Source organism: Cervus elaphus, chromosome 22 (genome assembly GCF_910594005.1).
Source record: "Cervus elaphus chromosome 22, mCerEla1.1, whole genome shotgun sequence".
NCBI classification, from domain to species: Eukaryota; Metazoa; Chordata; class Mammalia; order Artiodactyla; family Cervidae; genus Cervus; species Cervus elaphus.
In genome coordinates, this window is record NC_057836.1 from 43053736 (window position 1) to 43124494 (window position 70759).

The following is a 70759-nucleotide window of genomic DNA, read 5'->3' on the forward strand; positions in this document are numbered from 1 at the left end:
ATATACATACTGCTATATCTAAAATAGATAATCAACAAGGACCTACTGTATAGCACAGAGAACTCTACTCAATATTGTGTAATAAGTATATGGGAAAAGAATCTGAAAAAGAATGGATATATACATATCAGGGCTTCCCAGGCAGCACAATGGTAAAGAATCCACCTGCCAATGCAGGAGACAGGGGTTTGATCCCTGGGTTGGGAAGATCCACTGGAGGAGGAAATGGCAACCTGCTCCATTATTCTTTACTGAAAAATTCCATGGACAAAGGAGCCTGGAGGGCTACAGTCCATGGGGTCACAAAGAATCAGACATGACTGAGCAACTGAGCACATATGCATAACTGGATCACTTTGCTATACACTGGAAGCTAACACAACATTGTAAATCAACTATGCTTCCAATACAAAATACAAATTAAATTAGAAAATGAAGCTGCTGGGACTTGAACCTGGCCAGGTGGAATCTCAAACTGTTTGTGAGGACTAAAGCACATTTATGGGGGACCAACATGCACTTTGGATCACCACAATGTAACCCCAGTAGCATCAAGTCCCGAGGGTTAGGGAGAGAAAGGCATTGTTGAGGGAGATCAGGGCTGCACTGTCTGAGGGCCTGAAGAGTCAAGGTGCGTGGACAGGGGATGGTGAGTTGAGACTGGAAGGCATGTAGTGTTTGGAGTGGAGGAGATAAAGGCGCCCCTGGGGCAGGGGATTGGGGGAGCACTGACTTAAGCAGAAGTGGGGAGGTGGGATGAGCAGGGCAGGTGGCAGGAAGCGGACCAGCCTTCTGCGATGCGGGCTTGCACCAGCTGAGAGGAATGGCAGGGGTCTCTGCGGTTTGTTAGCCCCCAAGTCTGTGCTGGTCCCACCCTGCCCGCTATTTCAGCCCCACCCACTCCCTCTGCCTCCTCTCTGAGTCTGGAGGTAAGCTGATCTCTATTCAGCTTCCTCTGTGTGTGTGTGTAGTGGGGGGTTAGGTGAGTCCCTGGCCCTCTCTGGCTGTACTGGCCCCACCTGGCAAGGGAGGAAGTTGGCACAAGTGGGGCTGTCCCCAGGACTCAAGTGCTGGTGGCTTCCTCCTGTTCCCTCCCTGCTCACACTCCCCTCTCAGGTTCCTTTTTCCCTCCAACTCTTTCTCAGACTGCTTTCTTCTCACTCCTGACCTGGGAGGACCCCTGACTCTCTCACAGTCTGCCCCATGCGTGTGGTGTGATTTTTGTTTGGATCCCTGTTCCAGCCTCTTCTCTCCAGTGAGCCCAACCCCTGCTCCAGCCATTCTGGTTCCTGTCCCAGGCCTGCCTCATCCCAGCCCCGTCCCGTGCTTCTGGCAGCCCCTGCCCTGCCTGGCCCTGCTCTGCTCTGCCCTCTGTTTGCAGCCTCTGCCCCACCTTCATCCAGAACTCCTTCCCCACTGGCTGCCCCTCTCCTGCCCCTGCCTGTCCCTGCCTTGTCTTCATCCTTGAGCCTTGAGTTCCCAGATGGGCTTGCTTAGGCCTTGGCCTCATTGTCATTCCGTCCACGGCAGCATCAGTCGCTGGCTGCAGGCGCTGTCGGGGGTGAAGGAGAGAGGGGAAGAGAGAGGTTGGGTCTGCAGACTGTGGGGAGCTCTAGGTCTGCTCCCCCAGCCTTTTCTCGGGCAGAAAAGCTCCCACCAGGCCTGGAAGAGCTGCTGTTTATTGAACACCTACTGTGTGCCAGAATCTTTAAACCACAACATGTCTAACCTTCCAGCAACCCTACATGGCAAGTGTTATTCTCCATTTTATTGCAAGAGGTGAAGCGATGTCCTCATAGTAAATGGCAAGATTCACCCTGGACCCAAGGCCTCCTGCTCACTGTCTTTTGCTGTGGGATCTGGTCAATGTGACGGTAGTTGGCTTCCCTACTTCAGGTGCCTCTGCGTCCCAGAAGCCTGGGCTCCCATAGGCACAAATCGGGGTGAGTCAAGAGGATGTACAGGGAGCAGGAAATGCACGGGCAAATGCTTGGAGACTGGGGCTGTTTAGGGAAGACAGACCTGGGGGATCCAGTTCTGTTCCTGCCCGCTTCCCCCACCCCCTTTCCCGTCCCTCACTGAGGTGTGTGGTCAGAGTCACTGCTTATAAGGCTTGAAGACTAGGCTGGGTGCCTGGCCTTTATAGAGGAGAACTGGGGAGCCACTGAAAGTTGTTGAGCAAGGGAAGGGCAAGATCCCATATGTCTTAATTCCTTCCTGCCTGCCTTGTTGCATTTACTAAAAATTTTACTAAGAACTTTCTCTGGCCCATGCCTTTGCTAGGACTGATGATACAGAAATGCCAGTCGTAGTCTCAGACCTCAGGGGACTCGAGGGCTCACGAGGAGCTTGCATATTCATGCATTCATGTTCATGCATATTCATAATGGCACTGAAATCCCACTGGTTCCCGAATAGTTTTGTAAACTGAGGCCATGGAGGTGGGTGAAAGATCTGAAAAGTTTCCAGGAGGAGTTTGGGACTGAACTAAGTCTTGGGGAGGGGTCGAGTAGAGGATGCCAGGCCCATTGGACTGAAGGTAAGGAAGAAGAATCCAGGTGAGAGTGAATAGCATGAATAACTACCTGGAGGCTAGATCCAGCCTTTGGGGTTCTGGGAAGTACTAGCAGTTTAGAGGCTTGGTAAGACTGAACAAGGCCGGTAACTCAGTACCTTGTGTGTTGCCCTGGGAGCATGGCTTGAATAGAGGGAACAGTGAGGAGCCAGGGGGAGGCGTGACACCGGAGAGAGCGTGAAGGGGTGGGGGGACCTGGCAGGAGATGATGGAGGTCAGAACAGAGGGGATGGAAAAAAGGGAAAGAAAGACTGCCCATCCATTTATCTAGACTGTGTTTGCTGAGCATCTACTGCGAGCCAGGGACTGTGCTGGGAGCTGAGAGGAAGCCAGTCAGGCTTGATCACTGATTGGATGAGGGCTGGGGGCTCAGTTGGTATGAATGGAAAGAGGGCAGGCAGGGTTAGGCAGTGGGTGGTGAACATTTTGAGTTCAAGGTGCATTGATCTGGTAGCTCAGCAAGTAAAGAATCCTCCTGCAATGCAGGAGATCCTGGTTCAATTCCTGAGTCAGGAGATCCTCTGGAGAAGGGATAGGCTACCCACTCCAGAATTCTTGGGCTTCCCTGGTGGCTCAGCTGGTAAAGAATCTGCCTGCAATGCGAGAGATCTGGGTTCGATCCCTAGGTTGGGAAGATTCCTGGAGGAGGGAAAGTCTACCCGCTCCAGTATTCTGGTCTGGAGAATTCCATGGACTGTATAGTTCATGGGGTTGCAAACAGTCGGACATAATTGAGCAACTTTCACTTCATCCAAGTAGCTGAGATTTGGGATGGGAGGAGCTAGAAGGAAATGAAAGATACTGGGTTGGCCAGAAAGTTCATTCAGGTTTTTCATGTTGTGGAAGACTTTGAACGTACAAACTTTTTGGCTAAACCAGTATTTCTGAGGTGGGCCTAGAAAGGAGCTAATTGCCTGATGCTTTGCATTTAATGATGTCTTTTCATTTAATCCTCATTTAATGTTGTTCTCATTTGTTCAGACAAGGAAACTGAGGCTCAGAGACTTCATCACTTGTCCCATTAGTAGAAGGATGGGCAAACTTTTCCTGGAAAGGGTGAGGTTGTAAATATTTTTAACTTGGAGGGTAATGTCTCTCCATCAGAACAATTCAACTGTGCCATGGTAGTGGAAAGCAGTGATTTCAGTGGCCAATGTTAATGGGGATAGCTGTGTTCTAATAACACTGTATATATGAACACTGAAATTTGGATTTCATATAATTTTCACGTGTCAGGAAATCTTATTCTTCTTTTGATTTTTTAAAATATTAAAATATGTAAATATCATGCTTGGTTCCTGGCAGCTTGGTGGACAGGATTTGGCTGGTGGGTTGCAGTTTGCTTACCTCTGCTTGGCATGTGGTAGAGCTGAGGTTCGAATTCAGTTCGGCAAGCCCGTGGACTTCCAGACCAGATCAGCTCCAGGTACCTTGCAGGACTGCGACATTCCTTTTGTGGGCTCTGTGCAGTCTGTCTCCAAGGTCTGCTCATCTTGGGAAGCGCGTGCACCCTGCTCTGAAGGAGGCCGCAGGGTAGGTCTCGAGCTCTGGATCTGCCAGCCCCGAACCGGGTCCTTGCTCAGCCACTCATCAAAGGGAAGACCTGAAATCTCTCCAGGCCTCAGTCTCCCCATCTGTAAAGTGGGTCTTAGCAGAGAACCCCAGAGAAGGCAATAGCACCCCACTCCAGTACTTTTGCCTGGAAAATCCCATGGACGGGGGAGCCTGGTGGGCTGCTGTCTATGGGGTCGCACAGAGTCGGACACGACTGAAGTGACTTAGCAACAGCAGCAGAGAACCCACTCTCAGAGGCTCTGTGAGGCCGCAGTGAAGATTTGCCTCCGCCCTTGGCTCCCCAGTTTCCCCGCTCTGCTCCTGTCCCTGGGGCTGGTCTACACTAGCTCGAGGTCCTCTCTGCTGTCCCCCACCCCCACCCCCTTTAATGGAGAGAGTGACGACCCTGGTGTATCGCAGTTGCCTCCCGCGCCCACGGTTTCTTGCAAGCTTTTAAAAATGAGGCTCCCTCCTGGGCGGGTCGGCGTGGGGTGTGGTCGGGAGGGGGGCGCCCGGCGGCCGGAGCTTTCCTGGTGGGCGGCGGCTGCGGCTCCCGGCCTTTTCGGAAGATCTGCGGCTGATTATTATGGAAATCAGGCCCCAGCAGCGCGCCTAGTGGCGGTGGCGCGGGAGCGGGAGGCGCGCGAGGCTCATCTGCGTGCTGCTGGGCCCGAGACCCGCTCAGCCGCCCGGGGGAGATAGGGGTGGGCGCGCAGCCGCCTCTGCGCTCCCCGCACCGGCCTGGCCTATCCGAGGCCCGGAGCCCGGGGGGCGCCGGCAGGGCTGACGGGCTGAGGGTCTGGGGTCGCGCTTGGAAGCCTGGGCGCGCGATTGCCTTGAGGCACTGAGGTTCACTTCTGCGGAGACCTGGGGACTTGGGGCTCGCAGTGTTGGGTATTTTCAGTCCACACAGAGGAAAGGCTGTGGGGCTCATGTCCCCGCCCATGTGCTAAGCGCTCCATGGCTGGTGACCTATTTGAAATTTAACATCAATTTCAGGTATTATCATTCCCATTTTAAAGGTGAGAAAATAGAGACTCAGGCGAAGCTTACAGGGCAAACACTTGAGAGATCTGAACCCGAAGCTGTTTAAGGCCTTTGGCCAGTTTACAGTTTTACAGTGGCCCCATCCAAACCTGAACTGTCCAGTGCCTCTCTAAGGGGGGCAGACAGGCAACATGGCTATGTCTGGGGCAGAGCTGAGGGTGCGCGGTGATGGGTGTTGCTGAGAGGCCCTGGATTTCTGAACAGGCCCAGAGGCATAAACCAGAGGGTTTGAGTTGGGCCAGGAGGGCACTCTCTTCTCACTCCCCACCCCACCCCCAACTGTCAGTGTGCACCAAATTATATCATTCAAAATCCAGTTCCTTTATATTTTTCACATTCAGGGTAAGGGAGACAATTTCAGCTTAAAAGTGAGAGAGGAAATAAAAAAGGAAAAGTCAAATGGATTTGGCCACTCTGTAAAATGACCAGAAAAATGACCTCAGTAGAAAGGCAAGCAGCAACCTTGGAGAATTTTTTGTAGCAAACAAGCCCAGCCATGGGGTCTGTCTGTTATCTTTGCTCTATAATGAGCTAGGGCAGACCATGAGGAAAGACAGAGAAAGCTGAGGGTAAGTGGGCAAAGGACAGGAGCTGACAATTCACATTCAAAAGGAAATACAAATGCTACATCACCGCATGGAAAAAAATTCATCCCCATTCAAGACATAAAAGGCACAAAAACTTTAATAACTGAAATTCTATTCAAATTAACAAATATTTTAAAACATGAAGTTATTCAATCTATTGCTGAAAACTATAACCGTCTTTAACAGAGCTCTTGTGACATGAATTTGCTTTTTTTTTTGGCCTTGTGGAGTGGCATGCAGGATCTTTGTTCCCCAACCAGGGATCAAACCCCTGCCTCCTGCATTGGGAGCTTGTAGTCTTGACCACTGGCACTGGGAAGTCCCTGATATGCTTTTAAAAGCTCTCCAAATGTTGCTTATGCTCATCCTCACAATGGCTCCAATTCACAGATGAGGAAACTGAGCTGAGAGAGATGAGTTACACAATTTTCCCAATCCACAGATGGTGTGTAGTTGAATAGCATCACCTGTCAGATTACAAAGCAGGGACACTGAACCACTAGTGCAATGGTTCTCAAAGTGTGGTCTTAGAGCCCCATCACCTATCACCTGGGAACTTGCTAGAAATACAAGTTCTTGGGCCCACCTCAGAACTACTAAATCAGAAACCCTCGGGGTGGGGCCCAGCAGTCTGTTTTAACAAGCCCTCCTTAACAAGAAGGGGATTCTGCTGCAAAGATTGGAGAATGACTGCCCAGGGCTCCAGGTGAGTGTTCAGGAGTGGACCTTGGTTCTGCTGTAGAAGGCAAGTCATGTTGTCCCAAACTCTTTTGAAATATGGAGGGACAGTGAGCATTCTGAGCCTGAAAATTGGCCAGTAATTGCACTTCTGAGAAGCTATATGAATAAGATTTTATTCACGAAGCTATTAAGACAGTGGATTTATAAACGTGTAAAACTGGAAACAATCTAAGTCTCCAACAATAGGGGATTAGGGAGAAAAACCATGACTCATCTACTAGATGGACTGTTGTGCAGTCATTGAGAAATGAGTTTGTAAAGAATATGTAACACCGTACAGGAAGGGTGAACAGCTTGTCCTGGTTTGCCCTGGACTTTTTCAGTTATGGCTCTGAGAGTCTTGCATTCCAGGAAAGCCCTTGGTCCTGACAAATGAGGACAATTGGTCATCCTAATTATAATGGGCATTAGTGCTGCCATTCAAGTATTTCTGTCCTCCTTTCTTGGTAGGCTGGTGGTAGAGGGTAGCTCACTGGCTCCTTGAAGTTAGGTGGCTATGTGATTTGCTTTGGCCATTGAAATGTAGGCAGAAGTGATATCATGTCCAGACAGTACTCTGGATGGACTGTGTTAGGATGGCACCGCCCCAGTCTGGGCCTCTGAGTGACTGTGATAAACAGAGGCCCCTGTCCAACCCCCACTAAGCATACAGTGTGAGCAAGGCATAAACTCTTATGTGTGAAGGTGCTGAGATTTAGGGGTTATTTGTTATTACAGCATAACCTAGCCTGAGCTGACCGATACAACTGGGGAAATATTGCTTCTGTCATGTTAAGGACTTTAACAAACTTGTCTATGCAGTAGAAGCATTGCAGAGATGTGACACATAAAGTGTATAAGTGTGTTGGAAATAATCTGAAATGTTTATGATATCAGGTTGAAGAATTCTTGGTCTAAGCTTTTTTCTTCTTGATCATTGCATTTTCCAATTTTCTCCAATGAGCATGTTTTATTCCTTTTTCATAGGAGACATTTTATTCAAAACATAATTTCCTTGGGTCAAAGCTGGGTCCTTTCTGGGCTCTGGTTTATTAAATGAAGATCTTTTGGAGGAGGCAGGAAGAGAAGAAAGTTAAGCGTTAGTTTCAAAGGATCAAGGGGACTGTAAAGGTCACAGAGTTAATCCTCTACTTCTGCTGGAAGCTCCCTGCAGTTTCCTGGATCCTTCCGGCCTCAATAGCTCAACGAAAACAAGCCGATCAGATGCTGCTTCCTGGCCATGTTACTCTGGGCAAGTCACACACTCACTGAGCTTCCGCATTCTCATCTGTTAAATGGAAATAATCCTGTCTACCCTGTGAGCTATCAGATCAGATGAGATGAAGGATACTCAATAAATACTGGTACTTTCTGCCTCTGTCTTCCTCATAGAGCCCCCATGGCGGGTGACCCCTTAGCACATGCCCTTTGACCTCTGTGAGCCTCAGTTTCCTCATGAGGAAGAAGGATGGTTTTATAGGCCAAGGCATTTGTGAATGAAGCTGGAGACTCTCTGTGTAGCAGTAGAGAGATGGGGAGAAGGGGCTTGTGGGCCTTGGAGTCCAGCAGCAGAATCAAATCTTATACCCTTCCTTGAGCCTGAAAGAACCAGATCATGGAGCCAACTCTCCCAAAGCCACAACTGTGAATATTAAAGATTGAGACAGAAGTAGGTACTGAGTCCCCTTAGTGGGTCCTGGGGCTAGGGGGCCTGTGTTCTGAAACTTCTGGGAGTCTTGAAGGAGCCCTAAAGGCTGGAGTAGTCAGGGACAACTTTCTGCAGGAGGGGGGTCTTCAGCTGGACTGGGAAGGATGGGATGGGCAGCCTCTGGCACCTGTGGCAGTTCTGTCCAGAGTCCCCATTGTCAGTCTTGCAAGAAAGACCCCACTCTCATACAACAGTGGCTGCAAATTTCTGCAGAGGGTGTCTGGTATACAAATGCAGCCTTGCTACATTCATGATCCTTCCATATGACACCGCTTTGGGGCAGGACTTGGGAAGACTCATAAGGGGGAAGTGTTCCTTGGAATTAGGTGGTGGTAGAGCCCCATCTGCTCTAGATAAAACAGCTGCTTTTGCTTGTCCATGATTAAGCAACCCTGGGTCACGTCCCTTCCAGCCCATGGGTCCACCTAGCATGTCCCCACCTCCTTGCTGGTCCCTAGTAGATATGTTCAGTATCCAGAGTGATCATATGTCTTGGGGGCCTGGGACAGTCCTCGTTTGCTCCTGTTGTCCCAGCATCCCCTCTCATTTGGCATCCTAGCACTCTCAGAAGGGGCCCATTTTAGTTGGTAATTTGATGACTAAAATCTGCATAGGTCTCAGGTCAGATGGTCTTGGTTCCATGTGGTCCCTTAGTCATTTCCCCCAGCATCCCATGCCCCCCCCCCCCCCCATGTACCTCCTTAATCTGTCCCTACCAGCAGCCAGAGGGACCATCTGGAAACAACCTCTAGCTCCCCTGTCTCCTGCCGTGACCCCTTCCCCAGCCCCTGGTGCTAACTGCTTCTTGGCCAGTCTCATCCCCGCTTCTCTTTGGCTTCCTAGTGCTGGTGTTCCAGGCCCCTCCATGCTGGATGAACAGTTCACTGCACCTGGTTTGCCCCATCCATGCTCACTGCTGGGCAGAGGATCCACGCCTTTCCCTCAGCAGTCCCTGCAGTGCCCCCTCAACTGCCTCTCTTTTTCCCTGAGAGCCCCTCTTCCTTTGGTCCTCCCAGGTCCCCTTTCCACCCCCTTACTGCAGCCCCCCAGCCCTTTGCCCCACGAAGAGATCAATTCTCCCTCTTTTGTCTGCCCTGCCTCCAGCCTCTGACTCTGATTCATTCTTGTTTCTCTCAGAGCCCAGCACCAGCCAGGAACCCGGCACCGGAAGAGCGAGTTCTCTGGAAATGAGGCCCTGTGGAATCTGGCTTGTCTCCTGGAGGGAAGTTGGTAGATTTTAGGCAGAGGCGGCTGTGTTCACAGCTGTCTGAAAGAAGCCAAATTGGGTAGGAATGATACTGTCAGACAGGGAGACAGAGGAAGGGCCCTGACTTGGTGGGGATCTGTCCTCCCTGGTGGATGCAGGACCAGAGAGGGTCAGTCACTTGTCTAAGATCACGCAGCAATTTGGGGCCAGGCCAGGACTTCGACCCAGATATGTCTCACTCTGAAGCTTCATTCTTCAGCCATTCTGGAGAAGTCTGGCTGGTAAGGGGGCAGGCAGGGGATGCTGGCTGGAGGAGTGAGGCCTCTGCTGCCCCCTGAGGACCCTGCTCTCAGGGCACTCTGGGTGGTCCTTCCATTACAAAGGACAGGCTCCAGGCTGGCAGAGCCTGGGTGGGAGGAGGCCTGACTTTGATTCCTTGATACTCACACTTTGTGGACCCCTGGGGAATGCCTGAGTCATCGCTGAGCTGGCAAACATATTTAGCTCCTTTCATAGTCTCTAATAAATCAATTTCTCCAGGTCTCTCACACCTGCCACTCGACTCCTGGCTGTCCGCCCCCTCCCCATTTCCTGGCCCCAGGCATCTGGGCGCAGGGCCCCAGAAACAGCTCTATGCTTCCAGGCACTGGGCAGGGGTCCTTCTTACCCACTCCTACTCCACCTCAGGCCATCCTGTGCCAAGCTTGTTCTCTCTCTTTCTGTGACGGCCTCATTCAGCAGCCATGTTACTGGATCCCCAGTCAGAGTTTCATGACAAAGGGCAAAATAGCCTTGGAGACACAAGGGACTACAGCCTGGGGCACACAGCTCAGCCCCCACTCAACCTTTCACCTTCTTGCTTTGGGGTCTTGTTCTGGGACACTCAAGGGAGTCCCAGAAATACGTTGCCTTATCAAGCATCCTTGTTTTGGCTCCTCCTGGCTAGAAGAGCCAGGCCTCCAGCTATTTTATCTTTCATGGGCATCTCTGCCAAGAAGCTTTCCCAGATCTACCAGTCCCTCAACCCCTGCATGAATCTTTCCTCCTCCAATGGTCTAGCCTGTTTTGTATCTTCATCAAAGCATGTATATAGTTTGCCTTGAAGTGATAATAATAATAATGGCACTTAACCCTGAGTAGGTACTCAGCACTGTTCTAAGTATTTCTATTATTTTCATTTTATAGATGGGAAATCTGAGGCTCAGAATGCCTAGGAAACTTGCTTAAGACACAGGGTAGAGTTGGGCTTTGAACCCATGACCTCCGGATGGCCTCACTACTGCCCCCTGTGGCCTATTACAGTAAGGGGCTTTTGTGGCACCTTCTCACTTGCCACCCAACCCCTCCGCCCCACACACCAGTCTAAATTCATCTCAGGGCAGGGGCCACGTGGTACCCGTGTCTGAGACTTATAAGGAAGTCCCCGTTAAACTTTTATGTCCAGAAACTCACCTGTCTGAACCCCTCAGGAAGGAAGATCACATCTTCCTAGAGAGGAAGTAAGTAGTAGAGAGGGCAAGCTACTAGTTCAGGGTCACACAACCAGAAAGCCAGAGAGACAGGGTATCCCGACTCCTAGACTGAGAAGGGGTGACCGTGCCCCACGTGAAGGGAGTGGGCGGCCGATGAGCATCTGTGCCCTCAGGTGCTTGGGGCTGCTGGAGTCCACAGGTCCTAGTTGACCGGGTGCATCCTCCAGGAGGCCGACGTCAAGGCTCTACTCTGGGCCGAGGCCTCATCCCTCCACGGGGCAGCCAGTTCAGCTCCCCTCTGGCTGCGTCGTGGAACCTCTCATCCACGAGTGGTGGGAGCCCCCTGCTGCCCAGAGCGAGGAGTGTCAGAAGGACGGGAAGGTGGGCAGAAGCCACCGGAGCTGGGGAGTCCTGGGCCAGCAGGGCAGAGCTGGACCAGATTGCGATGTGGCCCCGCCCACCTCCCTAGCCACGCCCCCACTTGGCCACTTCACTGTTCCCACAGTTCCCTGCGCCTCTAGATATTTGCGCTAGTTAATGCTGAGGCCCAGAGAGTCTTTTCAGTTGACTTCAGTCAAAGAATTATCGTGCATCCTGTGTGCCAGGCACTGAACAGTGACAGTCTGGCCTGTGAGGAGCTCGCAGTCAGGATGTGTGCGATGGGGAGGGGCAGACTTGACGTGAGCTCCCTGCAGTATCAGGTGCGTGTCTTTTCTCCTACCTGGCTGCCAAAACTCAAGTCCGGCTCCTTCGAGAAGCCCCCAGGATTGCCTCTCTGCCCAGCTCAGCCCTCCACCAGCCCGTGTGCTCCACTCTATGTAACAGCATGAGTTGAAATGGGCTGTCTTTCCCCACTAGACTCGAGTTCCTCTGGAGGGCAAGGGCTTTGCCTTGCTCATCTTTGGATCCTTGGTTCTGTGTGTGGAGCCTGGCACATAGTAGGTGCTTCAAAAACCTGGGCAGAATGAAAGTTGATCAATTCAACGCCTTAAGGTCTTCAAGGAGTGACTCAATGGTGGCATTTCAGACAAGGGGCTGGATTAAGGTGTGGGGACCATCTCAGTGCCCTACACACCTGAAGGGGCTGCCTAGAACTCAGGACCGCCAGAACGTCAGTCCCATGCAAGCATGGCTTTTGTCTTGTTCTACCAGTGCTTGAAACAAGGCACTTAATAAAGAGTGTGGAAAATATGAATGAAGGGTAACAAATTCAAGACCCTCTGTAACTCCCCAAGTGATCACTGTATCCAATCTGTACTTGTATCCCTTATCGGACAGGGAACTCACTACTTATCTCCTGAGCAGCATCCTTTCTCTCTTCAGACAGCATAGGCTATTGGGAAGTTCTTTTGCTTTCCCCTGGCCTTGGCAGAACCACTGCACTCTTGCCCCTGCTCAGAGGGACCCTTGCTTCAAATTTAGCCCCCGGAGATTTCTGTCCAGGTGGCAGCCCCCAGTGGCCAGAGGATGAGGGTCCAGGGTCTGCTGAGTGTCCACTCTTCTCCATCTGACCCTCCTGCTCTCCAGCTGGGAAAGGGATGAGAGTGAAGGGTCCACATTGGCCTCAAGGGTGGCAGATGTGGTCACGGAGAGGACAGAGCCCCACCCACGAGTTGACTCATGAGCTTTATTCTCTATTCTGAGTGATTCCGAGAACAGCCACTCATGCCCAGAAAATCCCTCATTCCACCCTCTCAGTGACAGGGGAGGAACCCGAGGACCAGAGAGGGGAAGAGAGTGGACTAAGATTGCACAACCAGTGGCAGGAGAGGACCTCAGAGCCCGTGATCCCTGGCTGCCCCTTCAGGGGCCAAAAAAGGCAGCAGATGTGGCACTCAGCTCCCATGCTGCCATGGGGCCTGTGGAAGACCTCAAACGTCCTGTAAATCTTCTTCCTGTCACACCCAAACAGATCCTCCTCAGTGCAGTATCATTACGAGGTGCTTGCACACCTCCAGAGACAGTGGCTTCACCACTTGTAAGGCAGCTACTCTGTCCTGACCCCACAGAAAGTGTGTACGTGTGTGTGTTGTGAGGTGGGGGAAGAGAAGTTGCCTCCCCTCCCTGGGGGAATTCACCTTGTCCGGCTCACCTACGCAGGCTGACAGTCGAGCAGAGGTAACCCCATCTCCTGTTTTCCTGCCAGGGAACTTCCCTCTAGGGACTCCCCCAGAGCCTGAGTGGCAGGGTAAGTCGTGCTACTGAGAGGAAACCTGTCTGTGGAATGCTCCTCCAGGCTGGGGCCTCCCTGGAGACGGAACTGCCTGCCTGTGAGTAGTGAAGCCAGCTTCACTCTTGATGGTGTTGTGCCAGAGAGTCTCAGAATGCTAGGACCCTGCTGGGACAGCTGCTCATCACCTCAGGAGCCCTGGGCAGTGGTCCAGCAGGGAGACTGTGGCGGAGACTCTGCTACAAGGGTGTACATCACTCATGGCATGGTTGCTGCCTCCAGGCAGCCCTCCTGGTAACCACAGATCACAAAGCTCTCTTCTTGGCTTCTTGGTTGTACCACCATTTCTGCTTGAGTATGTCTGTTTGAGATGCTCTCTGCCATTTGCTTGAGGAGTCCCACCCGTTCCTTCTCTGAAATGAACATCCTTGAGGATGGGCCCACTCTGCTCTCCGCCTCTCAGCAGTCTTCAGTCCAGAGCCCCTTCCGGTTCAGTAAACAGGTGTAGACACCTCCAGCCAGAAGCTCCTTGGGAGACCCAGCACATTCCTGTTCTTCCACGGACAGGAAGCAGTCTGAGCGGGGCCATTGCTGGCAGGTTGAGGGGTGGAGTGCACAGAACCAGAAGCCAGAAGGATAGGCACATTCCTATCCAAGCACCACAGTTTTCCAGGAACCAGAGAAGGAGTGTGACTTGGCCGAGGGCACACAGCAAGTTGAAACGGAGCTAGGACTGAGACTGTGATATCCAGGCTCCTAGTCCAGTGCTCTTGGGTCTCCCAGAGGTCATGTCCATGGATCTGAGATGTGTCTCCTGTGTCCCTTGGGCAGGGAGGGCCAAGCTCCCATTGAGGAATGAGAGGGGCAGGCTGAGAACCCCCTGAGCAGAAGGAGGAGGCGTCGCCATGGTAGAGGGTAGGAAGCACTCAGGCCCCTCCTGCTTTGAAGGCTGATGGCATTTCAGAGGGCAAGGAGACTTCTAACAAAAGAGGAAACTGAGGCCCAGAGAGACGGCAGGGTGCCAGGCTGTGGCCACTTTCCTTACCCCTTCCTGTAGTGGACTTGGGGCAGGGGTGGGGCCTTTCCTGTATGCCCAGGGCCAGAAGCCTCATGATCGGGCTCTGAGATGGTGGTTCCCACCCACCCCGGCTCTTGAGCCCTGCCTCCCCCACCCTTGCCCCCCGCTGTCAGGTCAGAGTGAAGGGGGTTGAGGGAGGATGTCTGCGGGCCCTGAGGTGGGAGTGGGTCTCCAGGTACCACAGGTCATGGGGTTCGCAGGACACCGGGCACCACCTCCAAGGAAGCTCACTGCTTGCTGGCGATCTTCTTCTTCCGAGCAGAGACCAGGTCGTAGAAGGGGACACGAGTGATGCTGGCTCTGGAGTGCGGGTAGGGAAAAGGTTTCAGGGCTGGATGGGCTGGCAAAGGGGTCTCATCTCCCAGGGCTTGGAATAAGGGTGTGCTTCTCCCAGGGCAGGGTTGGCCTGCCCCACTGCAGGGGAAAAGCCTGATGACCCCACCAAGGACCGAGCCAGGGTATGCCACAGACAGTCCTGAGAGCCTCCAGAATTCTGCCCCCATGTATCTTTGGACACCTCCCCAGGCCCCGTCAGACTCGGAAGGAGGTGACAAGAGCCCAGGTGGAACCAGCAGACCTGCTTGCCAGTCCTAGCTCTGCCCCTCTCTGGCTGTGTGGCCCTGGGCAGGTCCTTTCCCTCTCTGGACCTCAGTCCTCATCTGTAAAATGAAGGTGAGAGTAGTTTTGGCCTGGCAGGCTCACAGGGCTGCTGCAAGGTCGGAGGGAAAAGACCCTACAAGTCTCTGGGACATACATGGTCCCCGGCCCGTTGACCACTTCCATGTCTTCCTCTGTCGAACAGGACTCACCCCCACTGGTATCTCCCCATGGACTCAAAGTCAAGGTGTTATCCTGCCCCTCCTCCTGTCCCTCCACTGCCCATCACACCTGTCACACTCCAGCCCCTGCACGGTGGTCTTTCTCCCCTGGCCACACCTGTCTGTGGCTCTCCAGCACACTCAGGAGAAACCTGAGCTCTCTGACATGGCCACCAAGGCCTCGCCATCCTCTGCAGCCTCATTTCCCACTGCTCAGCCCCCAGGCTGCCTGGTCCCCACATAGCCCTACCCCCTGCACTGCCCGGCATTGCCCAGTCCCACAATGCCCAGCACCAGCTATCCAGGAAGATGTCCAGGCATCCCTATGCCCAACCTGCCCTTTTGTTTGGCCTGCATTGCTCCTTCCACCTAGAAAGTCCTCCTCCCGACCCTACACCAGGTCTTTTCAGGACCACTTAGGATCCTGATGCTAACAGGCGCTGGGCAAAGAGCTTTATTCATAACATCTCCCATGATCCTCCACCATCCCCATGAATTCAGTGCCTTGCTCCTCTGTGTTCTGGGCCAGAGAGGATGCTCACGGAACATGGTGGAAGGGATTTGCATGCCAGAAACAGGAGGGAAGTTCTGGAGTTAGCCCTCTTTACAGACAAGGAAACAGGACCCTGAGAGGAGCTGGGGCTTCTGGAAGGTGACCAGAGACCCCTCCCCACCAGCCCAGCCACCCGTTACCGAATAGCTTCAATCCATTGGTCCCGCTCCTCGGCGCTGGAGGCTGAGATCCGGTAAGACTCGTGCTTGCCCTCCACCACTTTTCCGTCGCCATCGGTCTTGCAGGCCTTTATCTTCTGGCCCCGGCAGCTGGGGTTGCAGAGCTCCAGGCAGAACTGTGGGCAAGTGGCCAGGTGAGGGCAGGGCAGGGGTGGGAGGAAAGGGCAGCTCTGTGGGCTCTCGGGGAGGCTCGGAGAGGCCTAGACACTTGGGCAAGACCAGCATCTAGAAGAGCAGCAGATACACCTGACTGCCAGGCCTTCCTGTGAGAGAAGAACGGGCAGGGGCTGCGGCTCCTCATGTTGAAAACTTACTATGTGCCTGACTTGACCTAAATCCATGATCCCTCTTAAAATCCCCAGTTGACAGATGGGAAAATGGAGGTTCAGAAAGGAGCAGAGACTTATTGAAGGTCCCAGAGCCAGTATCAGGGGCCAGGCTCTGAGAGACAGTGTGGCCAGGCCCTCCTGAGGCCTCCTGACACCAGGATCCCCGTCCCTAAGAGGGAGGCTGAGGCAAGCCTGAGCTGCTGGAAGGTGTCACAGGCATGGCCTCGCCTCCTGGAGAGCCCAGCCCAGCCTGCGCTCTGTTTTGGAAATTCCTACAGCTGCTCTGGCCTGAGGCCACCTCGCTGACACCTACTGGCTTCTTGGGGTCGTCCACCTTCTGCACTGAGAGATTCTCAAGGGGTATGATTCCCCGAGGCTCCTTGTCCTGCAAGAGAATAAGAAGGAAGATCAGGATCAGCAAAGGGAGTCTGGAGTCAAGGGCAGGGAGTGAACTTGGAAGTTTTGTTGTTGTTTAGTCACTAAGTCGCCTTTAACTCTTTGTGACCCTATGGACTATAGCCTGCCAGCCTCCTCTGTCTGAACTCGGCGGCACCCCAGACCCCAAAGAGCAGTGTGCCCATCTTCCCCAGACTCTGACCAGCCCTGCAGAGGGCAGGGGAGCAGCGTGGGAAGAGCCCTGGCTGGGAGTTAGGAGTCCGGACTTTAAGCCCGAGCTCTGCCTTGCACCTTGGCCCAGCCCCATCCCCTCTTTGTAGCTGTTTCCCCCATTGTTAAGATGGGTGTGGAGGAGGACCGAATGATCTCAAAGAGGCCCCAGCTCTACAGTGGACTGCTTAGTGAGAATCTGGAAAGGGTTTGAGGGGAGGGACAGGGTAGCATGAGGCTCACAGTGGTGAACTCGAAGTAGTAGAGGCAGCTGTCCGTCAGGATGAACCAGCGTCGCTTCCAGGTCTTCACGCGGCCGCCTGCAAGAGCCAGCGATGGAGCCAGTGAGCCCTCCTCTACCTTGGGCTCCAGCACTTCTCTCCACGGAAGAGCAGGGCCTCCGATGCCCACCTCTGGGCCCCCACCCTGGCCCCCTAACCCCTAGCTTGCCACACCTCCCCCTCATCTGTCTCTCCCCCACTTAAAACCTGAGGGGTTCCATCACCTCCAGGCTGCCCCAGAGCTCCTCCCTAGTCCGGCCCCAGGGGCAGGATGGCCATTCCTGCACCTTCCTCCTGCCCCCACCACTCTGTTCATCCCTTGGCCCGCTCCCTGCCTGGTGTTGTGCTAAGCCTTTCATCTTTCACCTGCCAGGCAATGTTCTAGAGGATTCAAGAAACATTCACTTATTAATCCCTATGACTGCCTATGAGGAGTGGACCATTATTAACCCCGTTTTACAGATGAGGAGACCGCAGGGCAGAGAGGGTATGTCATCTGCTCAAGGTCTGGCAGCAGAGATGGGAATTGAACCCCAGTGTCTGAGCCCCAGAGCCCAAGTGCATGGTCATTTCCCCACATGTTTAATCCTCCCAAGGATGACTGTTACCATTCCACAGCTATAGCAACTGAGGCCAAGGATGGATGGAGGAGCTGGGATCTGTGACTTAGAGCTGCCCTGGGGCTGAAAACTGTCAGCTGGGCAAGAAAAGGAGGTTGCAGTCTGCAGGTGGATGGACTGGGAGGTGGGCCTGGAGAGATGGAGGGTCTGGATGGGCCCTCAGGCCAGGGCCCTGCTCCCACATACGGCGTCTGTCCTCCCTTGACTTGGAAAGCCTCTGTGCCTGGCTGGCTGCCCCTGCCCAGAGGTGCCCAGCATGTGTGGGGGTGGCAGGCTCAGATGGCCAGGTCCTGCAGTTCCGCTGCTAGAACTTGCAGCAGCTGCTGCCGTGGCACCCACCACAGCTCCCCTCTGCAGGCCCAAGGCCCTCCCTGCCCCCAGTCCTGTTGAGGAGAGGTTCCCCAAGCCACATCCTCTCACACTCCCTCCCCCCGTCTTTCAGGGACACCCAACCATCTGCCCACCAAATTCTGCCACTGGCTGGCTATGTGGCCTTGGGCTGGGCCCTTAACCTCACTGGGCCTGGGCTTCCTCAGAATCACTTCAGGAAGAAAGATCTGCGGTTGAAGGGCTTATCTATGAATCTGTCAGCTTTCCGTCTCCCTTCCTGCTCATTGTTCCCTCCCCCACTGTCCCCTCATCCCCAGGACAGACGGAGGGAGGGTTGGGGCAAGGAGACTGCTGCCCTGGGGCTCAGGAGGTGCTCAACTCCATCACCCGAGGCTTCAAGTCAAACGGGTGCGTGTGTCAGCCTTGTTGCATGAGTGTGTAGGCACATCAGTGCATGTGCCCCAGAGTGCAGGAGTGTGTGTCTTACCCAGTTTGAGCAGCCAGCCCTCACGGTCCGGTTTGAAGAAGGTGTGGGTGAGGTCATTGCCATCGTCCTCGGGGATGGAGAAGGGCTCGCTCTTGATGCTGTCGAAGAGGTTCTGCCCCAAGAGAAGGGAGGGAAAGACCCACTGTGACCTTTATCCAGGGCCTGGGTCTGGCCTATGTGGCCTCGGGCAGGTCAGTGACTCTATGTGCCTCAAGTTGGGAAGCTGATCTTGGCTCTTACAGGCCCCTCTCCCAAGAAGAGACCAGAGATCTCTTCTGGGGCATGGGAATTTCCCAGAAAGCAGATTTCAGTTCTCCGTGAAGGACTTTCTAGTTGTTAGAGCTGCTGAAATATGGAAGAAGCAACTTTGTAGGACAATGGGTTCCCTGTCACCAGAGGTATGCAAGCCAGGGCTGAGAATTCCCTGTGGGAGAGCTGTAGATGTTGGCAATGATCATCCCTCTGTGTTTTGAACCCCCTGCTGTGGGACACTGCCTTCCATGGACAACCTGCCCAGATTTCCAACTGTTTGGGAAAAACATTCTAAATTGTCTAATTCTGCTGATTAAAACCAGGCACAATGGTGGGTCACCATCATCGACATAATGAAATCATTTCCTTCTGTTGTGTTTGTGTGTGCTGCTGTTCAGATGGTTTCCTTGAAATGTTAAATGAAAAATTTCACAAGTACTGTTCGATTCCCCAAAGTTTTAGAAATGGTGTTTGCTGTTTTTTAAACATCTTTTCTGCTCCAGGAGCTTAGGGATGGTGGTAGGGTAAGAGAGTAGGGGAGGAGGGTGCTGGCCTGTAGCAGGTTTTCCTGGGTTTGATGGGGAGGACTCAGCTGGCTGCGGTGGGTTGAGTGGGGAAGGGCAGGGACCACTTTCCGTTTTCAGAGCCCCCACATTCCTAGAGCAGCCAGGAAGCCCTGCTGCCCCTCCCGCTCTGGCCCAGCCTGGCCCTGAGGTTTCCCTAGTAGCCCCCGCTGGTTGAAGGAGTTCTTTTCTCTAAGACCTGTTCTCTGTCAGCAAAGCTGGCAGCCCATACAAATATTCTGAAGGCCCAAGGGGGCAAGCAGGGGGACAGACAAGGCCTCATCCTTCACGACACCCACAGGGAGCCCCTGGTAGCTTCTGCGGGCCTCCTACAGCCTACACATTCTGCCCCCACAAGGAAAGAAGCTCTGTTCACCCACATTTCCTGTACCTTGTAAAACCAGGCTCCCCTCACCCCCTGTAAGAAAACACCCTTGCACCTGCCACCACCAAATCAGGCTGTCTTCTCTTGGCTGGGTAGACATGATCAGAAAGACAACAGCCACTCACCAGTGGTTGTGCTGGCCTTGCATCCACCCTTCCCCACCTACTCTGTTCTCCTCTGGAGAATCACCCCCTTACTTTCTGTCCAGGTTGCTCAGGGGTTTGACACTGCCCACCCAGCACTCCCTCGAGGCTCCAGGAGACAGGGAATGACTCCCATCTGGCTAATTAGAGCATTTCTTCCTACTGGTCACAGTGACTGATTCAGAGAGGGACTTGTGACCCACACCAGCCAATAAGCCTTCATTCTGGGACTCTAAACTGTTAAGCAAGATGGAAGCCTGGAGTTGCCCAGGTCCTCTCTGGGGAACTTGGGGGAAAGCCTGTTTAAGAGGGAAGCCAATTTGGAAGAGGAGAATGCTCAGAAATGGAGAGACCAGATTGAGCCCTGACCTCAATGAAGCACCTGGGTCTAGCCGAACCTGAAGCTGACCATCAGTCCCCCATCTTTTCATTGACATGAGTTGAGAATTCCTCCAGCCAAGGAAGAAACTGGAAGCTGGGAAACAAGTCAACATCTGCACTCCCAAATCTTCCTTTCTGGTCTCTGCAGCGGGGAGGGCTCAGGTAGACGTGGGTTGAACCTGGACTCCTCACAGACTTAGCCCCCCTGGCCAGCTACTTCTATTGGACCTCAGTTTCCTTTGCTGTAAGCTGGGGGTGGGGTGGGGTGGGAATGGTACCTGATGCCTGTGGTTGTCAGGAGAACTTAAGGAGCCCGATACACAGTCATTTCTGATGAAGATGCTTGGACAAGAACCCAGGAGGTCTGGCCCTACCTACAGCAGAAGATGCCCTCAACTGACTGTTTCCTTTGCTGGACCTTGATTTCTCCACCTGTGACACCACAGGGTGGATAAGCTCTCCTTCTTCCCCTCTCTTTCTTTTCCTTCTCCACCCCAGGTCCCTCTCTGGGCAGCCGTGTCATGGTGAGTGGAGCCAGGCACTTGAAGTGCTTTGTCTGCTTCTCAGGAGAACAATGTAAGGTCAGTGTCATCAGCCCACTTTGCAGATGGAGAAACAGAGGCTCACACTCAAGGACACACTGCCATAAAGGCGAAGCTGAGATTTGATCTCCTGTCCTCTGAGTCCACAGCTTGTGCCTTTGCCCTGAGTCTCTTAGGCACTCTGCCCTGTCCCCATCAGGATGGCTAGGGCAAGACTCGCTCACCTGCCTGAGCCCCCGCTCCCATCAGGCACCTCTCCAAAGTCTTTCCCACCTGCGTACCCTCATGGTCACAGAGTGACCTCTCTTGAGGTGATGTGTCTGTGTCAATTTAATTTCATAAATCAGGTCACTTAAAAATGTTATATGTCCTGGAGAATCCTTCCACAAAGCCACAAACTGATACTTAAAGATACTTAAAGCTGAGTCCTTGCTTTACACATGGGGAAGCTGAAGCCCCAAAAGAAAGCAAGAAGACCCCCCAGTCCACAGCAGCTTTCTGTAAAAACCTTGAAGAGCAAGGACTAGGCCAGTGTGGTTCTCTTTGTGCCCTGAAAGCTTCTGGATTCATTAGCCCGCCGAGAGACATAGGTGTTGTGCTAAATACCTTACATGTCTACACTAATCCCATAAGCTGGGAGCTCAGAGAGGTCAAGCCTCTTACCTAAAGTCACACAACTAGAAAATGGAGGAGCTAGCACTTGGATGTGGCTGTGACTCCAACGCTCTGTTCTTTTCCCTGCCTCTCGGCTGCCAAGGAGGATAATAAACCCTTTCCAGACCTCCCAGGCAGAGTTTGAAGCTAAATTGAGATAATAGACCCAAAAGCCCTATGAGAAGAAAGTTACAAGCTCTATACAAATGCAGCACATTGTTATTAACAAAAGACTTGAATTGGGAAAAATACCTAAGGAGGGAGCTGCTGAAGGAGGCTCTCCCGGGACAGAAGCAATAAAGTGGCACCTGGGAGATCCAACAGGACTGGTGCTGGCAGGCTGTTAACTCATTACCTGCCAGACCAGCTGTGCCCAGCTTCCTGCTCCAAATACCACAATGAGATGAGTTTTCAAAGGCCTTTCACATTTCAGGCAGTTTACTAAGGGCTGGAGATTTTAAATAATTATTAATGATTCTTAATAGCGACCTAAGCTACCATTAGAGCTTGTGCTATGTACCTGGCATGGGCTATGCCCTTTACGTTTTTAAAAATTACTACTCACAGCAGCTCTGTGACGCAGGCGTCATCATTCCCGTTCTCCTGGTTGAGGAAGTGGTGGCCCCGAGAGGGTGAGTCATTGCTCAAGGTCATCCAGGAGGCGAACAACGGGGAGATGGGACTTGACCTGAGCTCTAATCTACTCTCAAGCCCTCATTTCATATCATAAAGTGAAGAAAGTGAAAGTGAAGTCACTCAGTCGTGTCTGACTCTTTGCAACCCCGTGGACTGTAGCCTACCAGGCTCCTCCGTCCACGGGATTCTCCAGGCAAGAATGCTGGAGTGGGTTGCCATTTCCTTCTCCAATTTCATATCATGCCCCCCTCCAAAATAAATTTTCTCTGGGGATCGAGGAGGGTGAAGGGCTAAGGGCATAGCTGTTTTCAAACCCTGAAGAGCACCAGAGTCATTCCAGATCCAGGCTCTCCTCCACCCCCACCAGACTTCTGCTGCAGAACACACACAGGGTGCTAAGCTGCCAGGGTGGGGTTCACATTGTCTCCTCCCCTCCTGCCAGACTCTGACCCAGAGGGAACTGAAACTCTATAGAGCTCTGGGCACCTCTAATCCTAGAAATGAATTGTCAGTTCATTTTTGCTAAGCCAGGCTTTGAATCTCACTCCTGTCTTTCTAAGATAGTTCCCAGCTCCACTTTGCCCATAGGAAGCAGGTAAACTTTGGAGGCTGTAGTTCAAAGCCCTGGGCACTCTGGCCCCACCTTGGTGCCCCTCACTGTCTGTCTGTACCCAGATGGCTACCTCGGATGCCCCTCCCTTTCCCTACCAAGTCAAGTGCTGACCACTTCCTCTTTCTGGAATGTCCTTCCCCTGCTTCTCCTCTGGGCAAACTCCCACTCAACCTTCAAGGCCAGTTCAAAAGTCACCTCCTCTGTGAAGTCTTCCAGGATGGCACTCTTTCCCTGCCCCTGGGAGAGTGATAGTATTGTCTGCTGGGTCTCCATAGCTAGGTTCCTATGGTCAGCATAGCTTGAATCAGGCAGGGCTGGAATTCACATGTGTTTTATCTTCCCACCAGACCCTGAACTTGGGTTGCTTCATCCCTGGATGCCCCATGCCAGGCCAGAGCCTGGTGCAGTGTGGCAGGCGTGGGGGCTGTTTAGGATGGGATAGGAAGCCTGGGTTCTGCTCGACTCTGGAGCTGATGTGTAGCCTATGGAAGACCCGTTACTTCCTCTCTGGAAGAGGGAGGGGTTTGAGCAGAGACTGGGAATTTTCTGCTCTGACCCACTGAGAGTCTAAGACTCTGGGATTCCAAGAAACAGACTAGGTGGTGTGAGGCATCCTTTCGAGGAAGGTGTGAATGATGGGTGCCTAGAGCTCCCCAAAGGCTGAGGTCTGGGCGGACCTCCTGGGTGTTCAGTTTTGGACTTCCTTCTTAAGATGGGACCGCTTGCGAAAGCCTGTTTCAGGACCAACCTCTTTTGTGATGGTCCATCCCCTGGACAGAGGAGCCTGGCTGGCAACAGTCCATAGTGTCGAAAAAGAGTCAGACACAGCTGAAGCAACTTAGCACATCTCAAGACAGTTCTTGACCTGGGAGGGCCCCCTCCTGGAAAGGCCTCTCTTAGATGAGCCCCTCTTGGGTCTTCCGCCCAAAGACAGGCTCCTCCTGGATGCCTGGAGACCAGCTGGCCGGGGCCACGCCCCTCTTACCCGCAGCTGCTCCTCAGGCAAGTCACTGCCGTCGTTGATGCCACGGTTCATGGACACAAAGCGCTCGAAGGGCGGCCTGTCCCGGACGTTGGGGTTGTGGAGGCTGGTGTTGAGCATGATGATGGAGAAGGACAGGACGTAGCAGGTGTCTGCGGGACGCGACAGCGGTCAGAGTCCTGGCCCTAACCCCTCCGGGATGGAGAGTTGGCTGTCTCAATGCCCTGAAGGTCCACCCTGTCCTCCCGGCTTGGCATTCAAGTCCTAGCCTCACCTCCCACTCTTCCGGAGCTCCCTGCTGCAAACAAGCTTCAGCTGTCAGTTGCCCGGGCCCCTGTGTGCCTCCCACCCGGCACTTCTTCTCCTGCTGGGCCCCCTGCCTGGCACGACCTCCTCTTCCCTTTTCTATCCATTTAAACCCTCCTGCTCTTTAGTCTCCTGCTCCAGCCCTCCTCCCCGCCGAGCCCTTCCTGCCCCCCTGCCCACTCTGTTCTCTGCCTCCTTGGAACTCAGAGGATGCTTATTGTTTGCTACCCTGTTCAGGGCTGGGTCACGTGCTGCTTGGTAATCTTGCTAGCATTGTGGGGCTCCCAGAGCCGAGCTCCTGTTCTATTATTCAGACTTTCACGTGCTTGTGCTCAGGAGCCAGGCTGGGCTGAGCGTTTGGGAGGGAGATGATCGCTACTCTGTGATGTTTTAAATCCCTGAGTCCAGAGCCAGCGAAGTTCAGCTGTGACCCCAGCTCTCTGGTTGACCTTGAAAAGCGCTTGAGTTCCCAGAGCCTCAGCTTCCCCATCTGCAATATGAGGTGTGTTAAGTTGCTTTAGTTGTGTCTGACTCTTTGTGACCCCCATGGACTCTAGGCCGCCAGACCCCTCTGTCTATGGGATTCTCCAGGCAAGAATACTGGAATGGGTTGCCATGCCCTCCTCCAGGGGAGCTTCCCGACCCAGGGATCGAACCTCCATCTCTTATGTCTAACCTGCATTGGTAGGCGGGTTCTTTACCACTAGTGCCACATGGGAAGCCCCTGAAATATTTTAGAAGGTTTAACTTTGAAAGAGCTTCATGTTCATTAACGATTTTACCTCTGATAACGGTGGCTTTAATGTTGCTGGTGCTTGCCCTGTGCTAAGCTCTTTACATCCCCTGACAACACTAATGAGGCCAGCACTGTTACTGCCCCCACCCATTTTACAGATTAGGAAACTGAGGCACAGGGAGAGTAAGTTACATGTCCCAGGTCACAAGATTAAGTAGTTCAACAGTGATTCAAATCTGGTGCTTTAAAATTCCTTCCTTCCTACAAATATTTATTGAGTAACTAATAAATGCTACAGAATGGGGATTCACTGGTGAAAAAATCTGTATAGTCCCCACACTTGTGGGTTGTTTAAAATTGTGGGGCTGATAGATAATAGGCAAGCAAATCCCTAATTTATGTATAACCACAAGGTGGGCAAATGCTCTGTAGGACTTGTCCATAGACACACTGCTAAGAAGCCCCCTTCATTTCTCTGAGTCTTTATGTGCAAGGATGAGACTACTGCTGACCTCACAGAGTAGCGGTAAGGATTACATGACTTGCATAGGTAAAGCACTTAACATCTGGGGAGTGCTTAGTACTTGGACTTGGTTATTGCCATGGTACCTTCAGATCCAGAGAAGAGACCAGGACAAGCCTGCCATCATTTCTCTCCCACCCTGTTGGAAAGTGTGGAGGACTGATTTTTGCTGATATCTATCTTATCCACCCTGGCCCTGTGCATCCTGCCCAGTCTGTTTCTGCTTCCATGCCTTTGCTCAAACTAGAACCCCAGTCCCAAAGACCCTTTCTCCCCTTGACCTCCTGAAGAACTCCTATTCATCCTTCAAAACCCCATTTAGACATCAGGTCCTCTGGGAAGCCAGCCTGGACATGCTGAATCCCCCACCCCCACCCTCAGATGAGACACTGATACCTTAGCACCCCACACCATTATTTCCTGCCTTCTCTCCCAAGGATCATGCCCTTGGGAGATGTGTGTGCAGGCAGCTCTGCCTGACACACACCCAGCAGAGGGTCTGGCATGGATATGGTGGTCAGTGAGGGCTGATGACAGGATCTGGGCTCCCAGGGTCTGGGTGCTTGGGAGAGACCTGGTGCCTCAGGAGGTAGGTTCGCACCTGGCAGGGTCCCCTCCCACATAGGCACCTGTGGACTGGAAGACGCCGGGGTTGCAGAGGCAGTATCGGGAGGCGAAGGTCTCCATCATGCGGTCGATCTTCTGGGCCTCACCTGGCAGCCGGAAGCTCCACAGGAATTGTCTGGGGTCAGGGAACAGAGCCATGGGCAGTGGAGGTGGAGGGCTCTCAGAGGGGGTAAGAGGGCCCCCCATCCTTCCCCTTCAATAAACTGCTCTGCCTCTCTCATGCTTAGTCTCTTTATCCTGTAAATGGGAGACTCTGCACCTGACATCTAGACTCATGGGAAGGGTCAGTGGAATTTGTGCTGTGAGCACCAAGTCTGCAGGAGGGATCCAAGAAATGCCTTTTCTTCTAGAATACAGGAGCTTAGTGGACACTCTTCTCTGCCCATCTGTGGCCTAGCACCATTTGTGGTCCAGTCCACCCCAGCCCATGAGGGGACCAATGTGGATTCTCAGGTTCTAAGGCCTCTCTCCACCTGGCCACTGGGCCCTGGGATCTGTGGGACCCTGGAGAGGTTGTCTTTCCTTGGCTGAGCTTCCTTTTCTTGGAACTGAATGATATCCACAGCTTCCAACTGAATTCGCCAAGGTCAAGGGCCATGCCTGCTCCTCTCACATCTCCCGCTGAGCCTTGAACACTGGGACTGTGTTTACTGGGCCAGTGCCTGCTCAGTAAAGGCTTGTTAAATGAGCGAGAGAATGAAAAAAATTAATAAATGAACGAATGAATTTTGGAGACTCTCAACCTACCCCTCTCCTTTAAAAAGCATGAGAGTTGGAGGGAAGGTCACATTGCTTAGATAGTGGTGGCTTTTTCCTTCTCTGTCTTGCAAACTCCTAATCGTCTGTCCAAACCCAGATCAAATGCCCCTACTCAGGAGATGATTTTCCTGACATCATCTGCAGCAGCAAGACTTACTAAACCCTTACTGTGGATCAGTTCTAAGCACTTTCTTACTTAGTCCTCACCACCCTATGAGGTTGGTATTGTTATTATGTTATTAACCCCATTTTACAGATAAAGAAACTGAGGCACAGAGAGGGTTTTTTTTTGTTTTTTTTTTGGTGACTTTCCCCAGGGGTGAGTAGCAGATACAGGGTATGAACTGTGCAGTCTAGCTCCAGAGTATGTGCTCCTTACCCACATATATTAATGCCTCCCATCACTGTAAAAATGAGTAGCAAAAATAATATCCTAATTAGAAAATGATAAGTAATAATAAATGTAGTACACACCAAGCTGTATTAATAAAATAAATAAAATAAGCACTAATTCAAAAAGCAGTGGGAATAGCAGTCATAATAATAGTAATAGTGATTAAAATGATTAGATATTATTATAATAATGATATAATAATTAGCAGTAGTAGTAGTAAGAAGCCAGGTGCTGATACAGGCAGTCCATGCCTGTTATCTCATTTAACCTCAGCTCTCTTTGGGGATACTGTCATCAATTACTTCTATTTATTTATTAAAAACAATTTTTTGGCCGCACCGCACAGCTTGCAGAATCTTAGTTCCCTGACCAAGGATTGAACTCAAGCCCTCAGAAGTGAAAGAACTGAGTCTGAACCACTGGATCCCCAGGGAATTCCCTCTTTAATTAATTTTGAGCCTGATGCTTTGTTTGTGCTGTTAGCCAGGTGGATGATGGTGCCCCCAACACCCCTCTGACCCCTTGGGAATCAGGCCCCTGCCCCCTGGACCACTCACCTGAGGGCCTGGACGAGGTTGAGGTTAGCAAACTCATGGCAATCTACAAAGGCCTGGAGGACCTGCAGGTTGATGGGGTCCCTGGAGAGGAGACAGAAGGGAGGGTGGGACACATTTGAGCATTTGTACCCCCTTCTAGAGGGGTTGAGGTGGGGGAGGCTGAGGAGGGGAGAGACATCCTCCTTCTGAGTCCAGCCGCCCTCTGGTCTGTTGACATGTCTGACCCTGCATCACCGTCCTCCCACCGCGATCTGCACACCCATGTCCTCCCACTCACAGCAGACCCCCCACCCTCCTGGCTCACCAGCACTGACCTCAGTCAGGAGGGGGCTCTGGCTTTGGAGTGGCCCGTGCTGAGTCACTTTCTGTCTGGGTGACCCCTCACAAACCACCCGACCTCCCCAAGCCCCGGTATTCTCATCTGTAAAATGGAGAGAACCATGTCCACCCCCACTTCCTCTGTCTTCTCAGATCTGAAGTCAGAAAGCCCTGCGCTTCTTGCCAGCTGCATTCCTGGCTTGCTTAGGAGAAGGAGAGTGTTATCTGAGGTGCCTGGGAGAGGGGGTGCTGGCTTGCCGGCCCAGCTCCACACCTGTCCTCTACAGTCTATGCCCTCCCCCAGCAGCCAGAGGGGTCCCCTCAGAGTACCCCTCGGCCCAGTACCTCTCAGGGATCCCCACCTGTCACTGACTACTTCCTCCCACCCTCCATCCCTCTGCTCCTGTCTCACTGGCTTGCTGTTCCTTCAGCGGGCTTCTGCCCCAGGGCCTTTCATGTGCTGCTCCCTCTGCCTGAAATGCTCTCCCCCAGAGCCACACTGCTCACCTTCTCTAAATTTCAGTCAAAGGTCACCTTCTCTGGGAGACCCTTTGTGTCCACACTATTTAAAGTCACAGTCTTTGAAGCGCGGTTCTCAGAACGTTCTCATCTCCCTTTCTTGCTTTGTTTGTATTCCAAAGAACTTTTAATTTATTTGACATATTTTGGTACCTGTCTTCCCCATTAGAATGTACCTTCCCTGATGGCAGAAATTTTTTTCTTTTTAATTGAAGTATAGTTGATTTACAACTGTGTTATTTTCAGGTGTATAGCAAAATGATTTGTATATATATACATATACATATAGGGACTTCCCTGGTGGCTCAGATGGTAAAGGGTCTGCCTACAAAGTGAGAGACCTGGGTTTGCTCCCTGGGTCGGGAAGATCCTCTGGAGAAGGAAATGGCAATCCACTCCAGTACTCTTGCCTGGAAAATCCCGTGGATGGAGGAGCCTGGTAGTCTACAATCCATGGGGTCGCAAAAAGTCGGACACAACTGAGCGACTCAACTTTCACTTTCACTTTTCACATATATATATATATATATATTCTTTATTTTCAATTCTTTTCCATTGTAGTTTACTACAAGATATTGAATATAGTTCTCTGTGCTACACAGTAATTCTTTGTTGTTAATCTGCTATGTATGGTATTGTGCATCTGTTAATCCCATACTCCCAGTTTATCCCCACTCCCCCGCCCCCGGAGCTTTGTCTTGTTCACTGGTATAAATCCAGGACTTAGAACACTGCCCGGTGCACCTAGTAAACCTAGTAAAGATAGTGCTAAGTTGTGTCCGACTCTTGCCATCCCATGAACTGTAGCCTGCCAGGCTCCTCTGTCCATGGGATTCTCCAGGCAAGAATACTGGAGTGGGTTGCCATTTTCTTCTCCAGGGGAACTTCCTGACCCAGGAATTGAACCCAGGTCTCCCACATTGCAGGCAGATGCTTTACTGACTGAGCTATGCAGGAAGCACAGTAGATATTAAAAATATCTACTTGTTTTCTAATGAATGAAGGAAGGAATGAAGGCAGACATGCTTTGGTTCAAAGTCTGGAAGAAGAGTGATCATTTAACCTGCTCAAGCCTCAGGAGTTACTACTTTCCTAACATGCTTCATTCCTTAGTTACCTGCACACACAACCCACCCCTCACACATACCTGTGCACACCTGCACATCCTCATTCCCTGCCTTCCTAAGGCACCACCCTCCTTACCTCTCCCCCAAGTAGGTGCCGATGGCTGTCTTGTTGAGTCCCTCGCCCTTGTACAAGAACTGGGCGATGTCCTGGACGTCGGGGGTCAGCAGCTTGTGCTCAATGAGATACTGGATGCCCTGGAGGTGGTACACAGAGCCTGTGAGCAGCTCCCACCCAGCAGCTGGCCTGGGAAGGGAGAGAGGGAGCGCCCGTGGCCAGAGCCCTGGGGCCTGGAATTCTAGCATTGGCACAGCTTGTTCTGGGAACTTGTGACCCTCCTTAATTGAAGCTGCCTTTGTAAGGTGATGAGCTCCCCATCAGCAGAGGTGTGCAAACAGACATGTGTTCCTGCCATGAACCAGGTTCATGCCAGCTGCTCCCCCAGACCCCTCTCAGTCTGCCACTCTCTGATCATATGCTTTGATGATTCGATGAATTTATAATTTTAAGATTGAATGATTCAGCTTAATGTTTGTATTATTTAAAAACAGTGTTTCATTTTTTTCTCACGAGTAATCTATGGCCATTGTATAAAAATTAGGGAAAAACCCAGCTCAATCAAAAGGGGAGGACATTGCTACGGCTCGGAGGTAGACACCCCGGCAGTGCCTTTCCTCCCCTCGCTGTGTGAAAATGGGCGTGTGCCTTGCCCCGCTTTTCGGATTTGACAATATCAAAACATCTCACCTCACAACCCAGGCACTCAAAGTCTGTCATTCTAATTTTAGGAGTTGGAGGGGTTGGGCTCTGGTTTTCTGTGATGAGGCCTTTGCATCCCTGTTCCTTTTGGAGAAGAGGCTGCTTGGAAGAGTGGGGATAGACTGTGGAAGGCTCTTTGTGACAGGCAGATGGCCCAGGGGACCCCTCAGAGGCCCCTCCCTGAGGGGCACTCAGGCAGGAATGTGAGTGTGTGTTTGTGTGGTCTGTGTGGTCCATGTGGATGGGAGCAGGGGTCCATTTCTGTGTCTGGGAACACAGGAGATCTGTGATGCCGAAGAGGCAGCCTTCTAAACCAGAGCAGTAAATTTCCAGGGACCCTGTGGCTGCCCTGACCCCACTTCAGCGTGTCAGCTGTGGCTTCCTCCTGTCTCAGTTCCTGCAGGAAAGGAGCCCAGCTGCCACCTAGCTGGGCGAGGGGTGGGGGCTGCGGTTGCTCTGAGGCCAGTGGGGGTGGGGGTTAGACCATAACTGAGATCTGAGCATTCAGGGCTCTATGCCAGCCTCTCAGGACAGGCTGCCTAAGCTGAGCAACTAAAAGACACTTCCAGAGACTGAGCCCCAGAGTCCAAAGGCCCGACCACTCACAGAGTAGGAGACAGGGGCCCAGAGTCATGGCACCCCAAGTTCAAAGACATCCAGAGCCCCCATCATCCTCCTGGCTCCCACCTCAGGCCCCGGGGCTACTTGGCTGTGGGGTGGCGGAGCTCCCAGCCCTGATGGCGTGGGGCACTGGACAAGATGCTGAGCCCGCGGGGCCTCAGTTTCCTCCTCTGGAAAGTAGGTAATTGTGTCGGTTGAGGGGAAGAAGGAGACACTGTGGCGATGCCCAGCATGCAGCTCCCTTGACCCCCCAACCCGAGCCCCCGCATTGCCTACCTTCATGGGGTCCATGTTGAATTTCTTGCGCCCAATGCACAGCTCTTTCTCCCTCTGGGCCATGCGGCTGTAGATGGAAAGACATCAGCCTGGACGCCCCTGGACCCCAGGGCACCCCTCCAATCCCCAAGGATGCCTTCCTTGGCTAGAGCCAGTATTCCTTAAGGACCTCCAAGTGGGGTCAGAGTCACCTGGGAGAATGTGAGAAATGCAGGGTCTGGCCCCCTTCCTGAGCCAGGAAACCCAATTTCCAAAGGGCTCAGTGCCAGCATTTTAACCAGTTCTGAAGCTGTGACCTCGGGAGCCAGAGATGCTCCCAGGGGAGAGGATTTAGAAGGGCTTGGAGTGGAAGCAATGTAACAAGGAGGCTGGTGGGTGGGGTGGGGGGTGGGGAGGAGAGCATAAGTTCTGGAGCCAGACTCCTGGTGCAAATCCCACTCAGGGGGAGTCACTTCATCTCTCTGGGACTCAGTTTCCTCTTCTGTAAAATGGGGGATGACTCCACCACTGGCATCCCAAGCATTGTTGAGAGGTTAAAGCATTGAAAACAACGGGTGGTAGGAGCTGTGTAAATATTATGTTATTGTCATTGTTGGGGGCTGGAGCAGGGAATCTAGAGACATGGGGGCTGTGCACGTGTGTGTGTGTGTGTGTGCATCTGTGTGCGTGTGTGTGTCCTGCTTGGAAGGTCAAGATCAGAGGCATCAGAGAAATGAGGCTGGCAGGGGCAGGGTGGGGATCTTCTGAGACACCAAACATAGGAGTCAGTGCCCTGAGGCCCTAGGGGTTATGTATGGACCAACCTTCTCATTGCACAAGTGGGGAACTGAAGCCCAGAGAAGGGAGAGGACCAACCGCAGGTTACAGAGACAGGGGGCATCTTCCCACAGAAGGGGCGGATTGGATGACACCCGTGGGTGGGGTGGGGTGGACCAGCTTTGGCCTGACCATAGGCGTGGCTTCTGTTCCCATAAGGCCTTTGGCTTCCTAGTCCTCATCCTTGGGGCTGAGTTTTCCTCCTCCCTGACCCTCCCCAGGATGCTCCTGGCCAGTGATTGGTCAGGGGCGGGGTCAGGTGGGCTGGGAGAGACTTGGGGTGGAGGAGGCAGGAGAACGGGGATTGATACTGAAGAGAGGGGGCAGTCTGGAAGCAAGGACCAGACCAGATCGGAGGCTGGACTGTCAGAACTGCCGCGTTCCTATTTCACCCCGGAGCCTCCCCTCTGGGGGTCTGATCCCTGATTTCACCAGGGCCTGGGCTCATTCACGCTCACTCATGACATGTGACATCTTCGAGAAACCACCGTGGCAGCTTCCCTAGGTCCCCGGCCGGCCCCTCACCTCTCCTCTGCTGTCTCGAAGCAGTCGATTTGGGCAAACACATCTGCGATCTCATCCTTCAGCTTCTGTGAAGTGGCAGGGGCATTATGAAGAGGGAGAGTCAGGGGGTGGAGGCCAGGACAGAATGGGCTTCCCAGCCCTCTCCATCATACCCCCCCAACACAACCACTCCCACCCTGGGCATGACTCCCAGACCTCTGTCTTGAGCTGTCACTAAGGATCCCTCCACAGGAAGATCCCTTTTCCAGATGTCTCTTATCTTTAAAATCCAAAGCCAAGCTTACTGCCTCTGTTTATATCTAATTCTCCCGGGGCTCCTGTCTCAGGGTGAGGGAGTCCCCAGTCCGCACTCTATTTCCAGTCTTCCCATCTTTTGCCTCTGCTGCTCTAAAGTGTCCTGCCCTGAGTCAAACCTTCCCCACAAGCCCTCCTCCACCCAGCTGCCATTTTTCTGAAGCACAGCTTGGTGTCTGCCCTTCTTCTGCTCAAACTCTGTCAATGGCTCCCTACTACCTCTGTGTCAGGAAGGACAAATTCCTGCCTTGTGGTCAGGGCCCAACCCCTCTCTGGTTTCCCTCCCTCCATCCATTTACCCCGCCCTAGACTCTGTGGCCACTACAAGCCAGATTCTCTGGATGCACCATGGTATAAGACAGTCTAGGTTCTCTTCTCGGGGACTTTGCAGTTCCAGCAGAATTTACATAAGAGGACACTGAGGCCCAGAGTGGTGAGATCATGTGTCCAACATATCTCCAGGAGACCCCCTACCTCTGCCAACAACCACCACTGGGTAGATGGGGAGATGTGGCAGCTTGTCCAGCATCCCTCTGCAGGGCAGCAACATGAGCACCTGGCAAGAGCCCCTGAAGGCACCCCAGCCCTCCCTCTCCTCCCCCAAGACCTTGGAAGGGGGGGTGGTTCCTAGGGGTTTGTCCTGGGACCTAGGGGCAGCGTGGAACCTAGAGCTTCTAAGCCCAGTCAGCTCCTGTCCATGTGATCTTGGCCCAGTCACTGAGTGAATTCTCCACAAATAAAATGGGGGGTGGGTCCATGCAAAATTATTAATTGAACACCTACTATGCTCTGACCATTGGGCTGGGGATGCAGGGGTGGGAAACAGACCCAGGCTCCCCTTACATGGAGTTCATGGTCCAGTGGGGTTGGGATCTTGGGACAATTGAAATGACCACACAGAACATGGTCAGAGCAGTGGTCTAGAAAGAGCCTGTCAGGTGGTAGGTACTTGCTGAGGGAATGATCCCGTGCCTTTGTCTTTCTCTGGAATTCTAGGTATATGCGTGGTGGGGTGGAGGGTGGGGTTCCAGCAACTACAGCCAGGGTGGACAGGGCAGCCCCTAAGAGGAGAGACATTTGAGCCAAGAATGAACTAGGAGAAGGAGGAGCTCTAAGGAGGGCTTGGAGAGTCTCAGGCAGAGGGAACTGTGAGTGCAAAGGCCCAGGGGCAGGACTGAGCTGGGTGGCTCATTCCAGGAACAGAAGCAGGGCCTGTCTCAGAAAGTTTCTGGGAATCAGATGAACTGATGTCTGAGAGCTGATGAGGTGGCAAAGTGCTAGGCAGATATTGGCATTATCTTGACTAAATGGTCTAACATGTTAGGAGGGTGGAAGCTGAGGCCCAGGGTGGGGATGAGACCAGGTGGAGGCCATGCAGGTGGGGCTCTGCACATAGTAGGTGCTTAATCGATTGCTCCCTTTCTCTGCCCTGCTCTCTTGGCTCTCCCTGGGCCCTGGAAGCTGAGCCAGGAGTGGGGAGTTCCCTTGCGAATTCTGTCCTTCCCACTCCTAAGGGCCAAGGCCAAAGCTCTGAGTGGGCTGGAATCTAGACCTGCTCTTGGTCCTGGCTGGGTCAGGAGCAAGTAAGAGTGTTTGCTCATGTGTGGGTGTGGTTCAAGGGCATGAATACACGTGTGGACAAAAGCGTGTGTATTGTAAGCTGAGTGTGAGCACACCTGGATGTCCTCCAGAAGCTGCTTCCGGTGCCATTTGATCTGCTGCAGCTCCTCCGCCTCCCCGCTGCTCAGCTCCCCTGGGTCTGGAGAGAGAAGAACTGGTGGTCCCCTGGCTCGTTTCCAGCCCTCCCCTCCATCCCTCAGCTCCATCCCGAGCCACCCAGCTGTCTCTCCTTTCCCCAGGGCTCTTTTCCCTCCAGACAACCATGACTTGCTTGCCCTCTTCACTCAGGCCTTGGCTGAGATGCCACCTCCTCCACGAGGCCTTCCCTGACTGCTCTGTCTAAAGCAGTTCTTGCCCCACCCTCACCTTCCACCAAGCTTTACGTTTCTTTTGCCCCTCTGGGTACAGACTCGCTCAGACTCGTTCAGCCATCTGTTTACTTGCATCGTTTGTGTTCTACTCATTCCACTCAACCCCATGACAACAGGCGCTTCAATAATTTTGCTCATTGCCATATCCTCAGCATCTAGCATGGGGCTTCCTAGGTGGTGCTAGTGGCAAAGAATCCACTTGCCATTGCAGGAGACACGGGTTCAATCCTCGATCCGGGAAGATCTCACATGCCACGGAACAGCTAGGGGTGTGTGACACAATTATTGAGCCTGTACCCTAGAGCCGGTGCTCCGCAACAAGAGAAGTCACCGCAATGAGGAGCCTGAGCATCACAGCTAGTGAAAAGCCTGCACAACAAAGCTCAGGAGGGCCAAAGAATAAACACATTAAAAAAAGAGAAAAGAATCCACTGGCCAAAGCAGGAGGCCCAAGAGATGAGGTCGGGAAGATCCCTTGGAGGAGGAAATGACACCCCACTCCAGTCCTGCCTGGAACATGCCACAGGCAGATGAATCTGGTGGGCTATAGTCCACAGGGCCACAAAACATTGGACACGACTGAGCACACACACACAGCACCTAGAAAGAGCCTGACATAGCAAGTCCTCAGTGCCATACTTGCCAGAGGCATTCATCTTTCGCTGTAACTTTATTTCTTCATCGGATCATGTATCTCTCATCTATTCGTATATTTGTGTGACCAGGAGGTGGCAATCATTTTCCCTGATATCCCATTGGCCAGCTGTTGTCACATGGCCACAGCTACCTTCAAGAGAGGCTAGGTAATGAGCCTTCAGTAGGGTGGTCCTGATATCGTTACTATAAAGATGAGGAAACTGGATTTGGGGGGACATTTCACTCAAGCTCAGAGAGGTGAGGTGGGCTGGCCAGGGCTCCAAAGGGGCAAGTTGCAGCCAAGGTGGGACTTGGGTTGGGATGGCTACAGTTCACCTGGAAATGAATGAAAGGAGATGCAGGTGCGCCAGTGTCCCGTGCAAGGTGCTATGACCATTTCCCTACCTGGGACAGCTGACCCACCTCTATTCACCCTGCTGTGCTTTCTGTCCCGTAACACTCTCCTGGTCAAAATCTCCGTGGAATCTTGATTCCTTAGAGGAGAAAGTCCTCGTCCTGGTCCTAGGGCCTCCACAGTCTCCCAGGCCTCTCTAGCCAGCCTTGTTCCCCACCATTCTCAACAAAAGCCCGCCAGTGCAGCCTGCCCCCAGATGGTCTAACGGTTTACTTCCCCACTTTGGCCTCTATAGCTCCTCCACCCTAGGATGCCTCTTCTTGTCTGTTCATCCAAATCCTCTTGACTCTCAAGGCTTCACTTCGGGAAGTGCCTGATCACATTTCTTAAAGGTTTTGCAAGTACAGACATGATCCCTTCCAAATAAAAGCAGAGAGAATATCAAGGGGTCCCTTTCCTGACGTCCCCCTTCTGTCGACTGAGCAGCTATCTTGGACTTTGAGATGTCAGCTGGGTATCGAGATGGCAGGGCATCGGGCTAGAAGGAATCTGGGCATCGGGCTAGAAGGAATCTGGGCTCCAGGCATCCATATGGAGAAAAGTCATCATGTGCACCTCCACCAGCTCCCCCTTGGACTTTTCAATGAAAGAGATAAGTTTTGAGGATGTCTCAGTCACTGTTATTCTGAGCCTTTTTGTTACATCAGCCAAACATGAAATAACTAATACAGTGTCCTTATCTCTGAAACATGAACCATAACCTAGAGGGTGGTTGTCAGGATTAAAAATGCTGACTTTTGCCAAACACTCTGTGAGTATGTGACATACGGTAAGGGTACAACACACATATAATGGATGCCACGTTGGGCCTCCCAGTTCTCCCTCGCAGGACCAAGGCACCCACTGCCTCAGTGGCTGGGTGTGGGTGTGTGTAACCTGCTGAGGACTCACAGCTGAGTCCCTCCTCAGAATTTACCTCAGCCCCAATGGAGCTGCCCCACCCACAGATACACTGCTCCCATCGGGCAGTCACTATATAAAAAGTCAAGGCCTCTTGCCTGGTTTGTGGACCAAGCCAGTTTTTAGACCCAAGCCCTGTTGACTGAAGGAGAGGCCAAGCCCCGATAAGGAAGGCTTCTGCAACATTGCAGCAAGTATATATGGTAATGATCCCCTCATCAAGCAGCCAAGATGGGTCTGTCTGACCCACCAAGTGAAAAAGTCAAGTGAGCCCAACAGCAATCCTTAGAGACAGAAGGATCCAGGAAGCCCCAGGGACAGATGACCCAGACCCCCATGCCATCCACTGCTGTTATACCCGGTCCCTCAGCTCATACTATGTCTTCACGGATGGGTCCTTTGTGACCTTATGACAAAGGAGAAAAATGCTGCACTTAGTTCTGGGATGGATGGCTCAGGGTTTGGTTACAAGTAAAACTGAATAGTTAATGAACTACAACCCTGCTCAAGGTGTTCCAGAAGGACAATGGTGAGAAGTCCTTCCAGTAGGCAGAGCTTTGGGCAAGGCATTTATTTCACGTGGAAAGAGAAGCAGTGTGAAGTGAGAATATACATGTATTCATGAGTAGAAGAAGGTGCCTTGACTGGTCAGAAAGAAGGAAGACTGAGAACAAAAAGGCCTGGGGAAGAGGCAAGTGGGTGGCCCTATGGCAGTGGGCAGAGTGTGAAGATTTTTGTAAACACACTGATGTTCCCCAGGAAACCGCCACCACAGGAGAGTCACTAAATCACCAGGCAGAGAGGATGACTCAACCAGTTGACATCAGCCAGTCTCTGCCTGGCTAGCCCAGTGCTGGTACCATGGTACATGGATGAAGCAGCCATGTGGCCTCTTTGGAGGCTCTGTGTGGACCCACTCACCCAGGGTCCCCAAGCTACTGCCACTATTCCATATCAGACCTACCAGCAGCAGAGATCCACTGTTTTTCGACAAGACCAGCCAGCAACTTGGCAGCAAATCTTTTACACTGGATCCCCCATTCTGCTTATGGTGGCTTTTCCTGCCCACAGAGCATGGACCAACACTGCTACCCAAGGCTCAATCTGCTGACCCAGAACACTGTGAAACATCCCACTGGACCAAGGAGCCCTCTTTACACTGAAGGAGATGTGGGAGGAGCATGCAGCCTAAGGACCCAATGGTCCTCTCACACATTTCACCACTGGAAGATGCTGGCCTGATGGAGTGATAGAGCAGCCTGTTGAAGATGCAGCTGAGCTGTCAGGAGGTGTTAAACCACTCAGATGGGGCACCATCCTTGAAGATGTACTACACGCCCTAAATCAACGACCATTAGATGGTGCTTTGACCCCAAGAGGTAATCTACTGGGATTCAGGAACCAGGAGTGGTACCGTCCTTCTAGTGACCCGCTTGGGGGTCTTCCTCTCTCTCCCTGCATCTATGAGGTCTAGAGATCCTGGTTTCCAAGTGGGCGTGGGGTGGAGGTGAGGGGAGGCAGCATTTACACAAGTGGCAAAGCAAGCATCTCATTAACCTCTAAATGGATCTTTCTCAGTTTAAGACACGGAGACCCGGAGAGGTGAAGTGACTTGTTCTGGGTCACACAGCCAGGAAGTGGCGGTGCTGGCATCAGAACCCTAGTTTTCCCACACCTAAGCCTCCATCCCAGGAAAGGTATATTCTGCATGCCTTTGGAGACATGCAGGGATGGACAGAGTGAGGGGCCATCTTCATGGAGACTGGGGCGGGGCCATAGTCACTGCAGGGGAGGCCGTGCTAGAGACTGCGACCTGGAACTCCTCTGTCAGGAGTGGAGGGAGGCTGAGCTCCACAGTGGAAAAACCCAATCACTTCTAGTTGACTTTGGGGTGAAAGATCAAACTTTTGTGTTTTGTTTGTTTGCTTTTCATTGTTTTCCTGTTGGCAGGGGCTTGTGTCCTGAAGGCCCGTTTCTCATCCAGGGTACACCTGCTGATGGAAGCCAAGTAAATTCCTGACTGGCTGCTTGTCAGGTAGAAGCCAGGTAGGAATTCCATGCTTCTGTGGATGCTCCCCAAGGTAGATGGTCAAGGATGAGCCATTGGGATCCCGTGGCTGGGTCTCATGCTGACTTCTCCTCTCTTCCTATGGGGTCTCATTAATACCCCCTCTCCTCCTGGGCCAAGGAATCACACCCATACCCTCAGCTCCAACTCCTTGCCCTAAGCTTCAGACCCTTCCACCCCTCTTGTGTCTTGACCATCAGCTCATTTGTCACTGCAACTAAAGCAGAACTCCTAGAATGTCCCCTCAATCTGGCCTTCTTCCAAGTTCTCAAGCTGTGGGAATGGCCCCTCAGATACCCTGGCCAAACCCCAGGAAGCACCTTGACACACACCTCACTCTCACCCTCCTGTCTCCTTCATCACCAAGCCCTGTTTATCTTCCTTCTGTTTCCATAACCTCCACCCTCACCCAGACCCTGGGCTACTCTCTCCAGATAACTTAGAGCCTCCTGAAGCCTCCCTGCCTCCACTCTGCCCCTCCCATCCAGTCTCCCGTGACATCCCATTGTCCAGTGGCTAAGATGCCACACTCCCAATGCAGGGGGCCCAGGTTTGATCCCTGGTCAGGGAACTAGATTCCACATGCTGCAACTAAGAGTTCACATGCTGCAGCTAAACATCCCTCATGAAGCAACTAATACCTGGCATAGCCAAATAAATCAATATTAAAAAGAAGACCCCAAGTCTTACCTGGCCGACGCTCATCTCACACTGCACCCACCCCTGCCCTTGGCCTGAGGGCCTCCTGGCTGCTCTTTCCCTCCACTGGCCTTTGCACATTCTGTTCCTTGGGTCAGGAATGCCCTTCCTTCTCCTCCCTGCCTAGCAGCTCCTACTCATTCTTTCCAACTCCTCTGGGGCCCTCCTGTGCTCCATCTGTGCACCACCAACCCCCTCTATCCCCGCAGCAAATCTGGGATCTTGCTCCACAAACAAGTCAAGCTGCTGGCAAAGGAAAGACATGCTGGTTGAGCACCTACTGTATTGCAGACCCTGGGCACTCCAGGCTCTTACCATCCACTATCTTGTTTGATCCTGACCCCCACTCTGGAGTCGGGTATTTCTAAATCTCATTCTATAGATGAGGCACCGGGGGCTCAGAGAGGTTAAGTGACCTGCCCAAGGGGACACAGCTGGAAGGTGGCAGAGTTGTGGCTCACACCCCTGCCCATCTGGTGCTCTGAGGCCACAGCTTTGATACCCATCTTGACACCCATCTTCTGCAGCCAGGCATCTCTGTGCAGATCGTCAAAACCCCCTCAAGACACTAAGTGTGGGTCTTCTGACCCAGAACTGCTGACCACCAAGGAGGATGAAGACAAGGTGCAGGGTGATGTCCACAGTCTGAGCCCCCTTCTCTTTTTGGGTAAAAAAATAAAACGAGGCCAACATCACAGAGCTGGGGAAAGTGCTATTTTTTTCCACCTGGGAGAGTGGAATGACACGGGGTAGTGAGAGGTTATTTATTTAAAAATTTTTTCTTTTAAGGCTCAATTTTATTTTAATGATTTAAACTTTTTGGCCACATGGCATGCGAGATCTCAGTTCCCCGACCAGGGATCGAACCCATGCTCCCTGCTTTGGAAGTATAGAGTCTTAACTACTGGACCGCCAGGAAGACCTGCCTTTTTATTCATGTAGCCCCTTTAATGGTTTGGCGGGTGTGTTCCTGAACCTTCTCAGGCCACTGTCCCCTTCTGTCAGGTCCTGACCCCAACAGCTGGCGGCTGGCCAAGTACATCTAACCCCCCTCCAACCCCGAAACAGTGCTGACCTCCCCGAACCTGCTGCTCTCCTCACGTGGTGGACAGGGGCCTTCTGACCCTTCACCTATTTGCTTAAAAGTGGGGATTTCTCCCCATTTCAGAGCTGAGAACACTGAGGTTCAGAGAGGGTTACGAGGGCACAGCCTGAGAGGGGTCACTGCTGATTCCAATTCAGGTGATGATGAAGTTTCAGGCACTGGTGTGGCTCGTGGGAGATGGATTTTTAATAATAATAAAAATAGTGATGATAATGATAAAAACACAAGAATATTAAAATATTAGTAACAACTGCCGCTGCCAAGAGATCTGTTCACTCCTCACTGGGCTGTAAATCCACACCTCCGGGAGGCCGCCCTCACCAACGACTCCCCCTCACCAGGCTGGGCTGTCCCCCCAGCCCCTGCCCCGCCTCTCGTGTCCCAGGCCCAGGCTGGCTGAGTGTGCCCAGGTGCCGCCCCAGCCAGCTCCCCAGCTCCTCTCTACTTCCCCTTTGTCCTTCCTCTTTCCCAGCATATTTTTAGAAATCTGCTCATAGCCCCACTTCCAGGACAGCTGGACCCGCTTCCCCTTTCTAGGGCAGGAGGGGGTGCGATCCAGGGGCCTTGAAGGCAGAGGCTCCTCAGAATCCAGCAAGGGGATCTAGGGTGGGGGGCGGCCAGCAGAGCTACACTCGCCCCAGCCCCCGAGGCCCTGTGGGCCCATCGCATCGTGTGGCTTCCTCCCCCAGCCCAGCTGCCTCTATTTTTAACCTGCAGCCTTGCTGCACCAGCCCCACGGCTGCCTTTGGTCACACCGGGGCTTTGTTGCCCAGACAGCTCAGCGTTTCAGCAGACCCGGGGGAGGGGACCTGCGGGTATCAGACACCCACAGCTGGAGGTGGGGAAGCAGCCCCTTCACCACCATCCCGTCCATTGTACGAGTGGGGAAACTGAAACCCACAGAAGGAAGAGGCCCATCGTGACCGCTGGCAGGTTGGTGCAGAGGGGGGATCTGAACCAGGTCGCCTCCCTAGGTGAGGCTGGGATGACGGTGCCCACTTAGAGATGACAAACCTGAGCTCAGAGAGGGAAGGTCACCAGGCTGCGAAGGAGCTCCAATAAAGACCCAGTCTGGGTAGCAGAGAAATGACCTTCCTTCCCTTCATTTCCTCCAGGAAGACCTCCCAGATCTCCCTTGCCCTGGGTGGAAAGTGTCTCCCTCCCAGGCTGCAGGTCTGTGCCCCTCTGCACATCTGCCCTGGGTCACCGTCCTGCAGGATTTTTCTTCCCCTCCCCCACATCCCAGACCAGCAGCTCCCTCAGGGCTGGGCTTGTGGTCTGGTCATTGCTGTCTCCAGCATCGCACAGCCCAGGACCTGCATACCCAAGGACTGCTTATTGTATGAGTGAATGAATAGATGAACTGATCAGTGGAATCCTCAGATCTCCCAAGAGACTGCCTGCAGTGACTCCGCAGGATCCCTGTCCTCCCAGGACCAGCCTGAAGCAGAGACTCACCTCTGGGCCTTCCCTGGGAGGCCCCGCCCCTCCCGCCCCTCCCCCACAGCCCAGGCTAAACTGGGGCTCTCGCTCCTCTCAGATCTTGTCCCTATTCTGCCACTTACTGGCTGCCTGACTTTGGGCAATTCCATCCTGTCCTCCAGTTCACCTCTGTGAGCTTCAGTCTCCTGAGGACAACCTTCTTGCATGGTGGGGACAAACCATCCCAAAGATTTTTGTATCTGAAGATCCCAAGAATAATGGTGCAAAGACAGGTAGTTGGGGGGTGGGAATTACTTCACTGTCTCCTGTCACCCTCGAATCTGCTGAGTGACCTTGAGCCTGGCACTGTTCCTCCTGGGGCTCCTCTTGCTCCCCTGATTGCCACTAAGAAGTTTTCACTGAGGACATGCAGTCTGAGAGCCACCTGGTCCCAAAAGCCCCCAGGAGAAGCACAGGGGTTGTGGTGAGAGTGCTGAACAGGCAGCCGGGAGGTGTGGAGTCTTCCTGCCTCAGCAAGACTGTATCCCTCCTTTTGTTCCATTTGTAAATGAGGGCTTCCCAGGTGGCTCAGGGGTAAAGAACCCGCCTGCCAATGCAGGAGACTCAGGAGACATGGGTTCGATCCCTGGGTCGGGAAGATCCCCTGGAGGAGGAAGTGGCAGCCCACTCCAGTATTCTTGCCTGGGAAAATCCCATGGACAGAGAGGAGCCTGGCGGGCTACGGTCCATGGGGTCACAAGAGTCAGACACGACCTAGCAACTGAGCACACAGGTAAATGAGGGCTGTTGAAACAGATCAGTGGTTCTCTAACTGTGTTCCCCAGAACCCTTGGGGCAAGAGGAGGCCCAGGGGGCGGGGTCAGAATGCTCTGTCTTAGGTTTTGTTTGAAGAAAGGGTTCTGTTGCTAACAGGGTTCATGTCATCTGGACCTGGGGAACTGGACAGCTCCAGGCAGCCTATGTCTTCTGGAGTTCAGGCCATGCTGGAACATTCTGAGATGCAGGGCACAGAGGCTTAGTCCCAGCCCTTTCTGAGTCACAGAAACACAGCACAACACAGCCTGGTTCGGCTCTCATACCAGCTGCTCAGCCTCCTTGCCTGCCTACCAGGCAGACTCTCAGCCACGGCCCCTGCTGCTCATCCCCTGCCGCTCCCTCCACTGGCAAAGCTGATGTCCTCAGCCTCCCCAAAGGCCACCATCACCCGCCAGAGGCCAAACGGGCTGCAGGGTTATTATGTCACCCAGACAGTTATCATCCTCGCCAACATCATCATCCCCAACACAAACCACCTTTCTCAGTCCCACCTCAGGGCCTTTGCACTGATGACTCCTTTGCCTGGAATGTTCTTTCCCCAGAAACCCACATGGATCACTCCCTTCTCTGCTACAAGTCTCTGCTTGGCCACCCTCTCCCCTCTTCCTTATCTCACTTTACTCTTCTTCATCCTGCTTGTCAGCGCCTGATAGCACATTCATATATGTCTGTCTCCCTCTCTGGAGTGTAAGCTCATGAGGGCAGGGGCCATGCCTGCTTGGTTTGCTGGGCTCCCGGTACCCGCAGCACAGCTTGGCGCCTAGGCTGAGCTCATAAACGTCTGTCGCCTGCTTCTTCGGGTCCCACCTGTGTTATACCTATTTATACATGCTGCTTCCTGTGAGGCAGGCACTATCACCCCCATCCTACAGAATAGGAAAGTGAGGCCCAGACAGGTCGGCCCAGGTGCTTACCTGGGTGGCACAGGTCCATTCTGCAGCCCCCGGGGGAGGGTGGCCTGCGCTCCCGCAGCCCGCTGACCCCGCTGCCACTCGGGCTGCTCGGGCAGGGATGTGTCACCGCAGACACACCAGTCCCCTTCCCGTTCGCTCCGCCCAGCGCAGCGTGGGGAGGAAGTCCTGCGCGCTGGGCTCTGGTGCGCAGGCTCTGGACGTAGCGGCACTTCCTAAAACCTGCAGAGCTTGAGTGGTGGGGATTCTTTGCATTTCGAGTGCAGGCAAGGGAGGAATGGAGGCAAAGGAGGCAGAGGGATGAGAGGGTGGGTAAAAAGAGGAAGACAGTGACACCGAGAAACGCACACACAGACGAAGATGGTTACTAGAGGACAGAACCTCCCTGCCTATAAACTTAGGGGCCTTTCAGGGGATTTCCCAAGTGGTCCAGTGGCTAAGATTCTACAGTCCCAATGCCGGGGGCCCCGGTTCAATCCCTGGCCAGGGAACTAGATCCCACATGCTGCAACTAAAGATTCTGCATGCCGCAATGAAGAACAAAGATCCTGTGAGCAGCAGCTAAGACCTAGCACAGCCAAATACATACATAATTTTTTTTTTAAAGGGATCATCCAACTTAGACAGTCCAAGCTGAGCCCCATCAATTCCACCCCCCTAAATTCTCTTTCACCAACTCTCCCTGGAGCAAAGAAAAATTAATTCAATGCTAAGTAGGGCTTTGCTTCCCCTCAATGAAATACCTAGTTTTTTCTCATCTAGTTATCCACTGGCCAGTATGTTTAGTTTCCCTTTTCCCCCAGGCTGCTAGGAAGCTCTATCAAATCCAAAGCTCTTTTACAGCTGCTCTGTTGTCGCACACAGACTTTGAGGCCAGACTCAGCAGTGAGACTCAGCCTTGCCATTTAGGACCCGTGTGAACTTGAGTGAGTCATTTATCTGCCATGAACCTTGGTTTACTTAACTATAAAAGGGGTATAATAATCTCTCCTCAAGCTTATGAAAAAGATGGAGGGAGAGAATATGTGTGAGGTGCTTGGCTATTCAGTAAACATTATCTTCTTTCTCCTTTTGGTTTCAGTTTTCTTTGGGGGTTAAAATGCATAATTTTATTGCTTGTGCCTTTTTGGGCAGGCTGATTCAATCCTTTATCAGAAAAAAGTATGGTGTAAATAAAGATCTGTAAACACTCATTCCGTGTAGCTTTGTGGCACATGTTGGCTTGCTTATCTGTTTCCCCATCAGTCTTGAGGCCCCATGAAGACAACGTCCCCTCTGTGTTCCATGTCTGGGAAATGCTGGGAGCCTAGTGGGTGGTCATGTATACAATGAATGGATGGATGAATGAATGAATGAGTGAAGGGCACACAGATGAGATGGCCTGGTTGATGCAAAAGCTGGCTAAGATTTCCACCATTTGCTGTCTCCACACCCCTTTGCATTGTGACATTGCCATTCTTCCCATTGAGAGATGGTGTCTGCTTCTCTTCCCCTTGAATCTAGGCTGGGCTATGTCTTTCTTCAACCACTAGAATGTGGCAAAAGTGATGTTACATGATTTTCGAGAGAAGGTTTTGAGAAACCTTGTGGCCCAGCTACCCTGAGTGGCCTGTTGAGGATGGAGACATGTGGAAAAGAGAAAACTGGGGCTCCTTTCTGGGAGATGCTTGACCAAGTTGGAATTTGAGTGAGTGGCCAGCTCAGGACCAGTGGCTGGGCCTATTCACTACTGGTCTAGAACTCTCAGGACTCTCCAAACCTGCCCCCATGCTACTACCCCTTGCCCACTGGCTCTTGCCTAACTCAAGTTTGTCTCTTAGGAAACTTATTGAATTTATGTTCATGGTAAACTAGAACTTCCTCAACAAATCTGGGCCTCAGTCAGGCACAAAAAAAATTTCCTGGGTCACTTCAAAAAGAGAAATGGGGAGAAAGGTACCATTCTCTGTGCAGAAAAGTGTTAACAATGGGTCTGAAAATGTTATCCTTTAAAAGACTTGCTTGTATTATTACCATAGTTAAGACATTGAAACAACCCAAGTGTCCATCAACGGAAGAATGGATAAAGAAGATGTCACACACACACACACTCACACACAGGAATATTAATCAGCCATAAAAAAGAATGAAATAATGCCATTTATAGCAACATGAATGGACCTAGAGATTATCATACTAAATGGAGGAAGTCAGAGAAAGACTAAAGTCATATGCAATCACTTATATGTGGAATCTAAAAAAATTGCTACAAATGGACTCATTTACAAAACAGAAGAACACTCATAGACACAGAAAACGAACATATGGCTACAAAGTGGGAAATGGTGGAGTGTGTGTCCTCAGAGGCTCAGTCATGTCTGACTCTCAGGCTCCTCAGTCCATGGGATTTCCCAGGCTAGAATACTGGAAAGGGGTGCCATTTCCTACTCCAGGGGATCTTCCTGACACAGGGTTGAATCCACGTCTCTTGCATCTCAGGTACTCTTACTATGAGTGGCAAAGGATTTGGTAAAGTCAACAGTAGGGGAGCTATGGAGACCTGGATTCAAATCCTGACTCAACATCTGCCGGTGTGTGAACTTCTACCTTGTTTTGAGCCTTGTTTTTAGTCATCTGCAAAACAGGGACAGATAAGACTAAGTTTGTTTACATGAAACAGAAAACCCAAATAACAATGGTTTAAAGAAACTAGAGGTATATATATACGCTTAGGAGAAAGAAGCCCAAGGTAGGTAATACAGGACTACTCTCATGGAAGCCTGGTAATTGGTGATGCAGGCTCCTTCTAACTTACTGCTTCTGTCCTCGAGGTTTCCTCATGGTCCAAAGTGGCTGCATGATCTCTAGCTGTTAGGCTTGAATTTGAGATGAGGAAGAAGAGTGAAGATGAGAAGGGCTCCCCTTAAAGGGCTGCTCCTGAAGTTCTTTCTGACCTGATGTCAGAAGCCTCTGTTTCCTCCAAGTACACCAGGTGAGGGTTCATATTTGGTTATGGGCCAAAACACAGCAATCCCCAAACAACCACCACAACCGTTTCTGGAGGGCTCACTACCTGGCAAGTGATGTGCCAAGTGCATGTCATCTCATTTAACCCTTTTTACAACTCAATGAAGTGTGCTACAATTCCTGTTTTATGCAGGGGAAAACTGAGTTCAGAGAGGTTAAGTCAATTATCCAAGGTCATGCAGCCAAGAAGAGGCAAAACTCAGACTGAAGTCCTGTGCTGACTTCCTTGCCACTCTGAATTTACGCAAGCATCATTTTGAACATTTAGAAAGAAATTCAGCAGCCTGTCCACACCTTAGGGGAGAGACAAAAAGCACTTGAATCAAATTGTAGCAAAACTATGTGGATAACACCTTTTGTTTGCCACAACAGTCAGAATTCCTCATCTGAACACAGTTGGCTCAGGAAAAGAGACCTGGAAGGAGCTTCAGTTCAGTTCAGTTCAGTTCAGTTCAGTCGCTCAGTCATGTCCAACTCTTTGTGACCCCATGAATCACAGCACGCCAGGCCTCCCTGTCCATCACCAACTCCCAGAGTTTACTCAAACTCATGTCCATCGAGTCGGTGATGCCATCCAGCCATCTCATCCTCTGTTGTCCCTTTCTCCTCCTGCCCCCAATCCCTCCCAGCATCAGGGTCTTTTCCAAAGAGTCAACTCTTCGCATGAGGTGGCCAAAGTATTGGAGTTTCAGCTTCAGCATCAGTCCTTCCAATGAACACCCAGGACTGATTTCCTTTAGGATGGACTGGTTGGATCTCCTTGCAGTCCAAGGGACTCTCAAGAGTCTTCTTCAATACCACAGCTCAAAAGCATCAATTTTTCAGCACTCAGCTTTCTTCACAGTCCAACTCTCACATCCATACATGACCACTGGAAAAACCATAGCCTTGACGAGATGGACCTTTGTTGGTAAAGTAATGTCTCTGCTTTTTAATATGCTATCTAGGTTGGTCATAACTTTCCTGCCAAGGAGTAAGCGTCTTTTAATTTCATGGCTACAGTCACCATCTGCAGTGATTTTGGAGCCCAAAAAATAAAGTCTGACACTGTTTCCCTTGTTTCCCCATCAATTTGCCATGAAGTGATGGGACCAGATGCCGTGATCTTAGTTTTCTGAATGTTGAGCTTTAAGCCAACTTTTTTACTCTCCTCTTTCACTTTCATTAAGAGGTTTTTTAGTTCCTCTTCACTCTCTGCCATAAGGGTGGTGTCATCTGCATATCTGAGGTTATTTATATTTCTCCCGGCAATCTTGATTCCAGCTTGTGCTTCTTCCAGCCCAGCGTTTCTCATTATGTACTCTGCATGTAAGTTAAATAAGCAGGGTGACAATATACAGCCTTGATGTACTCTTTTCCTATCTGGAACCAGTCTGTTGTTCCATGTCCAGTCAATAAAGCAGAAATAGATGTTTTTCTGGAACTCTCTTGCTTTTTCAATGATCCAGAGGATGTTGGCAATTTGATCCCTGGTTCCTTTGCCTTTTCTAAAACCAGCTTGAGCATCTGGAAGTTCTCGGCTCACGTATTGCTGAAGCCTGGCTTGGAAAATAGAGGTAGGTTAATTCAATGACCTCATTTTACATATAAGGTAACTAAGATTTGAAGAGTGTTCCATCCTCCCACTGATGCACCATCCAACCACCCATGCATCCAGCCACCCACCTATACATCCATCTACCCACCCATCCACCTATACATCCATCTACCCACCCATCCATCCATCCATCCATATATCCATCCATCCATCCACCCAGCCATCCATCCATCCATCCACCCATTCCTCTACCCATCCATCCATCCATTCACCTACCCACCCATCCATCCAATCATCCACCCACCCATCTATCCATCCACCATCCACCCATCCATCACTCTACCCACCCATCCATCCATCCATCCATCCATTTGTCCACTCATTCAGTTGGTGTTTATTGAAGGCTTGCTATGTGTTGTGTGTTGTTTTTGGCAATGGCACATGACAGACAAAAATCTTGGCCTTCATGGGGCACGTGGTTAAGTCAGCTGGACTGGGTGGGACGCAGTGGGTAGGGTGAGTATCTGGGATGAATCATCTCTGAAGTCCCTCCCCTTCACAATTTTCTCTGACTTCTCCTTTTTCTCATGACTCGTAGCTGAAGATAGCATTGATCTGGTGGGTGGGACAGTCCTGTATTTGGGGGCTGCTGGGGGTCTGCCCTGTGAAACCTGAGGAGCAAGCAAGGCTCTCGAGGTCCATGGGCTCACCAAACAAGCCTGATTTCCACCAGACCTGTCACTCCTCATCTGGGTTTGACTACAAGACTTCCTGGGAGCCTGTAGGACAGACGGACAGAGGAACCTAGACTTCTGGGAGGATCCGTGGCTCAGGCAAAGACAGGGTTGGATGAATAGGTGTATGCACAGTGAAGCACACTTTCATATTCAAGGTCACATCCAGAAATTGGTTCTAGTGAGATAACTGCACATATGTGGAAACAGGTGAGAGAGCTCACAGAGGCTTCTCCCAGTATCACTGATAATCAGGGAACTGGGGATGAGTCAAAATGCAAATCAGGGACTAAAGGCTTAATAAATTATTTTGTGCCCAGATGATGGGTCAGTGTGAGTCATTAAAAAGAGTGATGATAATGCAGAATTCAAGCATCTTTTGTTTGTAAGTAAGAATAACTCAGTCTGGATTTAACTGGAATATACTGACTCAGTTCCTGGAGAGTCAGGGGTGGGATTGGCTTTGGGCCAGAAATTCAAAATATCCTAGTTCTCTCTTCTGTCTTTCCCTCATTCTCTGTCTGTCTTAGCTATTGCCCCATAGGTTTTCTCCATGGGCAGCCAATCTGGCCACAGAAAGCTCCAGGTTCATATCAAGTCACCTTTGCCTTCAAAAGAGGACGTACCTAAAAAGATTCTCAGGGAATGACTTTGATTGGCTAGGCCTAGGTCACGTGCCCATCCCTGGACCAATCACTGCCACACCACTCAGTGAGGGTTCTTCACAGAGCAGGGACGCTGGTCTGGAGTCTTGGTATGTGTACAAGGAAGGAAAGAATCCTCTGGAAGTTCAAGCAAGAGTCTGCGCTTCAGAGAAGGTGAAGGAAGGGTGTTGAAGAAACAGCACAAGCCAAGGCTTGGAGGCTTGAGTTGAAATGGAGGGTGGGACTTGGGATGAATCCAGGCCTGGATCTGGCTTTGCCTGAGTTCTGTGGCTCCCCTGCACCTCTTCCTCTTCCCTGGCCTCTGCCCTCCACTCAGCGGTTCCCTGACTCCCACTTCCCCTTTCCAATCCTTCATAATTTTCTCTGATTTCTCATTTTGGGGACAGTAGTTTGGGGCAGAAGTTTCTGCTGGGCACAGGAACACACACGTGCACAAATCAAGGGCACTGTGTGTATAACCCACATGCAGAAGGTGACCCAGGTGCCACCCTCCTCCCAAGTTCACTGAAGTGGGGACAGGGAAGAAGCAGAAGGTCTCCAGTGGGCCTGGGTGGCTGAATCGTGGGGTGGGATGGGGCTGAGGTCTGAGACAAGCCAGAGGCCTTGTATCCCTGTGTCCTCCCTCCCTCGTGGTCACTAGATTGCTGCAGCAGCTCCAGGCATCTCATATTTACTTGACTGTGCCCACCAGGGCTCTGTTCATCCCTTGTGGCCCGGGCAGACCCATGCTCACACCTGGATGCCAGGGATCCTGGTAAACAGAGCGCCTGGTGTCGGCAGCATCGAGGTAGTTGGTGGGCTCTCCCAGCCAGGGAGCCAAGGTGTTGGCCTGTGGGGCCTTGGAGGGAGAGGTCACCATGCGGATGGAAGAGGAGCAGCTGGAGAGACAGAAGGAAACCTGGGTTTGGTCAGAGACCCTGAGATGAGGGTGGCCCCAGCAGAGTCAGGGGGCAGAGTCGAAGGTCCCTGAGTGTCCATTGCATTATGGCTGGGTGGCTGGAGTGGGAAGTGGCCAGGCAAGGGCAGCAGGCAGAGGCACTGAGGAAGTGGAGGCAGTGAAGGGTTGTTGTAGAAGAAAGAGTGAGCGTAGGGGCTGCTGGTGGGCGGAGGAGGGCACTTTAAAGAGGGGAGTGACTTTACTTGAGCCAGGCTAGGGATCCAGGGTGTTTGTGACTGGAGAGGGTCCCAGGAAGGAGGAGAGGATGTACCAGAGTGGAGGGCAGCTGAGGGGGAGGGCAGAGGAGTCCCCCAGGCCCCTCAGCTCCCTGCGCTGTAGACTAGGAAACCGGCTCAGAGATGCCGCACCTCCACCTCGCCCCCTGGTTGCCACCAGCAGGCAGGGATTTGGCCCAGAATTTGGTTCTGACTTTTGGGTTACTCTGGTTGAGGTTAGGTCATCTCCCTGGGATATAGTTCTACTTATTTGGAGGCCGCTCTTCCAAAATGAGTTTCTGTCAGTCTTCAAAAGATGGAAACCCAGTACTTCAGTATGTAAATTTGAGTCAGCCTTGGTCTACCACAGTCTCATTTTTTGCTCAAAAGTCTCATTGTAGAGCTTTAATAAAACGTTTGGTTTACACATGTCCTGGAGGGTCCCCCAGTCCCCTTTTCTGCAGTCCCTGGTCTGGGAAGACCCCACATGCCGTGGGGGAAATAAGCCTGTGCCCCACATCTACTGAGGCTGAGCTCTAGAGCTCTTGCTCTGTAGCAAGAGAATTCACCGCAATGAGAAGCCCACACACCATAACTGGAGAGCAGCCTCTGCTTGCTGCAGCCAGAGGAATCCCTCAAGAAGCAATGAAGACCCAGCACAGCCAAAAATAAATAAAAATTTAAAAAAATCAACATATGCTCAGATGCTTGAGACCTCAGCAAGGGAAACATTGTCCTCCTCTCTGAAATGATGTCAGGATATATTCTGGGCTTCAGAGCTCTGGGGTCAGCCTTTAACAAAGTGGTTATTACAGGAAATAAGGAAACCACTTCTGCGTTTGCTGTTGAAGGCATGATGTCACTCAGTGGTCCTTACATTAAGAGTACACAGAGCTTTCTTCTAGCAGGGTGTTAGGAAAATGCAACTCACCGGGGAACTAGCCTGTTTCCGCCTTTCCAGTAAGGAGAACTGAGTAACTCGCCCTGTTTCCCTTTTTACTCCAGCTGCCAGGAAACTCAGGCAAATCTGAAGCTCAATTTTAGCATCTTTGCCATATTTGCCTTCTTCTTTTCTCCTGAACCTGATTTTCTACTTTCACATTCCTAGATTTTTGTATACATGGGAAGGAGTCTGGGAGATACAGATTCTCAACATGAAAGAAAGGGAAGAAGATGGAATAAAAATCTCAGGCAAAAGCCAAGTATAGTGGTCAGGGGAGACCGAACTTAAAGTTTTGGCCACCAGCCTGCCGTGTATCCTTGGGCCACTCATTCATATTCTCTGATTCCTTCTGACCTCCTGACCATCTCTCAGCCTCCTCTGCAGGCTCGCTTCTCCATGTGTCCTGAAGTGTTTGTTCATACATATTTATGAAGTGCCAATCTGCTCTGTTGTGTAACAAATCACTCCAAAACTTCCTGTTGGATCTAAATGACATTGGTTTTGCTCACACATCTGTAATGTAGGCAGGGCTCAATGGGGACAGCCGGTCTCAACTCCAGCTGGTGTCAACTGGGGCAGCCCAAGACTGGTCCTGGGATATCTGACGACTCTCTGTCTTGCATGTTTGGTGACAGGTCTGTGGGCTTGAACATCTAGAACTCCTCGGCATCTCTTTCTTGCTGTCTGTGGCCTCTCCACTTGGCCCCTCCAACATGGCGGTTCCAGGGTAGCCAGTAGCTTTGGGAGCCAAGGTGTGTGGCCCGTGGAAGAGCCAGGTGGAAACAGTCTCCTTTTATGAGCTGGCCTTAGAAGTCTCTTAGTGTCACTCCCACCTCAGTCACAGGGTCACACTGGGAGAAGATATGTGGATGGGAGAACAGCACCTGCCACTCTTCCTCACGCCAATCAGCACACTGGGCCCTGCAGACACGGACACAGTGGTGTGTAGGATGCTGGCAACCTTTTCTTCATTGCTCAAGGCCTGCACCCCCACCCCGACTTTCCGTCCAGTGCTCCGCTCTGACTTCTGACCTACATTCCCAGTTTCCCACCTGACAACTCCATTCAGGTGCTTTCTCAGCTCAGTGGGTCCCCAAACTGGCTCCTTGCATGTTTTCCCGCTCAGCAAAGGGCAACACTGCTCCCACCCCATCCCCCGTCACTCAGGTGGGATCCCAGGTGTCAACTTTGACCCCTTCCCTTCCCTCCTCCCTGCCTGGACAATCAGTGTTCCCTAGAGCCTGGTGTCTGAAATGACTCTCAGAGCCATGGACTCCCTATTCAGGAATCCTTCCTCCTTGCTGCCACCTCCCTATTCGGGCCACCATTGTCCTTGCTCTTGTGAAAGGCCGAGTAGGTCCTTTGGCCTCAAGCCTTGGCCCACCCTTACCCTGACCCTTTGCCCTCATAGTACCCAGACTGATTTTTCTAAGACATAAATCTGGTCACGTCACTCTTCTGCCTAAGAACCTTTAGTGGCTCCCTTTTGCCTTCAGGACAGCAATATTTGTTTTCCTTGCTGGATCATAAACTCTAAGGGGCTGGTTCTAACTCGTTAGCCTGAGGAACATGGTGATGTTAAGTACTTGTTGAATGAATAAATGACTGGGGTGGGTGTCAGGGTTTGACCAACTCAGTTCTCAGGACCTTTTGATCCCCAACTTTCTACGTCTTACAACTATAAAGTCCCTTCTAACCAAAAGGCAGGTGGCTAGCTGGCAACTCTTCTCCATCTGCTAACAATGGTTTCAGAGGTGGTAATGCTCCCAATGGGGCCCTGGGATGAAATGAGAGCCATTATTTCACCCTGAGGTTGGTCATCCCCATATGATCATGGCAGATCTGGCAACCAGAACATTCAGTCATCAGGAAGCCATGTCCCTAGGCCAGGCTGGGCCATAGGACTCATGTCCGGGGATGGTGATATAGATCAGCTTGTGATGGCAATGGGCCTGCAATCCTGAAATCCTAGAATGTTCTGCTCAAAGGCCCCTTATGGTTACAGAGGAGAAAATGGTGGCAGGGCTTTTTAATCTTTATCTCCTGTCTGATCGCCTTGGTTGCCCCTCAGACTCTGCTGTTCGGCTCACCAGGCTGTTGGGAGTGCTGAGAGGAGGACCCGTCTGGTTTCTTCTCATGACCCCAGGCCCACAGGGCCCTGAGATGGTCCTGGGACAGATGGGGCATGTGAATTAGCTTAAGTCATCACTAAGTGGGGATAAACAAAGACTCCTGACTCCCACCTGCTAGAACTTTCTCTCTGGGCCCAGGTCTGCAGGCCAGGACAAGGGGCCTCACGGCTGGGGGTCACCCTGGGTGGGGGGTGGAGGGCATGGGATGATACCGGGCAGTCAAGCTTCCCCTGCTTCCTCCGTCCCCCTTGGCTGTGTCACAGAAGCTAAAGGCTTCAGTCACATAAGCCTCAGTCTCCAACTCTATAGAATGGGCCCATTTGCCCACCCAAGACCAACCCAGAGCGCCCTCTTCAAGGCTCAAGGGCTCTGGGCTCCCAGTAAGTGGTTGGAGCCTGGCAGACATGGCCAGGTCCCCACCAGCTGCGGCCCACTTTCCCTTCCTGGGCCTCTTTTTCCTTCTCTCTAAAACCTGGGATCATGTCAGCACCTCCCATGAGGGAAGGTGTGAGGAATTTCATGAAAGAATCCGCGCCATGGGGGACCCAGGAGGTTCTGACACCCTCTTCCCTTCCCTCTTCCTCGGGTTCCTCTGAGACCAAAACCGGCCCACGGGCTCCACCCTGTGGTGGCCGAGGGCACACCACTCAGAGAAGCCAGGGCCTGGAGCTCCTCTGAGGGGTCTGTGTGGGGGTCAGGGCTGGGCCCTGGGAATAGCGTGGCAGCGGCGCCCCTAACCTGCCTTCTCTTTCATTCTCCATCACTTCCCTCCCTGAGTCTCCATGCTGGCTCAGGGTGGGGATGGGGGTGGTAGTGAAATGATGTCTTGGGGGTGATGGGTGAGGGGTAAGGAGGTGCTGGGGTGGTAGGTAAGGCCAGGACCAAGGGAGGCAGACCAGGTCATACAACTGCTGGGTGAGATTTGATCTTTATTTCAATGGTAAAAAATTAACATTATTTTGATATTTTGTTCACTATGACTTTTTGGCACTGATTTCCAAAGCTATCACCTAAAGGTTAATTTATCTTGATTAGTGACTTTGGCTTCCCTTTAGATTCTGCACCAGAGATGACTGCCTCAAGTGTCTCACCCTAGTCCAGCCCCTTTTGGGGGGTAGTGGGGGTAAGTGGGGGGAGGCTGGGCTTCAGCTGGAAAAGCCTCACAGGCGGCCTCTTGACTCCATCCAGTGACTGGCCCACCCTCCCAGCCTCCCTCCATCATCCACCGTCCGTTCTTTCCTCCATCCCCTCACCACCTGTCCATCTGCCAGGGTGGTTGAGAACTTGCATTCTGCATTTAGATGGCCTGTATTTGCATACTGGCTTCCCATCCTGGGTGACCTATGTGTCCATTCAACATCTACAGGTTCAATTTAATAGAGTTTTACATTTAAAAATCATTCCTATAATACTTGAATACATTGTTAAACAATCCATTGATCTCTGATGTTCACAAACGTTCAGTGAAATAGTTATGATTATCCTCATTTTACAGATGAGAAACTGAGGTCCCCAGGGTGAAGTGTACTGTCCAGGGTCCCAGGGTCTGTGGGTGGTAGGGATGTGAGATCCCACAATGACCACATCTGTCTTCTCATGTCACTGCCTCTGCTCAAGACAGAGTGAGGTCCAGCCATGCCCTGGACAGCCAGTCAGATGGGGTAGTCCATCCTCTGATGATTCTATGGGCACGTGATGAGTTCTCGGAAGAGGTATGCAGGTAATTATGGATTCTGGGTGGAGATAACCAGTGAAGGGACCAGAGAGGTGGTTATGTGAACTGGCTTGGAAGAGAGAAGGCAGAAGAAGGAGGGGGATCGAGTGGTGGGAACAGCATATGCGGACCACAGAGGTGAGGCTGAGCAGGTGACCTTTAGATTCATCTGTGGGTCGGAGCGCATGTTGTTAGGTGAGAGAATCTGTGCTTGTGGCTTTAGTAGGGGGCGGGGAGATAAGCTTTCAAAGAAAAATGGCCGCTAGACTGTGGGAGGTTTTGCATGCCAGAACACAGCATTTATTTCTTGTCTTACCAGACTGATAATAGATCAGGAAGGAACCAACCTTGGTAGGAAACCTCTCATGTGCCAGACACTGTAGAGGGGTGTTCATGTCTTTTGTCTCCAGAGCTCCTCACCACATCCCTTTGAGACAGCCATTGTGATCTTGTTTCATAGATGAGTGAGGCTGAGTCCCAGAAAGGTTCTGTGACCCCCGTGGATCACATAACCAGGTGTGGAGAGCTGGGAACCAAGCCTACCGCTAATTTACAGTTTAGAAAGGTTGCTCTGACAGTTATATTTTTTTAAAAAAGGACTTGATAAGACAGACTAAAAGTAGACAGATACAAATGATTTTCAACAACGAGGCCAAGACCATTCAATGAAGAAAAGTATTATTTTCAACAACAGGCGCTAGGAAAACTGGATATCCACATGCAAGAGAATGAAGCTGATCCCTTACCTAATACCATCTACAAACATTAACTCAAAATGGATCAAAGGCCTAAATGTAAGATCTAAAACAAGAAACTTCTTTGAAGAAAACACAGAACAGAATTTTCATGGCATTGGATTTGGCAATGATTTCTTGGATAAGACATCAAAGGCACAGGTGACAAAAGAAAAAAATACATAAATTGGAGTTCATAAAAATTTTTAAAATTAGTACAAAAACACACTATCAACAGAGTAAAAATGCAACCCAGGGAATGAGTGAAAATATTTGCAAATCATATATCTGATAAAGGATTATTGTTGTTCAGTTGCTAAGTCAAGACTGATTCTGTGACCCCATGGACTGCAGCGCACTAGGCTTCCCTGTCCTTCACCATTTCCCGGAATTTGCTCAAACTCATGTCCATTGAATCAGTGATGCCATCCAACCATTTCATCCTCTATTGTCTCCTTCTCCTCCTGCCTTCAATCTTTTCCAGCATCAGGGTCTTTTCCAATAAGCTGTCTCTTCACATCATGTGGCCAAAGTATTGGAACTTCAGCTTTGGCATCAGTCCTGTCAATGAATATTCAGGGTTGATTTCCTTTAGGATAAGGGATTAGTATACAGAATATATACAGAACTTCTAAAACTCAACAACAGATAAACATATAGCCCAATTAAAAAAATGGGCAAATGAACACACGTTTTTCCAAAGAAGATATACAAATGGTTAATAAACACATAAAAAGATGTTCAACATCACTGATCATCAGAGAAATGTAGAACTACAGTGAGATACAACCTCATATCCATTAGGATGACTATTGTTTTACAAAAGCAGACAAACAGGAAACAACAAGTGTTGGTAAGATGTGGAGAAATTGGATCCCTTGTGCACTGTTGGTGGGGACGTAAAATGGTACAATTGCTGTAGAAAACTACAGGGTGGTTCCTCAAGAAATTAAAAATGGAATTACCATATGATCCAGAAATTCCACTTCTGGGTATAGACCCCAAAGAATTGAAAACAGATCCTCAAAGGTACCCACGTTTGTGGCAGCATTATTCACAATAGCTAAAATGTGGAAGCAACCCACAGTTGGTTGGATAGATAAGCAAAATGTGGTCTATACACGTGATGGAATATGATTCAGCCTTAAAGAAGAGGAAATTCTTTTGAAGAAAGGAAATATTTTGAAGAAATTCTGCAAAATGAAGAATGTCTTCCAGTTCCATCCAGGCAACATGGAACTTGAGGACATTATGCTAAGTGAAAAAAATCCCAAAGGGACAAATACTATATGATTCCATTTATATGAGGTCCTTTGAGTAGTCAAGATCATAGAGACAGAAAGTAGGACAGCGGTTGCCAGGGGTTGGGGGGAGGGGTGCTGGGAGTGACTGTTTAATGGGGACAGAGTTTCAGTTTCACAATGTGAAAAGAGCTATGGGGGGTTGCTGGATGAACATTATGAGTGCATTTAATACCACAGGACTATACACTTCAAGTTAAGACCGTGATATTTGTGTTATGTGTGCATTTGTGGTATGTATTTACATATTACAAAAGTATGTGTATATTATATGTGTTTACACATGACACTGTATCGTGGGTTGACACATCTGGAACTCCACATCGAGATCTAGCTTGCTGTATGCGTCTGGGCGTCATCACCGTGTTGATGACCGCAGGGTCATGGAACTGCATGAAGTCACGGTGGCTTTGGAGTGAGAAAAGGACTGAGCTCAGATCCCCGTGGAGCACTGTGCTAAAGGTTCCAAGCTGGATGAAGGGCCCAGAGATGAGAATGAGGTTAGACAGGCAGAAGAACTGCAGGAGAGAGGTCAGGGAAGGTGAGGGCAGGATCTAGAGACATCAGCTGTTCATGCTTACCTGGCGTCTGCTCTTCCTTAACCAGAGAGGGTCTTGGCTTTCTTTTGGAACCAGCATACCTCCACTTTCAGTCCAGGAGATTTATGAGGCTGACCTCATCTGTAGCTCCAGGAAGTGGGTGGAGAAGGCACGACCCAGGTGCAGCTAATAATATTCCATCCCCTGGCTGCTGTGACTGGTTCAGCTGTGACTGGTTCAGCAGTAGTCCCATGACTGAAGTAGGGCCAGTGAGATGCAATCCTGGGATTTCTGCCAGAACAAGGAGGAAGACAAAACTTTCAGGCGTGATTTCTAGCCGGGTCGATGATGCAAAGCTGGAGCCTCCTGTGCCACCAGAAGGAGCCTGAGAATTAAGCCAAAGCAGAGGATGGTGAGTGGGGAGATGCAGAGCAAGAGAGATTAAGTCTGGATGCCCTCTTATAAGGGCTCCCGGTGATGCAGTGGTAAAGAACCTACCTGTTGGTGCAAGAGACACAGAAGATGTAGGTTCAATCCCTGGGTCGGGAAGATCCCCTGGAGACGAAATGCCCACTCCAGTTTTCTTGCCTGGAAAATCCCATGGAGAGAGGAAACTGACAGGCTACAGTCCAACGGGTCGAAAAGAGTCGGACACGACTGAGCACGGACACACGAATGACATGATATGAGCTCCTGGATCCATCCTTGCCTGAAGCCTGGACAACCATTAATAATTCCCTTTTTGGCTATGGTAGACATTAAAAATCGTCTCACTCAACACTATTCCCAATCCATCTTCTCCTTTCCTTCCTCTGCGACAGAGTCTGAAATGCTAAATTATTATTTCCGAGCCTCCCTTACAGCCAAGGGTGGCCATGTGACACTTTATGACCAATAAGGAAGTCCCTGGGGAAGCGTGCTCCTTCCTGAGTAAAAGGAAATTCTCATTAAGAGAATGCAATTTGGGGTCCTTTGCCCTTCCACCTTCTTCCTGCTTGGAATGTGACTGTGAGGCTGGGGCAGGGGGGTGAGTGTGTGGCCACCGTCTTGCAGATACACAGCAACAAGCTGCAGACGCAGGACAAACGCTAAGGATGATGGGACCAAGACACCGGCAGAGCCGAGGCTCCCGACGGCATCACAGGACTGCTGCTTCAGGCCTGGGCGGCCTCCTCCTGACGTTTTGCTGAATAGGCAATAAGGCCCCCTACCTGATCAAACTGACTCATTTGAAAAGACCCTGATGCTGGGAAAGATTGAAGGTGGGATGAGAAGGGGACGACAGAGGATAAGATGGTTGGATGGCATCACCAACTCAATGGACATGAGTTTGAGTAAACTCCGGGAGTTGGTGATGGACAGGGAGGCCTGTGCTGTGGTCCATGGGGTCACAAAGAGTCAGACATGACTGAGAGTCAGTTGACCTGATCAAGCCCCTGCTGCTGAGTTTGTTACCTGCAGAAGAGTGGAGTCTGTAGACCCCTGGAGCTCGGGCAAAGGAAGCCAAGCAAATGCAAGGCAAGTATGCTTAAAAGGGCAGGGAGTGCAGCCGAGTGATGCAGACAGGCTGGGGGAATGGAACGTGTGATGGAGCCCTGGGTGAGCCCACTTGCCTTCTCTGACCCTCCCCTCACTGCTTTTCTGTGCCACTCAGCCTGGAAAGTTCCTGCTCGTGGCCTAGGCTGCAGCTCCCCTTGGTCAGCTCTGCGGTGTTCTAGGGGTGGTTCCTGGAGGCCCACTCACTCACAGAGTAACTTCCTGTGATTTTTAAAGCACCCACTTCTCCACCTTAAATCCCTCTGTGCTGAAGATAACTAGGGTGGTTTTAGTTCCCGCATGAAAACATGACTGATACAGGATCAAGAAGTGGCCCTTGGGTCTAGGAATCTGGAAGTCCCAAGTGACCTTTGAGAGAGTGGTTTCAATGGAGGAGTGGTGAGGGGCAATCCGTCTTGGAGCTCCATTGGTGCCTTCAAAGAACACAGCCTAATACATAGATACAGGCCAATTTCCAGAAGTACAGTACTGTGGAAGAGCCTAAGTATGTAGATTTAGCTCCCAAGTGTGTCTTTGGCTCACTGAGGCCCCTGGCCTCCAGCCGTTCTAGGCCTAGTCCCTGGACCCCTCATCTTTGTGTATTGACATCTGGGTCTGGTCTTGCTACAGTTGTGCCACAGAAAAACCAGATTGCAGTGGGTGAGGGGTTTCCTAAGAGGTAAGGCCAAGAGATGGCTTGGATAGGTGGGTAGAAGCTTGGGGAAACACAGAGGTAAAGCCCCGGCACTGTTCCTCTGTAAGATGGGAGGCTCAGTGTGGGAAGGGGTGAATGTGGGAAAGCAGTTGGAGATGCTGCAGAAAGAACAGAGCAGCATCCTAGAGGAGAGGAGAGGGACAGATGATGAAAAAGGGAAACCTGGCCCGGTTAGGAGTGTTTTTGGCTCACACATCACTGGCCTGGTGCTCACGGCTCTCCAGCAAGTGAAGGGGGTGGGTGTGACCACACAGCTGACTCCAGGCCCATGAGTCGGGGGAGAAGGAAGTTGGAGGAGGACCCATCTCTGGCTGGGTTAGAGTGAGATGGGAGTTGAGGTCTACTGAAGGAGAAGGTTTGTGGTTCCTGAATAGGTGATGGTCAGAGGGCCCGGGGCATGTGTGAAAGAGCGCCCTCAAGGGCTCAGTAAGGGGATGGCTGAGACCTCAGTGCCTTGCCAAGACCGAAGGTGGAGTTTGCCCCAAGGGAATTTCTCCAATCACTGTGCGCTGCCCATGGATGGGCTGGGTAGGGGGTGGGGGGTAGGAGGTAGGCAGGCAGCCAGTGTGTGGTTGGAAGAACAAAGTAGGGAGAAATTAAGGGTGCTTTGGGTAACTTGGGCAGGAAGAGCAATCTGAGAATGAGTTGCTGTCTGGGGTGTGGAGGGGAGGAAGAGAAGGGGGGCCAGGGCAGGAGGCCGAAGTTGAGTGAGGGTGGGTCTTCAGGAAAGCCTGGAGAGGGGACAGATATCCCGCCCCCCTGATATTTCATACTCAGTGACAAGTATATGGTAAGAGGGATTTTCCACACTTATATTTCTAGTCTGGCTCCTTCCCTTGCTCCAGACACATCATCCAACTCCATACTTGACATTCTCATGTCCAACAGTCTTCTCAACCGAAACTTCCTGAACGGAAGCCTGAATTCCCCATCCTGCAAACCCTCTCCTCCCACCGTCACCCCATCCTGGTTAAACGGCACGTCTGCCTGCCAAGTTGCTAAGAAGGAAACCGGCACCATCCTTGGCTCCATCAGCCTGTAGACCACACAGCATATATCTTGGGTCCAGCCACTTTGTACCTCCTCCACCACCACCTTGGTGGTCCTAGCGTCCGTCCCCTCTCCCCTGGACATTTCTGTGATGACAGGGCCTCCCGGCTTCTGCCCTCATTCCACGATGGTCTATTCCTCACATGGCCACCAGAGGGCGCCATATCGATGTGGCGCCTGTGGCTTCCCGGTTCACAGACTGAGCGCACAGTCGTGCCTGGAGCCTGTGGGCCTGCTGGCCACTTGGCCTGGTGCACTTCATTCAAGCTCCACGGGCCTTTTTGCTGCGCCTGAGAACACTTCGAGCTCCTCCCCACCTTTGCCCTTGGCAGGTCCCTCCCGCCGTGCTCAGCCTTCGATCTCTGAGAACTCAGCCTGGTTTCTAGTCGGACTAAGTCCGCCTCTGCCCTTCGGTGTCAATCTCTTCTCCCCAGCCTCCTTTGTTATTTTTTTCAGGGTACTTTCACCACCTGTATTTCATTCTGTTTATTATAGTCTTTATAGTCCGTGTCCCTGCCGGCTCTGAGCTCTCCTGGGCAGAGTCTTGGCCCTTCCCACTGCCGTATCCCCAGGGCCCGGTGCCCAGGACGAGTTGTTGAAGATGCTCTAAGTAGCGCATGTCAGCCTGGCCTGGCACAGATGACCTGTAGCCCGGGAGTGTCCTCCCCACCCCCCAGGCCAGGTCCTGATGAAGGTGTTCCCCTCCGCCTCCCTGCCTAGGGTTAGGGCTCCAGCTCACCCACTTGAGAGCAGGCAGAGCTGGACATCTGACCATCGCAAGGGAACAAGGCAGAAGGTGAGAGTGACGGGGTTAAAGGCTGGGGGTCCGTGTGGGAGGAGGGGACACTGAGAGCGGATGGAGTAGAAGGTGTCCCAAGACTCCTGGCCTCTGTCCTCTGGAGCCAAGGGGTTTCTGTGCCTTGGTTTCTCCTGTGTGGTTCATGTGGTGCCTGAAGGCTGACAGGCAGGCTGACTGGAGGATGGGGGTGGTCTCTGCTCCTCCCTGCTCACGGTAAGGGTGGGGCTGTGCTGAGGAGTGGGGAGGTGAGTGGTGGAAGCTGGGGGGACACCCAATGCAGAGTCTTGGGGAGAAATAACATCTGGCCTGGCAGGAGGAGGAGCACAGACTTCTGGCAGGAACAATGGCGGGTGCAAAGACCACTCTGAGTGGGCAGTGGAGGGCCTCTGGGGTCTGGCCTGGTGGTGACAGAGGGTGAAGGGGGTGGGGACCAGCATGGAGACCCTCCTGCCCTAACCAGATGGGAGTGGGCCTTCTCTGGAGAAAACAGACTCCCGCCAGCACTGATACTGACGCATTGGAACACCTCTGGAGAGAAACGGTGAGTGCTGAGCCAGGCTGCGAGATGGACTGTCAGAGAAGGAGGGAGAACCCTCAAGGCCCTGGATGCTGGACGGAGAGGAGGGAAAGCCCAGGAATGCTGCCCAGTTCAAGGCTAACCAAACCCATGTATGAAGGTAGCATGAGATGAAGGTCGCTTCAGACAGTGGGGAGAAGATACACTCTTGGGGTAGATGGTGTTGGTCAAGGGGCAGCCATCTAGGACTTCCCTGGTGGTTCAGTGGTTAAGAATCTGCCTTCCAATGCAGGGGACATGGGTTCAATCTCTGGTCGGGGAACTAAGAGCCCACATGCTGGGACAACTAAGCCTATGAGCCACAACTATTAAGCGTGCATGCTCTGGAGCTTGTGTTCTGCAAAGAGAATCCTACATGCTGCAGTGAAGACCCAGCACAGCCAAAAAAAGAAAAAGAAAAAAGGCGGGTAGCCATTTGGAAAGAATAAGGTAAGAGTGATACCTCACAAAGTACAGTGTGATAATATCAGATGTGTCAACTAGCCAAACGTAAAACTGAGATCATGACAGCAAGGAGAAACCATAGAAGACTCTAGAAAAGCAATTTCAGGATGGCAGAGGCCTTTCTAAGAGTTACAAAGAAACTAGAAGCCAGACAAGAAAAGACAGAGAGACTGCATGACATGCTTCTGAAGAAGTCTGCTTGGTTCAAGCCACTATTAATAACATGGTGACAATCTGGGTAAATGTGGTTGTAACCCATGTGACAAAGAACTAATTTCCCTAAAATGAAAATCAATGAAAAAGACCAAGCCAGAATAAGAAAATGGGCAAAGGGCATGAAAACAGTGCTCAGAAAAGGGAAATGAAGATGGCTTTCAACGCAATTTAAAAAAAATGCCCGCTCGTGTTAAAAGCAATGCAAATTAAGATGCCATTGCTCTCTCTTTTTTTGGCTTCTTGGAATATCAAACATAAGAAAGTCACCTAAAAGACTGTTGATGAGAACAAGGAGAAAAGAGCTTTCATGCACTGCTGGTGGGAGGGTGGCTGACACAGCCCAGGAGGGGATTTGAGACAAACGACAGCTCTAGCACCCAGCAGTCTTCAGACACTCACACCTGACCGAACGGTGTGTGCACATTGTAATACATGGCAGCAGAGCTGGAGGAAAAACAGGTTGAGGAAAACCAAACCATCCTTCAGTAGGAAGGAATCAGATCAATTCCAGCATGTGAAATAATGGAATTCTGTCCAGTGGCAAAAGTGAATGAGGAAGCTCTTCATCAGCAAATACGGAACAAACTCAAAGGTAAATAATAAATGGACCAGCTACGTGTGAGACACCAGGCATCGTGTGCTCCCTTTGTGGGTGAGATAAAGGAAATAATGAACGCCTTTTTCTGTTGGGATACTTCCAGAAGGACACAAAGGAAACTGGCAATGAAGGTGGTTTTCTAGGAGGAGACTGAGTGGCTGGGCTAGAAGATAGGCTTATTCATGACTTGTCATGGCCAGTTCTTGTGTGCCTTTTAGATTTTAGACCATGGGAATGTATTGCTCATTCAGAGGTAATGTCAAAATATTAAAATAAAAAATTTTAAAAGCTTAACAGTGATGCTGTCTAGGCCCTAGTTTAGGATAATTGTGTTGTAATGGGATGGGAGATGGGGAAGGCTGTAGAGTTGGAGGGACCAGGGGGCTGTCTGCGGGGGATGGGGGAGCCCCTCCAGTGGGCAGGGGAGTGAGATCCAGGAGTCGTATTTTGGGGATGGTGATAGAACCCAGAGAGGGCTGAGATGACTCCAGGGGGTGTAAGAGGAAGGTCAAGACAGCACCCCAGGAGAAGACATGTGAAGGAGAGGAGGAGGAGGGTGACCTGGCCAGGGAACCAGGGCTGGAGGGGCAGTTCCCAGTGATCCATCAATCGGAGGTTGGTCTGGGGGTATGCGGGGAGGGCTGGGCAGCAAGAGTGGCCTGGCTGTGCTCGGTCCTGGGTGTGTCTGGGACTCAAAACCTGATCCAGGGGCAGAAGGAGAGTACTTGATGAAGAAAGGGGTCCATGCTCTGCATCCAGGGCTTTGTCGGGAATCTCCCAAGCAAAAGTCCCCTCCCTGTGCCCTGGACTTGCCCCCTGGAGGCTGCTGGGCATGTTCTGGGCTCCTCTAGCAGGAAGAAGGGAGCTGACTGGAAGTGGAAAGTGGCCCAAAGTGATCGGCAGAGGCAGCTGGGTTGGGGCCCAGGGTAGCAAACAGCCCTCAGCAGCTATTTGAACCAAAACTCAAGGAATTTAACTCCAGAGCCCAGTCATTCTGGGAGGATCATGCCAGGCTAGGGGTCAGATTCAATCAATGGGGACTGTCTGGAGCTAGTCACCCCTCCTCTTCTTTTTTTTAAAAATTTTTAAACTAAATAATATATATTTTTGGCCACACTGTATGGCATGTAGGATCTTGGTGCCCCGACCAGGATTCAAACCCACGCCCCCTGCAGTGGAAGTGCAGAATCTTAAATACTAGATGGCCAGGGACTTCCCTGGCCACCCCTTTCTGACATTTCTTGATTGTGGTGCTGAGCCTGGAGCTGACCAAGGCAGAGTGAGCCTCCACTCAAATCAGTTCCTAGCGCTGCCTCTAGGGGGCCTGCAAGAGACACCCAGGGCAACTTCATCCCATTGTTTTGTTTTGTTTTCTTAATTTAAAAATTCTTATTTCTGTAACAATTTACTAAGTTCCATATCAGTGCCAGATATTAGAATAAAAGGAAGACTTAGAAAATGTTGGCTACTATTCTAATAAAAGGTTACATTTTTACGAAGATTTAACAATTTTAAAGTTGTATGCATTTGATGATACAGCCCAAAGATTTATAAATAAAAAGTAAAAAGCGACAGAATTACAAGAACTGAGAAATTCGCCATTATAGTGCAAGAGTTCGCATATCAATACCCTTCTCAGGAGCTGATAGATCGAGAGACAAATGAAAGCAATCTGTAATGATATAAAAGATTTAAGCAGACAGTTAACAGCTTTGACTCATGAGACAAACATGGAACACTGAAGATCTACACATTTATTTTTAAGCTTTTTATTTTGCATTGGGATATAATCGATTAACAATGTTGTGATAGTTTCAACTGAACAGCAGAGGGACTCAGCCATACATACCCATGTATCCGTCGCCCTCAAACGCCCCTCCCATCCAGGCTGCCACATAACATTGAGCTGAGTTCCATGTGCTATACAGTAGGTCCTTGTTTGCTGTCCATTTGAAATATAGCAGTATGCATTCAGAACTCCCTAACCATCTCTCCCCACTGGGCAATCATATGTTCGTTCTCTAAGCCTGTGTGTCTCTTTCTGTTTGTAAATAAATTCATTTGTATGAAGAACCTATACATTTATTAAAAAAACAAACCTCATACTAAGTCATACATGAAGCAAGTCTCAACAAATTTAAATGAATCAGTGAAATACAGTCCATGTTTTCTGACCACAATACCATTAGGAAGACGAAACAAAAAACCCCTTTCCCCCAACATTTGAAGATTAATAACACATTTTCAAATGACACGGTCAAAAAACAATAATGAAAACATTAAGATACCTAGAACTAAAATACAATAAAATATTACACATCAAAATTGTACCACAATTTTAAAAAAGCTATAAGCTGTAGCTAAAGTAGTATTTGAGAAAAATTTATAGCTTCAAGAGCTTATATGAGGAACAAAACAAGGCTAGAAACTCATGACCTAAGCATTCAAAACTGAGAACTAAAGTAAGAACAATAGAAAAACTCCAAGACCAGAAATTAAGTGGAAAAAATTGTATAGTATAAAGGATATACAAGGCCAAAAGTCAGATATTTGAAAAGACTAATAAAATGAACAAATTTGGGAAACAATTAAGAACAAAGTTTGGAGACAAAAATAATCAATGTAGAATGAAAAGAAGGGATATAACAAAAATTAAAAAGTAGAGATAAAAAAGATACAAAGTAATACTATGAATAGCTTTATATCAGTGAATTTGAAAACCCAAGAAAAATAGAAAAATATATTGACTATTTCTATAAAAATAGACAAAAATTGACTCGAGAAGTAATCGAAATTTCAAATAGCTCTGTATCTATTAAAGAAATTGAATTAGTAGTTTAAAATCTACCACTCCCTCCTCCTACATCATCCCAAACTAGGCACAGATGACTTTACAAATATTACAAAATATTCAATGAAGAGACAATTCAACATTGTCCAAACTTCTCTAAAAATGGAAAAAAAGATAATTACTGCCAACTCATTTCATGAAACTAGTATAACTTTGATACCTTCCCCTCAAAAAAAAAAAAAGACAACGTGAAAAAGGAAAATTACTGGCAAATCTCACTGATGAACTTGGGGTCCCCCAAGTTCAAATATAGGCAGTTTGAAGCCAGCAATATATAAAAGACAATCATCATGACTGCATTTCTCAGGGTACAGTTTAAGCTGCTATAACAAAAAAACCTCCCAACAGAGCGGCTTAAAGAAGACAAGGTGTATTTCTGTCTCACATCCAGATGTGAACGGTTCGAATCTACCATCTCCCACACATCCAGGATTGCAGCCACATTTCTGTCAATACTTCCGGTCGGGTGGAGAGGAAAAAAAGACGTACAGGACACATGGCATAACCTTCAAGGAGATGGTAATACAAACTGCACTCACCACTTCCATTCATACCCTTTTCCTCCAGATGTAATTACGGGACCACATCTTGTTGCCGGGGACACTGAGAGATGTGGACTTCAGCTGGGTATGCGTGGGGTTGGCTACAAATCTTGGAGCTCTGTTCTTGAAATGGAGAATGGCTACTGAGGGATAGTCAGCAGCATTTCCCAGATAGACTAAATTAGGTTTATGCAGAAATAAACCTGACTTCCCTAATTCATTGTTAAGTGAACATTTGTTTTTTTTTTTTGTTTAGTTGTTAAGTCATGTCTGACTCTTTTGCGACCCCATGGGCTGTAGCCTGCAAGGCTCCTCTGTCCACAGGATTTCCCAGGCAAGAATATTGGAGTGGGTTGCCATTTCCTTCTCCAAGGGGTCTTCTTAACCCAGGGATTGAACCTGTGTCTTCTACATTACAGGCAGATTCTTTACTGCTGAGCCGCCAGGGAAGCCCCAAGTGAACATCAGGGAATGTATTAATATTATTTGCAGTATCTCCATAGATACATAAGAAAAAAAAAAGCACTCAAAACGAAACACTTATGATCAAGATAAAGCTGCTGTTACTAAGAATAGCAAGGAACTTTAACTGATAATAATATATGATAATAATAATAATATCTGCCAAGAAGTGCCTGCATCATGTTCAGTGGTGAAATACTAGAAGCATTCTTTTTAAAATCAGAAATAAGCAAAGATGCCTGCCATCACTAATTTTATTCAACCCAAGGAATTATGTTATAAAAATGGGGAAGGAAGAAATAAAACTGTCATTCTTCACAGATAAGACTGTCTACAATAAGACTCGTTAGTAACAAACTCTCCATAAATTATAATAAGAATTTCCATCCAGGTTGCCATATATATAAGTGCAATCTACAATGTTTGACATTTTTCTATGTATAAGCAACAAACAGAAAATGACATTTTAAAAAGTGTTAGCTATAATGACACTGAAAGTAATAAGGTATCAAGGGATAAATCTTACTTTAAAAGTGCATGACATTTCTTGGGAGAAATTATAAAATTTTATTGAAAGCTATAAAGAAGAAATATGACATATTAATGGTAGGAAGATTGAAGGATGTTACCAAGATGTCAATTCTCTCCAAATTCTTCTATAAATTGAACAGAATTCTAATCAAAATCCTGTCATAGTTTTTCTTGGAACTTGACAAGCTGATTCTAAAATTTCTGTGAAAGAGCAAATGGTTAGTGACAACTGTAACAACTTTGAAAAAGTTTGAGAGGAGACTTTGCCCTTCTGAATGTAATGACCTAACACAGAATTTCAGTAATTAAGGTAGCGTGCTGCTGGCTCCAGGGTGGATACACAGACCAATAGATGGAGAAGCTAGGAACAGACTCACGCACTCACAGACACCCTTGCTGTGGACAGCTCGGCTGCAGCTCACTGGGGACAAGATAGGCAGTTATCCTCATTAATGGTGCTGCTGGGATGTCCCTGGTGGTCCAGTGGTTAAGACTCTGCCTGCCAATGCAGGAGACACGGGTTTGATCCCCGGTCTAGGAAGATCGCACGTGCTGCAGAGCAACTAATCCCAGGCACCATGGCTACTGAAGCCTGTGCTCCGCGACAAGTGAAGCCACCGCAATGAGAAGCAAAGGACAGCAGCACCCACTTGCCACAACCAGAGAAGGTCCCAGCAATGAAGACCCAGTGCAGCCAAAAAATGGAAACAAATAATTAAAAATGGTGCTGGGGCTTCTCTTGGGGCTCAGTGGTTAAGACTCCACCAGTCAATGCACGAGACGCAGGTTCGATCCCTGTTTGGGGAAGATCCCACTTGCTGCTGGGCAAATAAGCCCGTGCATCACTACTACTGAGCCTGTGCCCTAGGGCCCAGGAGTGCAACTCCTGAGCCCAAAGTGCCACAGTTACTGAAACCTGTGTGCTCTAGAGCTGGTGCTCCGAAATAAGAGAAACCACGGCAAGAAGAAGCCTGTGCACCACAGCTAGAGAGTAGCCCTTGTTCTCCACAACTAGAGAAAAACCTGTGCAGCAAGAAAGACCCAGTGCAACCAAAAATAAATAAACAAAATTTTAAAAATTGTTTTAAAAGTGGTCTGGAGTAATTGGTCATGGAGATGGTGAAATTAAATCCTTAATCTCATGAAAACTGAAGAAATCTTATTTTACTACAGCCTAAAATCCATCCCAAATGTTTAAGGACCTAAATGTAGGAAACAAAACTTTAGAAGCTTTAGAAGAAAATGCTGTAGAATGTCTTTATGAAATTGGGAATAGAGCAGAACTTCGTAAGCAAAACTCACTCCAGAAGCACAAGTTATTAGGAAAGAAATTTAAATCAGACTACATCCAAGTGAAAATTTTATGTATTAAATGTCACAACTGATTATAAGACATGTCTAAGGGGACTGGAAGAAAGATTTGTAATGCATATAGTAAATTTAAGTTTGAAAATCAGAATATATAAAGAACTTTGCCAAATAAGTATCCGAGAGTAGAGATGTGGACAAGAGATATGGCAAGATAATTTATGGAACAGGAATCATCAGTGTCTGATAAAGATGTTCAACCTCACTAGAAACAAGTTAATATAAATTAAAACTGCAACGAGATGCCAATTCACACCCATGAAGTCGGCAAAAGAATAAAAAGTCTTACAAGGCCAAATGCGGGCGAGGGTGTGGACCATGAGGATCCCTGAAAAATGATTTCTCACTTTGCATTCAGGTGAAAGATGTAGGTGCCTGACAGCTCTGCTGTCCCTCTTCTAGAGAAACCTCATCCGTCAGCTTCAGGTGTCCATAAACATCCACAGCAGAACCATTTGTAAAGCAAACATCGCAAGCCTCATGCATATCCAGTCACAGGAGATGGGATAAATGCACTTTGATGCAGTCATATCACACGATATTACACACAAGCAAAGATAACTGAACAAGAGCTATAGGTTAAGCATTTTCCAGCACACTGCTGGGTGGAGGTGATGCTTCCGGAATGCTAAGGCCTGCGGTTGGGAGAGGGAGCTGACCTGAGCAGCCCCTGGATTAAAAACTAGGACCTCTGTGAGCAAGATCTAGGGAGGTGAGTTGGATTGAAAATGAGGAAGGGTTTTCTAACAGGCCCGGCTGCCCAAGAATGGAAGAGACTGTCCCCTAAGGGAATGAGATCTCCATCATCAGAGGTATGTGAGTTGGACTGGGCAGCTGCTTCGTGGGCCGAGCCTTGGACACAAGAAGTTCAGAGGCAGGGCTGGATACAGATGGCCTCTATGATCCCTCTGCGCGTGCCCAGAGGCCCCGTGCTTCTGTGAGTCAGTGAGCTTGCACAGTGTGGTTAAGAGAGGACCGAATGAATAATCAAACCGTGACACA

The 70759-nt window shown here is 50.6% G+C and overlaps 1 protein-coding gene and 1 long non-coding RNA gene across 2 annotated transcripts; both read right to left on the minus strand.

Annotated features, from left to right (window-relative positions):
• Window positions 1-12483: 12483 nt before the first annotated feature.
• CYTH4 (cytohesin 4) lies at window positions 12484-43760 on the minus strand. Its single transcript, XM_043881715.1, has 13 exons — window positions 43615-43760; window positions 34304-34386; window positions 32334-32398; window positions 30993-31059; window positions 29415-29533; window positions 27375-27455; window positions 25667-25779; window positions 23476-23624; window positions 18322-18433; window positions 16847-16923; window positions 16311-16382; window positions 15630-15784; window positions 12484-14418 (listed from the first exon to the last, which is right to left on the minus strand). The coding sequence occupies exons 1-13, from the start codon at window positions 43631-43633 to the stop codon at window positions 14346-14348; spliced, it is 1185 nt and encodes a 394-aa protein (XP_043737650.1). The 5' UTR covers window positions 43634-43760; the 3' UTR covers window positions 12484-14345.
• Window positions 43761-56732: 12972 nt separating this feature from the next.
• Window positions 56733-58968, minus strand: LOC122680616. The gene is made up of 3 exons (XR_006336731.1): window positions 58567-58968; window positions 58111-58359; window positions 56733-56789 (listed from the first exon to the last, which is right to left on the minus strand). It is a non-coding gene; the product is annotated as an uncharacterized LOC122680616 (long non-coding RNA).
• Window positions 58969-70759: the final 11791 nt, after the last annotated feature.

Bases quoted from the DNA above. Each gene is read 5' to 3' on its own strand.
- CYTH4 (XM_043881715.1), bottom strand. The intron at 16,924-18,321 runs GTAAGACACACA...TGGCTCTTGCAG, and splicing joins GGGCTGGCTGCTCAAACTGG to GCGGCCGCGTGAAGACCTGG. The intron at 14,419-15,629 runs GTAACGGGTGGC...CCCGCACTCCAG, and splicing joins CAATGGATTGAAGCTATTCG to AGCCAGCATCACTCGTGTCC.